Genomic DNA, 72,089 nt, shown 5'->3' with positions numbered 1-72,089 from the left:
GTGAATGAATAGTGTGGAACAACTGAATCATAAAGTGTGAATGAATAGTGTGGAACAACTGAATTATAAAGTGTGAACGAATAGTGTGGAACAACTGAATCATAAAGTATGAACGAATAGTGTGGAACAACTGAATCATAAAGTGTGAACGAATAGTGTGGAACAACTGAATCGTAAAGTGTAAACAACTAGTGTGGGATAATCGAGTCGTGAAGTATAAGCGTTAACCAGTATAAATGAAGTAGAAGCGATAATAAGTATAAGTGAAGTACAAGTGTATTAAGTATAAGTGAAGTAAAAGTAATAAGAGTATAAGCGTATCACCAAGTAAAAGCGTTATCAAGTAGGAATTTACAATAAGTGAAAGCGAAGCAACGGTAACTAACCAGTATAAGTATACGACGTGAAAGAGAAATTTGACGAAAACCTTGGAAAACCTTTATACTTAGGAAAATCACATTTTGGTATTCTTTGGTAAAATAAGTTTGAAAACCTGTAGAAATATTTGGAACCTTTATAAACCAATTTGAAATGATTTTAGATACAACAGTACAAGTAAGAGTTTTGAAACAATTGAAAACCTTTTTGAAAACCATTATAGTATCCTACTCGGTAAAATAGTGTACAGTGTGGTAAAATCCCGTGCATGCGGGTTATCAATCACATGTGATTGATATGATAACTGGCATGTTTAACTTGTATCCCCCCTATAAAACATGTAAAAACATTTAAAAGGTTCATTCAGGGGTATGAACTCACCTGGTGTAAGTAGGTCCGACGGAGGTGCTGGTTGGGTGTTCGGTGTCACGTAAAGACTCGAACACACTCAATGACCTATTTAACATATGATAACATATGTTCACATACAATTAGTATATTTAATACTAATTAAACATGTATACGCACTCTAAGGAGCGGAAAACACTTTGGTTAAGTGTTTGGGGTGTCCAGGGTAGCGTCTAAAGGTGTGTATGGCTTAGGAATGGAGTTTACTCTCCGAGAGTAAACTCCCAAAGCTTAGTTTACGGCCCAGGGACATCTCACCATGAGTTTAGGCCGTATACTTATGGTGAGGGGTTCTAGTGTGTTTAAAGGCTTCTAACTTGTTCATGGAATTATTCTAGGTCCAAAACTATAAGATATGAATGAGTTTAAGGTCTTTAAGGGCTCCATTATGGAGTTTACGGCCCATGAACCATCCCTAAGGGTGTTTACGGCCTTGACATGTGTCCCAGCTTGATTTCGGTAAAGGATTTGTGTATCAGTGGTTCATCCTGAGGGATGTTTTGAGGGTCGTCAGAGTGATGGGTTTCCTAACCCGAGGGTGCTAGAGCTAGTTCAGTATGTTCATGCGATTACAAGAAGAGAACTCATGGGGGTTGCTCTGAAGGGTGTGTCTTTCTGTTAGCACGGAATGGATAGAGTTGGACTCGGATCAGGAATCGGGTGGTGCATAGTTATTTATGGCTCTTATGGGTCGAGTGATGGTTGTGATTTGGAGCAGTGTTGCATCATGAGTGGTACCCAGTTGTTGTTTGTGATTATCAGAGGGTAAAGCCAGTGCCCGGTTTGAGATGGTGGTCAGGACACCGCAAGGAAGGAGAAAGTGAGTTTGAGTTTCGATGGGTATGCCTTGAGGGACCTGGTCCGGTTAAGGCCAGGTGGCGTGTTGTGGGAGTATTTTTTTGGAAATGAGTTGTCGTAGGCTTCGAGGACGAAGCCTAATTTAAGTGGGGGAGAATTGTAACATCCCGGAATGGCAAGAGTAGAATTGAAGCACTAATAGTGTAAATTTTGAAGGGCAACTCGGCGAGTCCATGGATGGACTCGGCGAGTAGGGTCGCGACTTTGGTCGCGAGTCAAGTGGCCTACTCGGCGAGTCCAAAGATGGACTCGGCGAGTAGGTGCTGAGTGGAGAAAACCCTAAATCCGGGGAATAAGCCCTATTTAAAGAACATTATATCCTCTCCCCAGCCTCTTTGATCCCCCTTGAATTCCAGAAACCCTAGAGAGCATGATTGAAGAAGATTGGAGTGCATTTGGAGCTTGGGGAGGTGTTTGTTGAAGAAATCTTGAAGGAGAAGAGGCTTGGATCAAAGTGCTTTGCTTGGATTTGAGTTTCATTGCAGTTGGGGCATTCTTTTGAGGTAATATCTCGTTCTTGGACTATCACTCATATGGATTCATCATTTTGGGGTTTATGGGGAGCTTATCTTGGTATGTTTTGGGGTTTGGAGGTTAGATCTGAGGTTGCTACCTCAGATCTGGAATATTGAAGGCCTAGAGTGCATTAAAGTTCCTGTGTTTGAGTGCTTAGTGAAGCCATCATGTCCCAAACCCTAGCTCTAAAGTGAATAAGGCCTAGATCTCTTTGGATTCACGTAAAGTTTACCACTTTACGTGATGGATGGATTGTAGGAGGCTAGATCTATGTTTTGGATCAATTGCATGGCCTGGAATGCTTCTGTATGGATTTAGACCGGTGGTACTCGGCGAGTCACATGGGTGGACTCGACGAGTTGCTTAAAGATGAGCTGGAACTCGACGAGTTGGATGAACAACTCGGCGAGTGGGTTGAAGATAGCCTTAGACTCGGCGAGTCTTGTCGAAGAGTCCCAATATTTTCTGGTTGAGTCGAGAATCGGTGAGTCAAGGGATGACTCGGTGAGTTGGGTGTGAGTGGACTCAGAGTTTTTGGACTCGGCGAGTCTCGGGGTGACTCGGCGAGTTAGGTCGCGGATTGAGGAAAGTTCTGAGCATAGGGACTCGGCGAGTCATCGGGTTGACTCGACGAGTAGATTCAGTCATGGGTTGACTTTGAATTTGTCCAAGGTTGACCAGTTGTCTTCCAGGGGTATTTTGGTAATTAATGATATACATTGAGTTGAGTGTTTTGGTGTTCAATGGAGGAGTTCGTGTCGGAGTTCGGAGCAGCGGGATCTTATCCTTTCAGCCGGCAGTTCGAGGTGAGTTATCTTCACTATATCAACGGGGTCTAAGGCACCAAGGCCGGCCCTTTTATCGGATTGAGATCCGGGTATCTATTGTTATGTTATTGCTTTGATATGTTTGCATCCTGGTAGTTAGGGTGGTATTCGTTAGTGACCTGGTTAGGTCGGTATCCTGTTAGAGTATGTTGTGATCTGTGATCTGCTAGATCGGTTGCCTGAATATGAATTGCTATGTTATTGTTTGTTTATGTGCACATGGTTGTTTGGACTGGAACTGGGTTGAGGCGGGTCCTCCTTCGTGCTGTAGGCCAAGATACCCAGGGCGGACCGGTTATTCCGAAGGCCCAGCGAGCGGTCCGGATAGGCTGTAGGCCCCACGAGGGCGAACCAGACGTGCCGAGGCTCGGAGAGTGGACCAGGCCAACTGAAGGCCCAATGTGGGCGGACCAGTCATACTGTAGACTCAGAGAGTGGACCAGGTGAGTTGAAGGCCCAGTGCGGGCGGACCAACCACACTGCAGACTCGAGGGACATGATTGGACACGGAGGGTGGACCAGGTGGACTGAAGGCCCGAAAAGGCGGACCAGTCCCACAGTAGACCCGATATGCATGGTTGTTTTGTGATTCGTTATGAGATAGCATGTTATGTGTATGGTATATATGGTTGGTATTTTAGGGGTATCTCACTAAGCTTTCGGGCTTACATTTGTGGTTTAATGTTTTTCAGGTTCTTCAGGAGACTGTGGCAAGGCGAAGGCGTGATCGTACCGCTCCTCATGATTTTGTAGCAATGTGATTCTGGGAATACTCTAAATGATTTGTATTGAAAACCTTTTTGTAATAATTTAATGAAATCGGGTTGTTTTTGAAAAATTTAAATTAGTTGGATTTTTCGGTCGTTACAAGTTGGTATCAGAGCCTTGGTTTGAGTGAATTGGAGGAACACTTGTGTGACTCCAGTCTCAAATCGAGGAGGGTTTTCAAAAGAGAATTTAAAATGGTTTTCAAAATAAGTAAAGGAGGACGCGGAGGTACGATCAGCCGGAGCCAGTAAGTAACCCCAAAATACCATACATGATATTTGTTTTATTGAGCTTTGATAGAATAGCATGCTAGAGTTAGGCTAGGGATCTTCAGGATTTCTTGATGTGTTGCCTGATTTATGATGCCTGCTAGCCTAGGGTTTTCTTGTGAGAGATTTCTAGTGTTCCTCTAGTTGTGAGGATAGAGTGTTGTTATGTATGTTTTCGCTAGGGTGTTGTGGAAGTACTTCATACAAATATGGGTAGGTGTGGAAGGTAGTATGGGCCCGTACTACTGAAAGCACAGGACCCATACGCGTATCAGGGAAACCATGACCTCTAGGGTTGGGTTGAGAGTTGGTTTTCGGGATAGTGGGAAGTGTCTGAGATTTTGGTGGTTTATTTTTAGTATGGAGATTTTAGGGCATGCTGGGAGTGGATCCGGGTCAGGATCAGGAGTAGGAGAGGGAGTTCTGGGTGGGTCCATACCGCCCGAGGTTGTCGGTCAAATGAGTACGCGCGAGTTGGATGCGAGGATTCGTGAGATCCTGCATGATGAGGTTGTTGCATTGTTCCCGGCTGAGCTGCCGGAATTGTTTGGGTCGATCAAGACCGCCATGGTGGAGTATTTTGATGAACGCTATGCGGCTCTCACGGAGACGGCTGCCGCGGTAGCTACAGCGGCTGTAGCAGCGGCATGGGGAGGAGCTAGTAGAGGTTTTCAGTATCAGGACTTCGATAATACGAAGCCTCCCACCTTTGATGGAGTTCAGGATCCGATCGTTGCTATGAGATGGTTGTCAGACGTGGAGGGATGTTTCTTCACGTGTTCATGCCCTGCTGATCAGAGGGTGAGGTGCGCTCTGAACCTGTTAAGGCTCGGGGCAAAGGATTAGTGGAGGTTGACCACAGGGTCATATTCGGATGCGCAGAGGGCTGCAATTTCTTGGGATCAGTTCAGAGAGATGTTCTACACTCGTTATGTTCCGCAGGTCGAGAGGGAGAGGTTGGCTCAGGAGTTCCTTGAGCTGAAGCAGGATTCGGAGTCGGTGACGGAAATCACCAGGATGTTTACTGAGAGGGCGATGTTTTGCCCTGAGTTCGCTTCGGAGCAGGCTCAGATGTCCCGATATCTGAGTATGCTAAAGAGAGACATCAGAAAGTTTGTGTCCGCATAGAGGTGCGAGACCTTGTTGGAGTTGTAGGAGGCCGCCAGGCGGCGTGAGTTAGAGATTGAGTTACAGTTGCGTGAGCTGAGGCAAGCTCCGGTTCAGTCACAGCCGGCGACGAAACGGTCTAAGACCGTTGATTCCAGGATGGGAGATCAAGGCAGCCATGTTTGTGGAAAGTGTGGGAGGGGTCACGCCGGAGTTTGTCGGTCCGGTGGTACATGCCGCAAGTGCGGAAAGGAGGGACACTATGCGAGGGATTGTCGGCAGTCAGTGCCAGTTCGAGATTTGAGGATATGTTATCATTGTCATCAGGTTGGACACTTGAGGGTCAACTGTCCACAGCTTGCTGTAGGACCGATGCAGGCTCCAGCACCGGCCACGTTGAGGATCACAGGTGGAGGTCAGGGTGGAGCGGAGCCCCCAAGGGCTTAGGGTCGTGCTTTTTAGCTTGCAGCGGAGGAGGTTCGAGCAGTGCCGGATGCAGCTGCGGGTATGTTTCTTTCTTGTTTTCTTGTTTATTTTGATTATTGTGGAATATCGTGTATCTGCTAGTCTCGTTGGGTGGTTTTCGTTTTGGTATCCGTTGTTCCTTGAGGGTTTGCCATGGGTATGGGTTAGTATTTCGGGTTTTCGTTGGTTTTCTTTGTGACGATTATTGGTGGATGCGGCGTTGGTTTGAATGTCGGGTAGCATCTGCAGTCTGAGGAATGAATATTGAAGATTGGGTTCCTTTTGAGCGGGATGATCGGTGTGGAAATGTGTTTTTGTGAAGGTTGCTAGTGCTAGTGGGAATCAGTTTGAGTGTAAATGTGGGTTTTGTGCAAGGTTATCTTGGGAGGTCGGTTATAGCGACCGGGGAGTTGGTAGTTAGTGCCTTAAGTGGGGGAGAATTGGAGAGTTCTCCGGAGGATTGACGAGTATGAAAGGTTGTTTAACTGCATGGAATTCAGTAGTGTCTCGGTCAGTCAAGGGGCATTGGTTGGTATGAGTAAATGGCAGGCGTGCGGGGCGGAATGCAGACCAAGAGCTTGATTGTGCAGGGCCTGGGATCAGGTCGGGATCGAGTATGTATGTTGGAGATAGAGTTCGGAACCCCTGGGGGGCTAGAACAGTATGCATGTGAGGTTTTCCCGGAGAGGAACTCGGAATGTTGATTGCTAGTTGAGCAGTCCGGATAGACTGAAGGCCAATGGGCGTACCAGTCAGGCCGAAGGCTCGGTGGACGGTCCAGCTAGACTGAAGGCCCTGGAGGGCGGTCCAAGTCTGCTGAAGGTTATGAGAGTAGTCCAGTTTGACTAAAGGCCTGGTAAGGCGGTCCAATCATGCTGAAGACTCTGCATGTGTCGTTAGATCGGTGCGAGATAATGGATTGAGTATGTCGCGATATGATAGCGTTGCAAGGTCTGGCCCCGGGTATGGATCGCAATCAGTGAAGGTAGTGCATGGTCTTGAGAGTCTTCTCGGGTGGATTCAGAGTATGTATGGTGCATGGGATAGCGGTTACGCTATAAAGAGGTGGTGTAGCGTTGGGTGAGCACCGTAGTACTTGTCGTGGTGACAAGGCGGTTGAGTGGTTTTCCTTGGTAAGGAAAAAGGGAGGAATGTAATTCCGAAGGGGAGTGCAATTCACGAAAGTGAAAGTGGCAGTGTAGAGTTATGATCGGAGCGGTCCGACGGTGGTCATTGAGCAGCGTGTGCGGTAGCGGTTTGGGATGACATCATGAGGGGATGTCTGTTGAGGTCGTAGAAGGGAATTCTGAGGCTGTAAAGACAAGAGGCTCGTAAGGGATGCAGATATGGAGTTTTGGATTCCCAGCTTGATTTCGGTAAAGGATTTGTGTATCAGTGGTTCATCCTAAGGGATGTTTTGAGGGTCGTCAGAGTGATGGGTTTCCTAACCCGAGGGTGCTAGAGCTAGTTCAGCATGTTCATGCGATTACAAGAAGAGAACTCATGGGAGTTGCTCTGAAGGGTGTGTCTTTCTGTTAGCACGAAATGGGTAGAGTTGGACTCGGATCGGGAATCGGGTGGTGCATAGTTATTTATGGCTCTTATGGGTCGAGTGATGGTTGTGATTTGGAGCAGTGTTGCATCATGAGTAGTACCCAGTTGTTGTGTGTGATTATAAGAGGGTAAAGCCGGTGCCCGGTTTGAGATGGTGGTCAGGACACCGCAAGGAAGGAGAAAGTGAGTTCGAGTTTCGATGGGTATGCCTTGAGGGGCCTGGTCCGGTTAAGGCCAGGTGGCGTGTTGCGGGAGTATTTTTTTTTTGGAAATGAGTTGTCGTAGGCTTCGAGGACGAAGCCTAATTTAAGTGGGGGAGAATTGTAACATCCCGGAATAGCAAGAGTAGAATTGAATCACTAATAGTGTAAATTTTGAAGGGCAACTCGGCGAGTCCATGGATGGACTCGGCGAGTAGGGTCGCGAGTCAAGTGGCCTACTCGAAGAGTCCAAAGATGGACTCGGCGAGTAGGTGCTGAGTGGAGAAAACCCTAAATCCGGGGAATAAGCCCTATTTAAAGAACATTATATCCTCTCCCCAGCCTCTTTGATCCCCCTTGAAGTCCAGAAACCCTAGAGAGCGTGATTGAAGAAGATTGGAGTGCATTTGGAGCTTGGGGAGGTGTTTGTTGAAGAAATCTTGGAGGAGAAGAGGCTTGGATCAAAGTGCTTTGCTTGGATTCGAGTTTCATTGCAGTTGGGGCATTCTTTTGAGGTAATATCTCGTTCTTGGACTATCACTCATATGGATTCATCATTTTGGGGTTTATGGGGAGCTTATCTTGGTATGTTTTGGGGTTTGGAGGTTAGATCTGAGGTTGCTACCTCAGATCTGGAATATTGAAGGCCTAGAGTGCATTAAAGTTCCTGTGTTTGAGTGCTTAGTGAAGCCATCATGTCCCAAACCCTAGCTCTAAAGTGAATAAGGCCTAGATCTCTTTGGATTCACGTAAAGTTTACCACTTTACGTGATGGATGGATTGTAGGAGGCTAGATCTATGTTTTGGATCAATTGCATGGCTTGGAATGCTTCTGTATGGATTCAGACCGATGGTACTCGGCGAGTCACATGGGTGGAATCGACGAGTTGCTTAAAGATGAGCTGGAACTCGACGAGTTGGATGAACAACTCGGTGAGTGGGTTGAAGATAGCCTTAGACTCGGCGAGTCTGTTCTTGGACTTGGCGAGTCTTGTCGAAGAGTCCCAATATTTTTTGGTTGAGTTGAGAATCGGTGAGTCAAGGGATGACTCGGTGAGTTGGGTGTGAGTGGACTCAGAGTTGTTGGACTCGGCGAGTCTCGGGGTGACTCGGCGAGTTAGGTCGCGGATTGAGGAAAGTTCTGAGCATAGGGACTCGGCGAGTAGATTCAGTCATGGGTTGACTTTGAATTTGTCCAAGGTTGACCAGTTGTCTTCCAGGGGTATTTTGGTAATTAAGGATATATATTGAGTTAGGTGTTTTGGTGTTCAGTGGAGGAGTTCGTGTCGGAGTTCGGAGCAGCGGGATCTTATCCTTTCAGCTGGCAGTTCGAGGTGAGTTATCCTCACTATATCAACAGGGTCTAAGGCACCAAGGTCGGCCCTTTTATCGGATTGAGATTTGGGTATCTGTTGTTATGTTATTGCTTTGATATGTTTGCATCCTGGTAGTTAGGGTGGTATTCATTAGTGACCTGGTTAGGTCGGTATCCTGTTAGAGTATGTTGTGATCTGTGATCTGCTAGATCGGTTGCCTGAATATGAATTGCTATGTGATTGTTTGTTTACGTGCACATGGTTGTTTGGACTGGAGCTGGGTTGAGGCAGGTCCTGCTTCGTGCTGTAGGCCAAGATACCCAGGGCCGACCGGTTATTCTGAAGGCCCAGCGAGTGGTCCGGATAGGCTGTAGGCCCCACGAGGGCGAACCAGACGTGCCAAGGCTCGGAGAGTGGACCAGGCCGACTGAAGGCCCAATGCGGGCGGACCAGTCATACTGTAGACTCAGAGAGTGGACCAGGTGAGTTGAAGGTCCAGCACGGGCGGACCAACCACACTGCAGACTCGAGGGACATGATTGGACACGGAGGGTGGACCAGGTGGACTGAAGGCCCGACAAGGCGGACCAGTCCCACAGTAGACCCGATATGCATGGTTGTTCTGTGTTTCGTTATGAGATAGCATGTTATGTGTATGGTATATGTGGTTGGTATTTTATGGGTATCTCACTAAGCTTTCGGGCTTACAGTTGTGGTTTAATGTTTTTCAGGTTCTTCAGGAGACTGTGGCAAGGCGAAGGCGTGATCGTACCGCTCCTCATGATTTTGTAGCAATGTGATTCTGAGAATACTCTAAATGATTTGTATTGAAAACCTTTTTGTAATAATTTAATGAAATCGGGTTGTTTTTGAAAAATTTAAATTGGTTGGATTTTTCGATCGTTACAATGAGTGAGGCACGAAGAGTGACGTTGGGTAAACACATACCAAGTCTCAGAAGTGGATCGATCTGGTGTGAAACTTGTGGAGTATCCGAAGGTAGTAGCAGCCTGAAAAAGGTTGGACCAAGTCTCCATGAGGATTCTCAGATGGTCCTAAGCTCTTGAAGTGGTAGAGCTTTGTCAGTACTCAGAACATAGTGTACTCCTTTGCCGAAATCATCACTGGCGTGATTGTCATTCTGAAGTTCTAAGCGTTCTCTTTTATACTGAAATGTAGTCCTTCAGGTTGGTTCTTAGGAAGCTCGGGTTGTCCTTGGTTTTGCGTTTCCTGTCAACTGGCTTTGAGAGGCTTTCTAGATCATCGAATGGGTTGCGTGACTATGGTTATCTGTTTGCTTTAGAGTGTCTATCTCAAGCTCGTGCAAAATGAACTTGCACTAACGAATCTTGAGATGCAGAAACCCTGAGGGTCGGGGAGATAGGGTTTCACCAGACGAGCGTTGGACTATCTCGGGAGATGGTTATACTATTTCTGCGTGAGATAGTATTCGTGGAACACCTAATAGTCCAATGAATCTCTAAGACTTTGGTTTATTCTAGTGCGGAAAGCGCATGTTCCTGCATAACCTCTCGACTAACACCAAGGCTGGTGTCATGTCTATAATCTCTTCGGGATCTGGGTCATGAGGCTTAACGCAACTACTTTCGCACCTTGATTAAGTATTCTTGGCTGCGGAGGTTATCTTGTGGTTCTCAGTATTCTAGTGTTCACTTCGGAGAATGTATTTCATCGTCTACAATGCGATGACGATTTTCTCCATGTGAGAGGGTGGAGGATGATAGGCACTACTTGTCTATAACAGGATGGACGAAGTGCCTGAGTAGTGTGTAGGGGTGAGCATTTGGACCGGCCCGGACCGGACAGGACCGGACTGGCTCTTGGACCGGACCGGTTATGGAGAATTTTGTGGACCATGGACCGGACCGGATGAGTCGTGTCCGTGTCCGGGTCCAGGTCCAGGTTTTCCGGTTTTTGGACCCGTTTGGACCGGTACAACTTTAATTGCATAGAGTATATGTAATCGAAATTGATGTATAATATTATAACTTGCAAAATTAATATGTTTCCGTTTCATGCCTAACTAATGTAGATTGATGTATAATATTATAACTTGCAATTTGCAAAAATTAATTTTCCAAATAAAAACAACTAACATATAAATCAAGTTCACCAACAAAAGTTAAACAATTTTAAAACAAACATATAAAAGTATTACCGTAACAACAAAAGTCATAGTTTAAACTTTAAATCAATCAAACTAACAAACTTCATAAACTAATAATCTAATCTTCCACTGGCCTCTTGCCCATATCATTATCATCCATATTTTTTTCTCTATATAAACATAAATGAAAATATTGTTAGTATTTAATAAAAAGTAATAATTATATAAAACAATAATAAAGATTGTAATTTTTTTACCCACAACTATATCATCATCGTTCAAGATGTCATTAACGTTGTCAACTATCGGATTTGTACACTTTATCACCCAATCTTGGGTGCATAACAAAGCTTCAACTATCAATGTCGATAAACTAGTCTGATACCCACTTACAACTCTACCACATGTGCTAAACGCGGACTCGAAATTATAGTATAAAATAATACTAAAAAGCTGAAATATTTCAGCTTTGATAGCTCTACTTCGAAGGATTGTAACTTGGTGAATAAAATACCAAAATAAACAAAATTATAGTCTAAATTCATCTATAAACTGTAAACTAAATGCTGGAAAAAACCGTAGGTCAATCCGACTTAAAACGAATGAGTTATGGGTGTTTAAAAAACGTCACAGATTACAAAATCTTGCTGAAAAGCTGAATTTTTTCAGCTTTGATAGCTCTACTTTGAAGGATTGTAACTCAGTGAATATGATACCAAAATAAACAAAATTATAGTCTAAAATCATCTACAAACTGTAAACTAAATGTTGGAAAAGATCTCTGGCCAATCCGACTTAAAACGAATCAGTTATCAGTGTTTAAAAAACGTCACAGATTACAAAATCTTGCTGAAAAGCTGATTTTTTTTAGCTTTGATAGATCTACTTTGAAGGATTGTAACGCGGTGATTATAATACCAAAATAAACAAAATTATAGTCTAAATTCATCTACAAACTATAAACTAAATGTTGGAAAAAACCGCATATCAATCCGACATAAAACGAATGAGTTATGAGTGTTTAAAAAACGTCACAAAAATCTTAATCATGTCCAACCGGTTCTAAACCCGGTAAAAACCGAACCGAACCGGGAAAAAAACCGGACCGGACCGGAGAGAAATCTGAGAACCGAGAACCGGCCCGGGGGTCCAAAAAAACGGTCCGGTCCGGTTCGGTCCGGTCCGGTCCGGTCCACCGGTCCAAATGCTCACCCCTAGTAGTGTGAGCATCTAGTGCCGCTACTCTTCCGAAGGTTCTGAGTTTTCTCGGTCTAGGTCAAATCTAGTGAGTATAGGGTCTCATCACTCGGAATGTGAATAGATCAATCCGCAGTGATTCTCTTGACTCCAGCTCCTATTATATGGATTAGGATGAAGGGCTTTGCTAGGAGGTTCGTGGTAGAGCTCATAATTGGCTTAACCACTGATAATTGGTGTATGCAAGCAGTATATAGTTGAGGTCGGCAGGATGTTCAGCTGTGCGACTCCACCCCAAACCCATAACCCAACGAGGAACATGGATTAGGGAGGAAACACACACCTTAAATCTTTTTTGTCTCAATTGTATACCACCTTTATGCATATACCTGGTTATAGTGGTCAGTCTCATGAGTTCTATTCTCTGGGTTCACGAACCTGATGTGAGTGGTGCGAAGGGTCTTTCCGGAGGAATCTACGAAGTATGCTTCGGATGGTTGTCGTCTTCTGGAGTATCTTGCAGTGTCTTTCATTTCAGTGTCCATCTGACTACGAGGGGTCGGTCAACGGCGTGGGGTACCCTCTCTTGGGTACTTCGGAATGTTTGAGATAAGAGGCATGATTGACGGCTCACATTAGGTTTGATTATTTGTATTATGTTTAGGTTCGGAAGAACCTTTATTTGCCGATATGGCTATGGAGAAAGTTCTTTTTACACAGCACTAGGGATGAACACATGGTTGAACGAAGTCAAACCATGATCGATAGAGTCGTCGAAGTTGGCACACTCCGACATGATATAAAGTGAGGGTCGATAGAGTCATGCGCCGAACAGGCACACAAGTTCTAGGAGTCTCGGGTTTCGTCCTATGATCACTGCCACGGATACTTGGACCGATAGAGTCGACAAGAAACTATAGAGATTCCTAAGTGTTCTGAATAGAGTACCTTTTTCATGAACGAGTTTTCACAAGGCATTTCTATAATCGCCTAACATATACTAGTCATGTATAATTAAGGTGGGGAGGACTGTTGACTGAGCGACTCCGCCCTAAATCCACAACTAAATGAGGACCAGGAAATGAGGTGGCATTCACTCACTCTAGGTCTATCCATCTTAACTATACATGGCCGTAACGTATATGTTTTGCCATTATAGTTTTACCTGATGAATTTTTATATTTTATAATAGTGTTGCGACTTTCGCCTTAATGGGGAAGAAAATCACATTTGAATTAGCCTTTTATTGTTTTCAGTTTAGTTATCCGAGATCGAGAGACGTACCAAAATCTACTAGGTTCCTTGATGCTTCTCCCTAAGCATTAGAGTTAGACTCCTCCTGTGTCTTTGTCTTTCCCTTCGGTTGGGCAGTCCTTATTGAAGTGTCCCACTTCACCACATAGGTGGCAAACTGTACGGGTCGCCACATTGGTGGTTGATGTAATGAACTCAACCGGGGTTCTGCAGACGCGAACACTATGCCCCAACATGTGGCACCTAGCACAATAGAGCTCCCGGCAGACACCATGATGATGGTAGTTGCACTTGCTGCAATGGGGAAGGTTTCCTAAGTATGGTCTCCTAGGTGTAGGGATGGAAGGGTTGGTAGGGAATTTGACCATCTCAGCTCGTTGCCCTTCGGAAGGTCCTTGAGCCGAGGTACTTCCCTCCTGTATCTTGATCTTTCTCTTCAACGGATTTGAGTGAGGTTCTTGGGTGGCTAGGTATGCAGGGGTTGGTTGTTGCTGTCCATTGCTAGGATCGGAAATCCCGATAAGTCCCTTGTTAACAGTGGCGTTGTTAGCATTCAGGTGAGCCATGACAGTTGCTACGGCTGCCGAGACTACAGCTTGGAACATAGCTTCATCGAATAATAGAGTAGGTTTCTTGCTTGCGGACTGGTTCCGCTTCTTCGGTGGCATGGTTTTTCCTACACGGAAAGGAATACAAGATGATGAGAGACGATGGCTAGCCCTGGACATATCTGTCCTGACAGCTTTAGGCATAAATTTTTCCCGTGCCTCGGGTACTGGTTGTCTGAGTGTCGACCTACATCCCTATGATGTAGTCCTAGTAATCAAGATAGGAGTATGAGTATCGGAAAAAGGCTATAAGATGCGAGTCGTTCCTACTAAGTCACCTTTATACTGGGAAAGGTTTCACTCTCCGACCTGGAGAGATTTGAGAATGGTTCGGAATGAAAACCGCGGAAAGAGAGGCTCACCAAGGCTTATGGCTAAATTCTCTTAATCGAGATGCGGGGATGCGCCCTAATCGTGTAACTGGCAATGGGAAACGACGATTTACCTAACACATAGCGTGAGTAGTGTAATCACTAACTCACTAAATTGCATTATTTTAAGGGTGCATTAGCGTGACGAACACGAGGAAAAGACAATTCTCGGGTTCCATGTACTGGCTCCCTCTGTCTGCCTCGTATCTTTGTCTGGTATCGGTGTTGGTTTCCTTTGGATAGTTACCTAGGGTTCTCTTCTCGTATGGACATACTGAATCTCTACTCCGCCTTGCTTCCGAATCCAACTCTGAGTGTCATCACTTCATGATGGATGACTGGAAATCTCGGAAGCTTAGGAGAATTCCTCACCGATGTCCCTAAAAGATATAGGCACTTGGTGAAGTCAATAGTCTCAACCCAGTTCACTTATTTCCGAACAGGAAATCTTCTCAATGAATCTCCTCTGGGTCTGAATCAACTCTTCTGTCAAGCACTGAAGTGGATAGGGTTTTCTATAGGGTTCTTGCGAGAATGGAAATGTCTAAAGAATCCTAAGAGATTATTAACATTTCACTGGATGATCCATATCGAGTCCTGCTACGATTACACAGGGTATACAGACCATATATAGCTTAGATCCGATAGGCCTTCGAATATGTGATACTACTCTATATCCACATCCCAACGAAGAAAAGGAAGTAGAGCGAAACCACACATTCTTAGCCTATGGGATCCTTATTATATATAACCTTGGGAGTATACTCTCTGTTGTAGGTATATCAATAAGGATCTTTTTAGTTCTTCACACAAGGTTATCTATGTATCCTAAAATACCCCTATGGTATTTTAATTCTTGTTTGATTCTTATCTTCTGAATGATTCTGGGATTAGTGTAAGTCTTTTAGTGTTCCAAAATACTCCTATAGTATTTTAACTTTATGTTTGGCTCTAACATTCCTAGTTGGTAAGTTTCAAACCTGTTGCAACACCACTATCACTCCTAAGCACACGTTCATCGCATCTCGAATAAATGTAGTTGATCAGGTTACATTTATTCTAGCTTACGATTACATAACTGCCCGGGTTTGACGGCAATGCTCAACATCCGAAGACTTTTATTCTTGTTCTTCTTGTGATACTTGTGTTCAAGTGTTTAGATTCTGGGTGTTATTATACTTTGGTAAAATATGGTTATATTTTAAAGTATAATTCTTGGTCAGAGTGTTTTATCCCTTTGTATTTATAGGCTGTATATCTTTTATGAATTGATATACTTAGCTCACTATAAACAATGCTCTGATATCAATCTGTCACACCCCAAAACCGGAGCAGCGGAAACGTTCTGGGGTGGATGACGTCATGTCAAGTATCACAACACATGCATTATAGTAATCAAAGTACAACAAAACATTGCATTAATAATAATAGTTTTACGTGGTTCACATTACAATATATCGAAGTAATACAAGTAAATGTAATAAGAACAACATGGTACTAAGCTATCTTCATCAACAGCTCCGGGGAATGTACCTGTCTAATGCTAACCTGAGAATACAAGTTATTTGAAAAGCGAGTATCAACATTTTTACAAATGTTGGTGAGTTCATAAGTAATTAGTGACATTTTATTCAAATAACTTTATAATATAGTAGGTTAAGAGTTCACAGTGTATTAGAGTTCTTTCCAGAAAATCCTATATTTTCTTTAATAAAAGCAGCCTTCTACCAAGACTGGACGGAGTTATGTGGTAAAAAGTAGTTTTCCCTTAATCGCTATCATTATCAAAATACTGAATTTGATTATTAAAGGAAGCACGAGAAGTCACGGAAATAACATATGCCTCAGCAGTGAGTACTGCTGACTAAGGCAAAGGAATCATAGACTCCAGGTGAGTATCGAACAAACGACACGCCTGGTTCCGTCTAACAAATGGACACACAGACCCCGGAAGATACCAAATGAAAGGTACAGCTGGTAAGGTCTAAAACAGTGAATACAGACCGCAGACAGTATCAAATGAAAGATACATCTTGCAAGGTCAAAATAGTGTGACTCTGAAAATGAGTTACCAGCATACAGTGTAAATTGCCGGTGAAATACCGTTACCTTAAGGCCATGAATTATAAGGTAACCCGGGATACTCGTAACCATACTGACTAGAGTTCCAGACGCCCTACAAGCGTCTATAAATATGACATTTGTCACCCCTTGGCTTGGTGGGCCGTGGACTGTAGCTAGCAGTCAGGGTGCAGGGGTGTCAATCCCGTATAGATCTATACACACAATGTTCGCTCTCCCTACAGAAGACTCTGGTTACCAACTAGACGATGGAGAAGGCTGTGTCCCGAAAATGCATCCCAAATAGTGGGTAGTGGGTTTCATATGTAAGTGCTAAACTAGGGGTAGAGACTCATAACTGAACTGACTAGAGTAAACCTATATGTCTATGCTCGCATACTTAACATACAATTAATGAATCAACGACCTTCGGACGGCCATCCGATCCCACCAGACCACATCTCAACGAAGAAAAGGAAATAGGGCAGACAAGCCTTCCTAAGTCCTTCAATGATTATTTATATACACCTATACAAGTACAGACATACATCTATCTATGACTGAGTGTGTAACAAGTGGAAACGCATCGTGATGTATAACGTACAATGTGGAATAACTGAATCATAAAGTGTGAATGAATAGTGTGGAACAACTGAATCATAAAGTGTGAATGAATAGTGTGGAACAACTGAATTATAAAGTGTGAACGAATAGTGTGGAACAATTGAATCATAAAGTATGAACAAATAGTGTGGAACAACTGAATCATAAAGTGTGAACGAATAGTCTGGAACAACTGAATCGTAAAGTGTAAACAACTAGTGTGGGATAATCGAGTCGTGAAGTATAAGCGTTAACCAGTATAAGTGAAGTAGAAGCGATAATAAGTATAAGTGAAGTACAAGCGTATTAAGTATAAGTGAAGTAAAAGTAATAAGAGTATAAGCGTATCACCAAGTAAAAGCGTTATCAAGTAGGAATTTACAATAAGTGAAATCGAAGCAACGGTAACTAACCAGTATAAGTATACGACGTGAAAGAGAAATTTGACGAAAACCTTGGAAAACCTTTATACTTAGGAAAATCACATTTTGGTATTCTTTGGTAAAATAAGTTTGAAAACATGTAGAAATCTTTGGAACCTTTATAAACCAATTTGAAATGATTTTAGATACAACAGTACAAGTAAGAGTTTTGAAACAATTGAAAACCTTTTTGAAAACCATTATAGTATCCTACTCGGTAAAACAGTGTATAGTGTGGTAAAATCTCGTGCATGCGGGTTATCAATCACATGTGATTGATATGATAACTGGCATGTTTAACTTGTATTTCCCCCTATAAAACATGTAAAAACATTTAAAAGGTTCATTCAGGGGTATGAACTCACCTGGTGTAAGTAGGTCCGAAGGAGGTGCCGGTTGGGTGTTCGGCGTCACGTAAAGACTCGAACACACTCAATGACCTATTTAACATATGATAACATATGTTCACATACAATTAGTATATTTAATACTAATTAAACACGTATACACACTCAAAGGAGCGGAAAACACTTTGGTTAAGTGTTTGGGGTGTCCCGGGTAGCGTCTAAGGTGCTGTTTGATTTTCTGAAGCAAAAATTCATGAAGTTTGCGGACCACCTCTGCAACCCTCTGCAGTAGAAGAGGTGGACCAAACGGCTGCAGACTATAATAAGAAGCGTGTTTGTTTTTTTTACATCTGCATACTGATGCAGATATTAAAAAATTAAAATAAATTAATTTTATAAACCGAAAATAACTTTTTAATATGTAAAATTTAATAATGTATAACATTTCGGTAAAAATTAATGATATTTCAGTAAAAAAGAATGATATTTCAACAAAAAATAAATATATTTTAGTAAAAAATAATGATATTTCATCAAGAAATTATCATTATTGAATATAAAAAATGAAAAATAAATTCAATAAGAATAAACGAAAAAAAAATGTGAAATAAAATTTTAATAACATATAATCAAAATTTCAGCAATAAAAAAAGAAGAAGATGTTGGAAGAGGTTAGAAGAGGCAGTACAAGTGTTGCGCCAAACAGAGCCTGCGCAGAGGTTTTTGACTCAGAAGACTTCTAAAAAACAAACAGTTGCAATATGAAAAGTGTTGTGCGTGTGCTGCGCTGCGCAGCAGTAAGAGGTTTGAAGAGGTTTTTTTTCAAAAAACAAACAGCACCTAAAGGTGTGTATGGCTTAGGAATGGAGTTTACTCTTCGAGAGTAAACTCCCAAAGCTTAGTTTACGACCCAGGGACATCTCACCATGAGTTTACGGCCGTAAACTCATGGTGAGGGGTTCTAGTGTGTTTTAAGGCTTCTAACTTGTTCATGGAATTATTCTAGGTCCAAAACTATAAGGTATGAATGAGTTTAAGGTCTTTAAGGGCTCCATTATGGAGTTTACGGCCCATGAACCATCCCTAAGGGAGTTCACGGCCGTGAACTCCTATACCATGAGTTAAGTGAAGTTTTAAGCTCTTAATCCCTTCCTAGCATTTTATAGTAATAGTCTAAGGCCATTTGGGAGACAAAAACCAACATTTTGGCATCATTAAGGGTGTTTACGGCCTTGACATGTGTCTGGGCCGTAAACTCCTTTTAACCCCTTAAATCTTTGTGTTTGGATGAACTAAACCCGAAATAGCAAGCCCCTAATTCATGTATTAAGCCTAAGGGTGGTTTGGGAGTGTGTTAGGGCATTTTGACAAGGTTTAGAGGTGTTTACGGCCTAAGCATGTGCTTGGGCCGCAAACTCTCTTTTATGCCCTAAAATCCTATGTTTTGATGATTAAACACTCCTAGACAAATTCTTTATTGGTTCTTAGGCTCAATGGGACAAGTTCGGGTCATTTTGGCCACATTTAAGGGGTTTACAGCCCTAGAGTCTTCCTGGGCCATAAACTCCTCTTTGATAGCTTATATGGTCGAATTTTGGGGTATAATCACAAGTCATAATGTTTAGAACAAGCTAGGGTAAGTGTACTTACGATTTGGAAGCGTTTGGTTGCAGATTCGGGTAAAAAACGAGTCTATAGAGAGAGTATAGAGAGAGAGTGGGTGGAAAAGGCTCAAATGGAGTTTACTCCCCCTTATATATGGGTGGGAGTTGGAGCTCAGTGATATTCTACCCGATACTGTCGTTTAACGTGGCTTTTGGTCGCACCCGATTTAGCGGTCAAATTTTGACTTGGTTGTGACTAGACATTTTTAAGGGGATTATGTGGGTGTTTCTAATTTGTTTCGACCCTTACTAAGCCATTATAAAAGTCCCCATATAATTAACCTCTTCCAAAAGGTTAACAAATAGTTAAATAAAACGAAGCTTTTAACGGAAAAAGGTTAAAACTGACGGAATAGATTTCGGGTTGTCACATTAGGGCTCAAAGTGCACCAAAAGGGGTAGATCTAGGACTTTCATGCAATATGACTCCATAAAGGCAGTACATCCAAGCTCCAAGGACTAAATCAAGCCTAAATCTAAAGGCTAACAAGTTATTACAACCCACAAAGCACAAACAAGCTTGGGGAATGGCTCAAGAAGGACTTTCATGAAGCTATTAGGGACTACAAGCTTGAAAACAGAGGGGAAACGAGCTATACCTCAAGGAAAATGTTGAGATGTCACAAAGATGCTTGGCCTCCTTCTCCTCTTCTTGATCTACTCTTCTTTCTCCTCAAGAACTTCAAGAACACACCAAAACACTTCAATCTCACAAGGAAAAGGGAAAAAACGATGTTGGGGGCTCTGAGGGTAAATGGGGGCGAGGTTGGGGTGGAAATGAGGATTTAAATGGGGTGCAAACCCTTAAAATTTAGGGTTTCATCAAACAGCGGTGACTCACCGAGTCCAGAATATGGACTCGCCGAGTCGCCAACTTAAACGTGCCCCCGGACCGCGTCCCTACTCGGCGATTCGGACCTACAACTTGCCGATTCCAAGGCTAAAAATGACCAATACTTAGGTAAATTGTACGTACCAGGAACCAGGTGCTACATATATGTTATGTGTTATATGTGCTATGTTCTTTTCCGTTACATATATGTTATGTGTTATATGTGTTATGTTCTTTTCCGTTGTTATTATTTTCCGCTGTTTATGATAGCGAAGCTGTACCTTTGGTGATGTGATCAGTGAAAGGACTTAGATTCACGGTGGTACTTGTATGTAGCCTCTGGCCATGTAGAGCATGTCTTGTAAGAGAATGAGTTCTGTTCTATGGCATTGGCAGAAGATTAGATAGGGCAGAAAGCCTGATATCTTCCAAAATGTTTAATCAAAAAGTGTATGTCTTATGTGCCATTTGAGCTGCAGCTTTATTAATGTATATCGAGTATGGAAATTGTTATGTCTCATTGATTGTATATCTTTGAATCAAATCAATTATTGATATGGAAATCTTGTCACATGATTCACATATGCCTTTGTTTGTTGTTCCTTGTTACTATTTGCTTCTGCTATATGGAAGTGCATATATATGTCATAACGTTATATTGTATCTATTGTTGAACTCACTAAGCGTCACGCTTATCCCTCTCAGTGTTTAACAATTGCAGGTAATAAGGATCCAATATAGTCATATACTGATAGAAGATTTTGAATAGTTCAAAACCATTACTTTTGTATTTAGTACTCATGTGTGTGTAAAATTATAGTATCCTAGGTAGTTATGTAATATAAAACACTTTGAAATAGTCGGTTTGTATCCAGTCTTTGTAATCAAATTATCAATGTAAAATGTTATTTATGAATATGCATGTAGCATGTTTTGAATTAATTTGGAGTAACTTGGAGTAATAATGTTTATATTTATGAATGTGTGGGTCTTTCAATTGGTCTTGAGCATGCTTAAGTATCACGTCATCTGAGACTTCTTCGAAGCATCAAACTTCAAACAAAATAGAGCCCTCTTAGTAAACATCTTGGTGATGTCTATCACCATCTCAGTCATCTGTCTCAAATCCAGGTACTCCTGAGCCAATCTCTCCCTCTCCACCAGGGGAACATACCTCATACGAAACATTTTTGAGAACTGCTCCCAGGTAACAACAGTCCTCTGCTCAAGAGTATAGGAAACAATCACCAGGTTTCACTAATCCTTCGTGCCCATGTGAAGAAAGTTCAGGGTGCAGATGACCTTCTATTCCTTTGGATAGGAGCAGGTGAAGAAACAACCCTCCACATCCAAAATCCATCTTATAGCCAAAATCGGGTCATTGACCCCGTCAAAATTCGGGGGCTTCATGTTACTGAACTCCCGATATTGAAATGAACGTCCTCCTCAGCCTCTCGTAGCAGCGACGACTGTTGTGGCTACAACACTAGCAGTCTTAGTGAGGGCAGCATAACGAGCATCGAACAACTTAATCATAAAGGTCTTGATAGACCCAAATAGCTCCGAAATAGAACTCCAAATAGTAGTAGCCACATCAGTGGAAATCAACTCTCGTATCTGATCATTTGTCAACTCCGGCCTATCTTGGCTACTCACTCCAGATCCAAAACTAGATCCTCTTGCAAACACCATACTGACAATGAACACACACACACACACACACACACACACACATATATATATATATATATATATATATATATATATATATATATCAGAAATGCCACAATCCAAACCGTTATGCCCATCACAAGGAGACAAAAAACCTCGAGGTTAGTGACTTCCTTGCTACGCGTACATGTCCTGTGCTTCTAGTAACACGGGTCCATACTACCTTCCAGACCTAACCATATTTGTCTCAAAGGATCATCATAAACTACCCGAAACCAACCCCCAACTAGGATACACATACATCATATACACACTCTCCTGAGAGTGGCTAACCTTCCTTCAACGAGAGTGCTACACCTAAACTTACTCATGAAACTTCCACCAACCCTGCAACCGCTCGTGCATGCTAATTATACATAACACTGGATTCCATAGACAATTGGGTACTTGATTCTACCCTAAGCTCACAACCAGACAAGGAGCATGAAATATGGCTAAACCAAACATTCTCAGGCTATAGAATCTTAGTTATGTACAACTATGATGCACACACTAAGCAACTACAATAATGATGTCAATTCATCTAACATACAAGAAGTCCTCCTAGGCTATCAGATAACATACATCATAAAATTCTATCATGCAACTCCTAAAGATCCTTAGCCTGTCACGAACATGCAGTTCTATCATAAAACATCGCGAACAAATAACAATATGGATAATTGGGGTATACTTTCTTGCTCTGGCTGATCACGTCTCATCCTTCCTGTTACTTTTGAAAACAATTTTTAAGAACAATTTTGAAAAATATTTTGAAAACCCTAATAAATCCTTAGTTTGACTCTGGATTCACACGAATGACCATCCAGTTCTCTTAAACCAGGGCTCTGATATCAGCTTGTAACATCCTAAAAATCAAGGTGAAAAATTCATTTTTCAAAACAACCCAAAACCATAAATGTTTACAAAACATAGTTTTCCAGAGTGCAAAATCACAAATTAGAGTATCCCAAAATCAAATCTCATAAAAACTTAAGGATGTGTGCGATCAAGCATTCGCCTTGCCTCGATTATTTGAAGAACCTGAAACATAAAACTTAAATTATAAGCCAAACCTTAGTGAGTTTCCCCAAATACTACACAAAACCATACAATATACAAAATACATGTTGGGTCCACAATATCCTAACTAGATTACCCTATCCTACAACCTCCCGGTTAGATTGCCACTTGACCTACAATCTCCCGATTGGATTGCCAATGGCCCACAATTTCCCAATTGGATTGCCACTATGGATCACAACCTCCTGGTTGGATTGCCATTGGGTTTGTTTGCCGACAACACAAAACAGTATAGCCTCAACCCAAACCACATTATGTCGACATATGCAATAGATAAATATATAACAATAAATAGATAAACATGAAAATCTCATCAAATCACTACAACATAGCAAAATCCTAAATCAGGATACATAATCTACTGAGCCGACATTGGTGCCTTCGACCCGCAAGTGCAGTGAAGAAAACTCACCTCACAGCCTGAAAAGATAGTAGAAAAGAACACCGCTCCAATGCCAACTATATATATTGCCTATACAACAAACAATGATCTAGACTCAAATTACAACTCAAAATACACAAAATGCCCATAAGTCAAACGCGTTGAAACCCATGGTTAAAGGTCGAAGTCTTCAAGTCAAAAGGGTCAAGGAAATTCAATGGACTGAGTACGCCCTTTATACTCAATTACTACGTTGGGCGTAATCAAAGAATAAGCGAAACATCGAGGCTTCAGCCCAGTACGTGCATCGTACCACATGGTACGCCCGACGTAATATGTCTGAACCCTTTTCTCTTCAAAATGTGCTTATTCCTTTAAGACCTTTCCTCTAAACTCAGATCTAGACCCAAACATTGCTCTATGTCATAAAGTTTCCACCTTTATGAATTTTCATGGCTAGGCAAGGTCCAAAAGCTAAAACCCTAACTTATTAATCCATTAAGACATCATAACTCTTGCATGGAATGGATAGAACGACCAAGATCACAATATTATGATTCCTAACACCTAAAAACGTCTAAAAGGACAACTCTTCTGGTTAGAGTAACCCATACTCATGAACATCAAGCTTATGTAACCAAAATGAACACAAACTCAAAGCTAACAAGATCTAAGCAAATACTCATCAAGTTTCAGACTTTTTACCTCCAAAGGATGCTTGAGGGTGACATGTTTTTGGATCCAAAGTGCCTTAAGCTTCCAATATGATTTCCTTTCCTTCAAGAACACCACAAATACACTCTTAAGCTCATAAAGACTCATACAAAGGATCAGGGTTTGCTAGGGACAAGTTGGGAGATGAAGGCGGATGAATGAAGGGGTCTAAATGAGATAATGATGCTTAAATTGGGCTCACCCCTAAAAATTAGGGTTTGAGCGTTAGCCACGTACACCCTGCATACATAAGCGTATGCCCAACGTACGCACAAGGTGGCACACTTTTCACTTAAGTGATAAAAAGACCTATTTTGCAACAATTTTGATATTTAAAGGCGGAAATGGAAAAAAACCTAGATCAAGGTGTTACATCCATATTGACTATTATGACTTTTACTATGATGTTTAAATGATATATCCACTTTGATTGGCCTTGAAACAACTCGTTTGTATAGGTTTATCGTTTTAAAAATAAAAAATTTACTAGGAATTTTTGGAATGTTACACATTTTGTGTTTTACAAGTGCCCCATGTCAATCGGAAGAGCTGCAACATCTGATTCTCCAAACATTTGATTCGTCTTTATTATCTTTCCAAACTGGCGTATTCTGATAATGTTTGATAGAGAGATATAAATAAATGCTCAACTTATTGCAAGTGACAATAACAAACAAATATTTTCCCAACAAACGTTCAAAACAATATACTAATAATTTTTACTTTATTTAATAGAATTGAAAAATAAAAAAATAATTAACAAAATAAAAATATATCATTAAAGGCAAAATCATCATTTTGTGTATGATGGATACCAAATCCAAAAGAAAACCAAATCATAAGGATGGTTCGGGTTAAAAAAAGAGTTAGAAACCGAACATACATGCTACCAAATCACATTGATCATTCATATAATTTACTCTAAAAAATAATAATATAGTTGCTTCTCCGATAATTTTAATATAATGACTTTTTTGATTTTTTTTCTTCTAAAATACATTCATTTTTATCTTGAGTATACTTATTAACAAGAAAAAATAACAAACATCTAACACAAAAATTTAAATTTGATTAATGAAAATAAAATACATTACTAAAACAAATTAAATATATAGTAATTTATAGGTTTATAAAAGTGGTTAAAATTTTTGAAATTAGCTAAAAATATTTTACTTCTAAATTTCAATAAAAAGTTATACGATAGAATCAAGTTGAGTTATATTTCTATTCTAATAAAAGAATAACTTTAACCTCATTTTGATATGTGTCATCATATTAGGCCTCCTAATTAATACACATTTTATTCTTTTTTTTTTCCATGTATCACCCTATTAAACCTCTTAATTAATGCATGCAACTTCTCAACCTATTAATTACTTATTTCAAATTTTAATATTTCCACTTTAATTACAACAAATTAATAACAATGGAATAAAAATTAAAATAAAACTAATACAAATTTAAGGTGATATAATTCCACATGTTTATTTAAATTAACGATTATAATTGATTAATAATTTTATGTTCTAACTATTAAAGTTTAATTAATCTTGTAACCGTGGTTTCAAGTTATAACCGAGTGATAGAATCAAGTTGAAGCTTTGTGAGTTTGGATCTCATTCGACTTGTTTAGCCTTTACCCACTTCCTCTTTAATTTAATCGAAGAAACAAAAAGGCAATAACAAAACAAGGGTTTCGTTTCCTTTCGTTTTCTCAACCATCATTTGCATTTGCATTTCCATATCGGTTTCACCACCACCTCTCGCTTCCCCCCACTCTCTTCTTCACTCTCACGCCCAACCCAAAAGATTCTTGCAGATTTTCTTTTTGGATCTATCATTCACCAATTCAAAATCCAATATTCAGATCTTCTTATCAATCTATTGGCTAACAAAATACCCAAAACGAAGAAACAAACATGAGCTCGGCTCCAGTTGTCTCGAGCGCTAATGGCAACGTCGATGAATATATTACTCAGCTCATGCAATGCAAACCCTTATCCGAACAAGAGGTTATTATTATTATTGTTATTATTCAATAATCCCTAAATTCGTCTTTCGTTAATTTCAATTTCACGATTTGTTGATTTAGGTTATATATGGGTCTGATCTGACCATTTGAGCTGGGGTATTGTTCTTTTCGATTTCATTTCCACAGATCTGTTTACTGGATCAGATCTGGTTCAATTTAAGTTCGAAACTTTCAGTTTTCAGTTTGAATTTTCAAGTTTTTTTTTCGGTAACTTAGTTGGTAGATTGTATCTCCGTATTAGATTTATGTTTATATCTCGAATACATACTCGTTTTGGAAAATTCATGCCGAAAGAAGAATTCGAGTTAGATTGCTAACTTTTTCTCTAATTAATTGTTCCTAAGTTCCCACTATTTGAGATGAAATTATTTATCCTCCATGGATCTTTGTTTCGCCTCAACCTAAAGGTTCAGGTTCATCATTTTTTAAAAATCAAGTATCTTTACACTGGTAGATGCATATTAGACCTTATTTATTAGAATTTTTTCCTTTCTTTTGTTTCTTATAGAATCAACTCTGTTTCAATACCAAATGCAAAAATTCCATCACTTTATTGCTGTTTATTGTCATTTTAGAATTTGCTTTTTTACAAATTCAACCATGGTAGACTATAGTGTATAATCTTATGCTTTAATATCATCATATCATCATGTCATGCAGGTTAGGTTGTTATGTGAGAAAGCGAAGGAGATTTTAATGGTGGAAAGCAATGTACAGGTATGTTTCTTTTCTATTTTAGTATATGTATATATATATATATATATATATATATATATATATATATATATAATTATTAATATAACTTTATCTACAATTACACTTGAAGTAGAATTTCATCTTTTTGTAATTGAACAATTCACAAATTCACAATGAAATTATAAACTTTTTGCATTCGTGTTTCAGCCTGTTAAAAGCCCTGTGACAATCTGTGGTGATATTCATGGTCAATTTCATGATCTTGCAGAGCTATTTAGAATTGGAGGGAAGGTTTGTATTTTGAATTTGGGTTATAATTATTTTAAATCAAATTATTCTACTTTGAGTTTTTAACTGATACTATTTGTTTTTTTTTTAATTGAAGTGTCCTGATACAAATTATTTATTCATGGGGGATTACGTTGATCGTGGTTATTACTCGGTTGAAACAGTGACAGTAAGTCTTTGACTTTTTGACCTTTTGACTTTTTTGACTATTTTACTATTTGACTACTATCTTTCTTGATTGTTATTCTTTTATCTTTTGTAAATTGTAATAATCCTTTGTACATGGATAAAAGGTAAGATTTTTTTTTTTGTTTTTGTTTTGCCACATCAGATTTTCACTAACTTTACGTAACAAAAACCTAATTTTATAAAATTTTTGCAATCATTTGACATTTTGACCATTTTTGAATTTTTTTGGTGAGATGATTTTGTCAAGCCTCATCATCTAATTTGTTACTATTTAAGCACATGTCATAGTTTTTAAAATAGATATTACTTGACAATAACATTATTTTATAAAATAAATATATTACATTTAATATTGGAGATTAAAACGAAACAAATTAATTAGTCAAAAGATCAATAAAGATTTGAGGGTTAAATATAAGTGTTAATCTCATAAAAAAACCTTATATTTTGTGTTTTTTTCCGGGATTAAACCTCATCTTTATTTTTTTTCATGAAAAAGACCTTATACTTTTTCCTTTTCTTCGAAAAAAACCCTCAACTTTATCCTTTTTTTACAAAAAAAACCCTCAACCTTCTAAATGTTTCCAAATAAATCCTCAACATTTTTAGTTTTTTCCTGAAAAATCCCTCACATTTTACAACTTTTTTAGAGAAAAACAACTAAAAGGGCCAAATTGGAAAAAAATGCAAGGTCTTTCTTTTTCATGAAAAAAATAAAGTTAAGGGTTAATGCGGAAAAAACACAAAATATAAGGTCTTTTAGTACTTGAAACTAAAAGAGGCTAATTTACAAAACCCAAAACTCGAAAAAAAACATCAATCAAAATCTAAATACTTTTTGTCCAGAAAAACTAATCTATCCAATAATATTAAAAAAATAAAAAACACTTCATTAAATAAATCCTATATTAGTATTCTTTTGATGTTAGTTTTTTTACACTTTCAGTTATTGGTTGCCCTAAAAGTCCGATATCCACAACGTATTACTATTTTAAGAGGAAACCATGAAAGTCGCCAGGTATTATTTACTATTTTTTTTCTTTTTGTTTTTTTAAAAATCATAATATAAATAGTTGAAAATTGAAATGATTTTACTTTTTTGTAGATTACTCAAGTTTATGGATTTTATGATGAATGCCTACGAAAGTAAGTAACTAAGTATCCTTTCTTCGTCTATTTGTTGACTTGATAACCTCTGAATGGAACCATTTATATGTCACCTCTGAATCATCCAGCATTCAATGTGTTTTGACACAGCCTCTGAATGAATCAAAAGCCTTTTAAATTACATTCTCTTAACCATTAAGACATGTGAATCGTTCAAAACCCTTAACGATTCAGTTTTATCAAAATCAAACAAGGGAAATTATCAGAAAAGTCTTAATATTTTCGGAAAAGTTTCACTTTTGTCCCAATTTTTTTTTTGAACAGAAAAATCCCGATTATTTGATTTCACACGATAATATGTCATTTCCTGTTATAAGAAAAAAAACGACTTTTTTGTTTTTTTGGGAGTAAAGTGAAAATTTTCCATAAGTATTAGGACTTTTCTGACAATTTCCTATCAAACAACCTCTTAATTAAACACTTTTTGATAAGCAAATTTGAGTGGTTGGATAAGTAGTTTCCCGTTTTAACTTATCAGGCTTAATGAGTTAATAAAGAGTAAATTACTGAATGGTCCCTATGGTTTGGAGTAATTTGCACGCTTGGTCCCTAACCTATTTTTTAACTTTGAAGGTCCCTACTGTTTGTTTTTTTACGCACTAGGTCCCTACTATTTGTGGGGTAGGTAAGGTAAGGTGAAGGGGGGGGGGGGGTGTGGGGTAGGGTTGAAGGTGTATTTATTTAAAATAGATTAAAATATCAATGGCAAATTAGTCTTTTTAGCTAAGATAGGGACCAAACGCGTAACAAAAACAAACAATAGAGACCTTCTGAGTTAAAAAAAAAAAAGTTAGGGACCAAATATGCAAATTACCGTAAACCATAGGGACCATTCGTGTAATTTAACAATTTTACAAAAGACTACTAAGAAAAGTGTTGAATTGTTATTTAATAGATATGGTAATGCAAGCGTGTGGAAGACATTTACAGATTTGTTCGACTATTTTCCACTGACAGCATTGGTTAGTATTGTTGTGTGGAATTTTGTTGAATCCAGAAGTTTCTATACAACATTTCAATCTCAATTTCCAAACTTTTTTATTATTTTTTTTGATAGGTTGAATCAGAAATATTTTGTCTTCATGGTGGATTATCGCCTTCGATTGAAACCCTGGATAACATAAGGAATTTTGATCGTGTGCAAGAAGTTCCACATGAAGGCCCAATGTGTGATCTTTTATGGTCGGATCCAGATGACAGATGTGGGTGGGGTATTTCCCCACGTGGCGCTGGATACACATTTGGCCAAGTATCTATTTTCTCCTTTTCTTTTATTTAGGGTTAAGAGACTTTATATTTTGTGTTTTTCTGGATTAAATATAGCTCTAAACTTTGTATTTTTCTTCTGAAAAAACCCTCAACCTTCTAAATGTTTGCAAATAAACCCTCAGCTTTTTTAGTTTTTCTAGAAAAAACCCTCGCATTTTACAGTTTTTTTGGAAAAAACAAAAAATGGAGTGAAAGGGTTGGAAAAAATGCAAGGTTTTTTTTTTTCAGGCAAAAATTAAATTTGTGGTTTAATCCGGAAAAAACACAAAATGTAAGGACTTTTTTGAGATTAACCTTTTTTTTTTTTTTTTTTTCGGATTAAACCTCGACTTTATCTTTTGCCTGACAAAGACCTTGTATTTTTTCATTTTTTTTTTCTTCTGATCTGGCCTTTTTAGGCGTTTTTTTGAGAAAACTTAAAAAGTTGAGGGGTTTTTTTGGAAAAAAATAGAAAGTTAGAGGGCTTTTTTGGAAAAATGTAAAATACAAGGTCTTTTTTAAGCAAAAAATAAAGTTGAGGTTTAATACAAAAAGAAACACAAAATATAAGGTGTTTTTATGAGATTAACCCTTGTATTTATTTATTTGTGGTGTAATTTTATTTTATTTTTTTATATCAGGATATATCTGAGCAATTTAATCATAGCAATGGGTTAAAGTTAATTGCTAGAGCACATCAGCTGGTTATGGAAGGATTCAACTGGGGTCATGTAATAATGTCTTATTTTTTTTTATATATATTTTTTTGTTTAAAAAATGAAAGTTTTATTTATTCTGATTTTTTTATTAATTATAATAGGAGCAAAAAGTTGTAACGATTTTCAGTGCACCTAATTATTGTTACCGATGTGGGAACATGGCTTCCATTCTTGAAGTAGACGATTGCAAGGGTCACACCTTCATTCAGGTATTTTTATTTTTTTAATTTTTTAATTTTTTAATTTTTTAATTTTTGTTTATGATAAAATGTTGTGTGGATAAATGGTGTTTGAAAAATATTTGAGAAAATTACAAGAAAAAACAAATGTGAAAATTACAACTTTGGTTTAGAAAAGAAAGAAACTATTATCGAGACAAACATGTTTTAGTTTTTACATATTCAGTTAATTTTTCCATATATATGACTTTATTGGGAAAAAAAAAATTAAAAAAGAAACACCAACTAAAGAGAAATCTTGAATTGCAGTTTGATCCAGCTCCAAGGAGGGGAGAGCCAGATGTGACACGTAGGACACCAGATTACTTCCTGTGAGGTGACGTGGCAGTGGGACTCTGTCAGATTTCTGGATAACGTGATGGATCGTTTGCAATTAATTGAGAAGAAAAAAACATGACAAGTCATTTTGGTTTACAAGTATAGCATCGTGTAGTGGTTAATTTTCAATGATTTTTTTTTTTTTTTTTAATCTCCTATTTGTAGAAGCATAAAGTTGTTAAGGGTGGGGGAGGGGGTTATATAGAAGAAACACGATTTAAACATTTGATGTTTTGATTGTTTTTTTTTTCTTTTTTCTTTTTTGACTCTAGTGTTAAAGAACACTTTATGGACTTGATATCTTGCATTTGTTGGTAATTGTTGAAAAATCATAATAGATGTTTTTACTTAAGTAAGCATAAGACAATATAACAAACTAAAATAGCTTGGTGTGTTTGACAGAATTGTTCGACAAAAGGAGATTCAAGTAACTTTTTCGATCACTAAGCTTGTATATGTCAATATGTCATCTCAAAGTTGAACAATTTACATGAACCCATTTAGCATATATCAACAAAGATCCCTCATATTTAAATATTCGCTTTTCAGAAAGGGTTTTACGTAGAAAAGATTTATTATTTTGGAATTTTTTTGATAAAATCTTAAAAATAGTTGTCAAGAAAAGTCTTAATTATTTAATATTTTGTCATAACAGGAAATGAAATATTATGTGATTTTCCTAAAGTAATGAAAATTTTAATAAAACATTTATGATTTTATCATTTTTTTTTTTAAATAATGAAATTTTCCCTATCAAAAACTCTTCTAGACCATTTCAAAGTTTGGGCTTTATCGGATCTTCCATCACTTCACTGCATAGGGGCCCAAACCCAATTTCTATAATTAATAGATACGCGTAGATGGGGCTTTTGTAGCCGATTATAGGGTCAATATCTTTTAAGAGACTTTTAAGAACTATTTAATGAAACTTGTCAATTAAAGAAAATACCCCCAACACCGATTGTTTTGATGATAATTTTTATATGAAAAGCAAAAGAAATGAGTGAAACTTAAAAGATCGTTTTTCAGATTTGTGATTTAACCAAATAACTGTACCCTTTTGATGCACATTCAATAAGGATAAAATGGTAAAAAAAAATATGCAAACCCTAGTTAACTAAAAGCAACTCTATAGACCTTATAGTATCATAACGTGTATGACTAGAAAATTGAAATGGTTGTTATCAAAAGTGCAAAAATGTTTAATAAATTATTAAGTTGTGTTCATTCGAAAAGAAACATTTCATGTCATTATGCCTTCACTCTTTAGTCTATGACATGATAGGTAATTATTAATGTTGTTGGTTTAAAGTTTGCAATTTAATTGTAAAATGCAGATTAAATTGCGTGCAATTGAAGATTTACATGACACCCTCTTTAAACGATTTGACACATCAATCATTCTATTTCTTGTCACCCTTTATTTGTTTTGTTGCTTTATTATAAATCATGATTTCGTTGACAGCATTGTTTTGTATAAATCATAAAATCAAACTACCATTTTAAACTTTTTCAATGGGCAATTTTTTAATTGCACCAGTAAAAACCATTTAAGTAAGTCAAAACCACTTTTACCACGGTCACTGTTTCATATATAAACAATTATTAAAAAATTGATTTGATATTCTAACAATCCGTTTACGCGTTGCTTAAAATTTCAATACTTCCGACATCTTTTTTATTTTTTTAAAACTCCTTTAACTTATATATAAGTTTTAAAACACACCTCTTAGTTTTTATTTTCATTTCTAAATCCAACAACTTGATTATTTGTTTGAAATATATAAATAAAAATATATGTCGCTAATCTTAAAATTTATATAGGATAAGTTTAAACCTATGATCTTAAATATATTTCAAAACCCATTGATACGAGTGTATATTCATGTCGAGCTCTTGCCTCGATTATTAGAACAACCTGAAAAACATTTGTAAACAACAAATAAACATAAAACTTAATAAGTTCCTGTGACAACCGTAAATTTTGAGTCAGCAAAAGTAATTAAGTCAACAAAATTCAATAGTTAAAACAAAACACTTTACACCTTTGCATTTGGAGTTTCGATTTTGAAATCCAAAAACTTAGGTTGTGTTTAGTTACGGAAAAACAATTTTCATATTCCGTTTTTTGTTTTATCTTTTCGATTTTCGTTTTCCGTTTTCATTTTTCATTGAAAAATTTAGAAAACACGTTTAGTTAAATTTATTCAGTTTTCATTTTCACTTATAGAAAATTAGAAAACATGTTTAGATGTGTATTTTTCTATCGGTTTTTATTTTTAAAAAACGGTAACGGTGATAGAGTGTGGGTGGGGGCGGTGACAGTTGCAGGTCGGCGGCGGTGGTGGTGATGACAGACGATGGTGGTGGCGGTGGCAATTGTGTCAGTGGTGGTGATGGTGGCGGCAGCGGTGGTGGTGGTGCTAATGACGGGTTAGTGGTGGTGGTGGTGGTAGGTCGGTGATTGTCGTGGTGGTGTTGAGTTGGTGGGGGTGCGAGTGTGTGTTTGTGGGGGTATGTGTAGGTTTGTGTGTGTGGGGGTGTGTGTGTCTGTAAGGGTGGGGGTGGGGATAGGTGTGGGTTTGTGTGTGGGTGTGTGTGTGTGAGTGGGTGGGTATGTATGTGTGTGTGGGTTGGTGTGTGTGTGTATGGGTGGGTATGTGTGTGTGTGTGGGGGGGGGGGGGGTGTTGGTGTATGTGTGTGTGGGTGGGTATGTATTTGTGTGTGTATGGATGGGTATGTATGTGTGTGTGCGCGGGTTGGTGTGTGTGTGCGAGTGTGTGTGTGGGTTGGTGTGTGTGTGTGTGCGCGGGTGGGTGAGTGTGTGTGTGGGTGGGTATGTATGTGTGTGTGAGAGTGGGAATGTATGTGTGTGTGTGTGCGGGTGGGTGTGTGTGGGTGGGTATGTATGTGTGTGTGTGTGCGGGTGGGTGTGTATGGGTGAGTATGTATGTGTGTGTATGGGGGGGGGGGGATGTTAAGGTGGAGGTAGGTAGAGGTGGATGGGGTGGAGTGGGTGTGTGTTTATAGAAAAATTTTGGAATTAGAAAAATGTGGAAAACGATGATTATCAGTTTTCCAAAATTTTTCAACTTCTTTGTAATTTTAAAAAACGGAAAATTTAATTTTCCGTGAAAAATTTAGAAAAATAGATGAATTAAACGCGTTTTCAAAATCCTCATTTTTCTTGGAAATTTTTTCCGGAAAACGGCCCATTTTTCCGGAAAATTTTTCCAAGAAAAACGAGAATTTTGAAAACGCGTTTAGCTCGTCTATTTTTCTAAATTTTTCACGGAAAATGAAAATTTTCCGTTTTCTAAAATTACACAGAAGTTGGAAATTTTTAGAAAACTGATAATCATTGTTTTCCATATTTTTTTAATTCCATTTTTTTTCTAAAACATAAACACACACAAACTCCACTCCATCCACCTCTACCTACCCTCACATTAACACCCCCACCCACACACACATACACACACCTGCACACCCACACATACACATACATACCCACCCACACACACACCACCCTACACACACATACATACCCACCCACCCACACACATATATACCCACACATACATACACACACACACACATACACATACATACCCATCTACAGATACACACACCCACAAACACACACACATACATACCCACCAATGCACCCATACACACACAAATACACTCACTCACACACATACCCACCTACACCCCCACGCACACACAAACCCACACCTAACCCACCCCCACCCTCACAGACACACACACCCCCCACACACAAACCTACACCTACCCCCCCCCCCCCCCCCCCACACACACACACACAAACCTACACCTACCCCCACAAACACACATATACACACACAAACATACACTCGCACCCCCACCCACCCAACACCACCACGACAATCATCGACCTACCATCACCATCACCACCACCACCACCATTAACCCGTCACTAGCACCACCACCACCACTGCCGTTGCCGCCGCCATCACTACCACTGACACAATTGTCGCCGCCACCACCATCGCCTGTCATCACCACCACCGCCACCGACCCGGTACCGTCACCGTCACCGCCCCCACCCACACCCTACCACCGTTACCGTTTTCTAAAAATGAAAACCGATAGAAAAATACACATCTAAACACGTTTTCTAATTTTTTAAAACTGAAAATGAAAAATGAATAAGTTTACCTAAACGCGTTTTCTAAATTTTTTAATGAAAAATGAAAACGGAAAACGAAAATCAAAAAGGAAAACAAAAAACGGAAAATAAAAATTATTTTTCCGTAACTAAAAGCAACCTTAGAGATTTCGGTTTTGAAGAACCGAAATCACTTCTCGGCCAAAATCAAGCTAGCATTTGGTGTTTGTCTTGCTCATTGTTATATATAATTTTAGAATATATTACATATTATATTTTTACGATCAACAGGATATTAGAATATTTCATTAGAAAATTTTAGTCTCACAATTTCATAAAATTATGTCCGTCTCAAATGAATTTTTACCTCTCTAAGAAGGGTTGAAAGTAATTTTTCAAAATAAAAAAGGATATAAATTGAAAATAAGTTATAACTAGAAGGGATAATGATGTAAAAGTTATTTAATAGGGAGTATTTGATAAAATGATTGTTTCCGTTAAATACCATTCCCAAATAAAAAAAAAATATAAGAATATTGTTAATACCGAATCATTACCTCAAGTCCTATCATTGGGGTTATTTAACCTAAGTCAATATGATATTGATTTTTAGAGTGGTATTTATCTTTAAATCTGGTGTGTTTAACAACAATACATACAACCTTTTGACATTTATATTAGTTTTATAAATTACCTCATAAAAACTGAAATAGATTAACTAAAAGTCATTACTCTAATAAATAAAGATATCATATTCTTATTGATTTGATTACTTGTCATTTTGTGATTATTTTCAATTAAAAACTTTTCGACATGACATTTTATGGTTTTTTCCAATTTATTAAATACCACATAATACTTAAATATAATAATTGCAATAAATATAATAATAAATGCATATCAATTTCATTATCTAACTTTCATTTTAATTTTAAAATTTCTAAATTAAAACATCCATAGTCTCATTTATTTATTTATCTCAATTATTTGTTTAAGTTTAAAAAAAAAACACTTTAACTTTAATTCAATATGTTTCTATTTTTTTTTTTTTTTTTACAAATTCAAATTTCTTAAATGTTTAGAATTTCATATTAAAGTTTTTTTTTTTAAATGAACCCATATAATATATGTGTCTTACACCTAGTATCATATAAAATAATGAACACTTAAATTGGGCTCGATTTAAGACTTTTAATGTGATAATAACAAAATACATTCAAAAGATCATATAGAACAAATATCAAATACGCTTTACTTGAATTTAATATTTTGATTATATCTTTCTATTAAGAGAATTTTTAGCCTAATCTTTTATTTTTATAAGAAATAATCAAACATCATGAAATGACCTATATAGCTATCAAAAGGCATGTGAACCTTTTATGGTCTGCAATTTTATCATTTTGATTGTGATTTTGAGTTTAAACATGTACTTTATCAAAAGTATATTCTTTTTCTTCAAATTTTAACATTTTGACTTGATGAAATCACATATGATATCTAACTATCTTCGATTTCCTCATAATTTTTGCTACTTCTTTTTGGTAAATATTGAACGGTTGAAATAGTTGTCTTATTTTTCTCATATCTACCTCACCATCTTGTTTTATCCTCTTAATTTGGTACATGAAAACCACCTTAACACACCTACTTTGCTTAGAATATACTACATGCATTCAAGTCATTTTTTTTTATTTTTTAAATTGTCTCACTAGCATCACAACACATATGATGCTTAGGGTTTCACATGAACAATATTCACATAAATTACTCTCCATTTGTTGCACTAGTTTGTATTATTTATTTTTAACTTATGTTAAAGGAATAGATTTTGAAAAATTGTTAGACATTGTAGCATTATTTACTCCAAAATATTTACTAACCGGATATTAAATACATGATGATGATAAGTGATATATTTATTCAATTGAAAGTTTAAAAATAATATAATTTTTTTTCTCAAACCTTAAATATTTTTGGTTATTATTTTTTTAATAAATAGTTACAAATTATTATTTATTTATTTATTTAATATATTTATTGTTTTTATATATTAAATTTGATTTAAGTAAGCAATGAAAATATATACTCTTTCCCTTTCCGTTTGCATCAATATTAGCATCAAATCGTCACTTTCTTCACTTCACCAGAGCAACAATGGCGATCCCTAAAACCTCAAAGATAAAACCCAAATCCAGATCCCCAATTTTTCTACTCACAGTCGCCATCACCTCAATCGCCATTCTCTACCTTTGTTCTTCACTAATCTCCACAACTGGATCAAATACCCTTCAAATCCCCATTTCGCGTTTCATCGACAAAACCAAATCTCTTCATCGCACTGACACAGAAAAGTTCTTGTATTGGGGAAACCGAATTGATTGCCCTGGCAAACACTGTGAATCATGCGAGGGACTTGGTCATCAGGAGTCCAGCCTCCGTTGTGCTCTCGAGGAAGCAATCTTTCTACACAGGTAAACTCGAGTAAAATTCTACCAATTTAATCCTCGTTTTTGCTAATCAACGTTATCGATTTGATGAATATGGAGAATCCAGTAGAGTCGGCATCATTTGTTTGTAACCCTGTTGTATATATCGATCCTATTTGTAGTGTGTATGAATCTCGTCAATTTGATGATCATGTTAAACTGTATGATAACAACTGCAATCCTCCTACTCTTTCTGCTCTTTATTTTTTCGCAGAACTTTTGTGATGCCTTCGAGGATGTGTATAAATCCAATCCACAATAACAAAGGGATTCTACATCATTCCGACAATGTTAGTTCACAAGAAAGGTAAGTCGAATTCCCTTTTACTATTTCATAAAACAAACCTAAATCCTTCTTCACAATCTTCAACCCCAAATGTGAAATCAATCAATTCACGATTCCCATAATCCAGATTACATTCTGAACTTTTAATTCTATGTTCATCTTCTTCAATTCAGGTGGGCTGCTAGCTCTTGTGCAATGGATACCTTGTATGATTTGGACCTCATATCCAACACTGTTCCTGTAATTCTCGATAATTCAAAAACTTATTTCCAGGTTATGTCAACAAGTATGAAATTGGGATCTAGAGGAGTTGCTCATGTTGAAGGAGTTACTCGATTTGATCTTAAAGAAAGAAATCACTACTCCAAGATTCTGCTTATCAATCGAACTGCAAATCCCCTTTCATGGTAACAAAATCCAGATAACATATCCACAGTTTCACACACAATTTCTCTTAGTTTAGGTGTCATTTGAATTTATTATTTTTTGTTGTGTGTAGGTATTATTAATCACAATAATCAATTCAGGTTTATGGAATGTAAGGATCGAAAAAACCACACCTCTTTGTTGTTACCACATTCATTTCTTCCTTCAATGGCTTCAAAAAGACTTAGAGATGCAGCACATGAGGTCAGTCTTTCTTTATCTTCCCCTTTCTTTTTTTTCTTTTTCTGAAAAATGACGATTTTGCCCTCCAGATTATGACACTTCTTGGTGATTATGATGCTATTCATGTTCGAAGAGGGGATATTTTGAAAACAAGAAAAGACAGATTTGGTGTTGAAAGAACACTGCATCCTAACCTTGATAGAGATACACGTCCTCAGTTTATTCTTTGTAGAATCACAAAGTGGGTCCCACCGGGGCGGATGTTATTTATCGCATCAAATGAAAAGACACCGAATTTCTTTTCCCCTCTTTCCGTGAGGTAATTTTTTATTTTTTCACTTTAAAAAAAATAAAATTGGTTAGATGGTGTTATTTAGGCTGTGTTTGGTTTGTAATAGCTAGCTGATAATCGAGCTTATTTTAAGTTGTTATGTTTGACAAACAAAAAGTAACTTATAAGCTAGCTTTTTAAAAAACTACTTAGGTTATGTTTGGCATATTAGCTTAAAAGCTAGCTGTTATGGAAAAGTCTTTCTACCTTTGGATGGAGTTACAAGAGTCTACATCATTCCTATGGGAATTAGGATTAAAATAATCACCAAAATATAAACTTTGTGTTTTATTTTTTAAAGAAATCTCAATAGTTTGTTTGTGATAAAATATCTCAGGTATAAAATAGCGTATTCATCAAACTATAGCAAGATCTTGGATCCAATAGTGGAAAATAATTACCAATTGTTCATGATAGAAAGGCTTATATTGGCTGGAGCCAAAACTTATATCAAAACATATAAAGAAACCGATTCGGATCTAAGCCTCACTGATGACCCAAAGAAGAACACAAAGACATGGCAAATACCCGTTTACACAAAGGAAGGATGTTGACTTGATTTAGTTCCACATCTTATTTTAAAAAAAAAAAATATTTTTTTAGATATTTTTTCAAGGATTGTAATATGTACGTTGCTGTTGCATTTTCGTGTAATATGGTGATGGATCTTAAGTTTGTATATTCTGTTTAGGTTTTTTACACATAACTTGAATGTTTTACATAGAAACCGGATTAAATTCGTATAAGCATGTTTTGAGATATTTTTTTTAATATGAAGTGAAGAGAAATGTCCACTAAATGTGACGTGTTTGTCAAAACTAACTAGTAACCGAAAGCTATAGGTTTAGTTTTGTAAAAATGTTTAGTAAAGTATCTTTTTGAAAGATGTGAAATGAAATAAAAACTAAAGTTAAAAGCTAGTTATAAGATTTTTGTTTATAATAAAAGCTGCAAGTTTGTATTGCTGAATGAAGATCTTATTTAAAACCTAAAAGCTGTTAGAAAGTTTTAAAAACTCGTTATTATATATACTTGTAAGCGAACGCCATCAGACGTAGAAATACAGGGAAAAAAAAATACCGTGATCAACTTTATACATAACATGAGTGATGAAACCTTCAAAGAGTAAGAGTAATTGTTCTATTTATAGAAAAGAATACCGTGATCAACTTTATTCATAATATGAGTGATTAAACCTTCAAAGAGTAAGAGTAATTGTTCTATTTATAGAAAAGAATACCGTGATTAATTTTATTCATAACATGAGTGATGAAACCTTCAAAGAGTAAGAGTAATTGTTCTATTTATAGAAAAAAAATACCGTGATCAACTTTATTCATAACATGAGTGATGAAACCTTCGAAGAGTAAAAGTAATTGTTCTATTTATAGAAAAGTCACTTTTATATATATATATATATATATATATATATATATATATATATATATATATATATATATATATATATATATATATATATATATATATACACACACACTAGGTTTAACACCCGTGGAACCCATGAGTTTTAATTTTAAATAGAATTAAAAAATTAGTTAATAAAATAATATATAATTAATTTAGAAAACTTATGAATTGTACTATTGTATTTTTTTTAACTTTTTATTTTATTATTGTCGATCGCAAGTTGCAATCCTGGATAAAAGATGAGGGTTTATAAAGTTAAGTATAATAAAAACCAAAAGAACCCATATTTTTTGTGCTTAAAGCCCCCTAGTTGATCCAGTTCTTGGAGTGAAACAAACCCAAATCTTTTATATGGCAACGTGACTAATACTTTATTTGTATACAAATCTACACAAAATAAATATAAAGATAAACTAAAAATATTAAAAATTTTATTAATGATATTTGATAATAACTTTACTTGTATAATATATAGCGTAGATGAAACAAATAAAAGTTATGTATATATCACTTAAAATTGAGGTCATTACATCATAAACTCATAATACAAACCATTAAACAATAAATCTAGAAAAACTTTTTTACCATAAAAGTTAATTAAGAAACCATTTTTAAAATATATCGTTTTTTCTTAGTTTAATGGAATTGTGTATCTGGTCGAATATTATATCTTTCGCTTTTAAATAATTATAAGTGTTTTTTTATTAAAATTTATTTATTAGATGTAATAGTTCATTCTCTACCATATGCATATATTAGAGAGACTTGTGCTTTCAAATCGTAATTCACTGTTAGCAGTTGATATAACAATTCGTTCTCTACCAATGGGTGGTGGTTCGAGTTCTATGTTGGGGATAATTGGGATTCTCAGGTTGAGAGTCAGTTATTGTGGGTTTTGTCAGTTCGCTGTTCGGTTTGCTGCATTCAAATTTGTTGGTCAGATGTTGATCGGTGAACCCTTTCCAAAGTGGATATGTTCGACTCCAGGTGGGTTGTGATTTCATTGGTTTAGGTGTCAAGGTGTCCTCGACCATTGGTTGTTGAGTTTTTTCAGTTGGAATTCTCTGAAGGATTTAAGTGGTGACGGTTAAAGGTCAAGGAATGCGTCAGCTACCCTCCTATTCATTATATTCTATGTTCATTCGGTCTTCAGGTGTGCTTGCCCTCAATGGTAGAGTGGGAGCTTGGTTCATAGCAGAATCAGGTTTTTGGTAACCTTCAGGATCCTATTGGAGGTCTTCTCGAGCTAGTGGTGTAGTGATGGAATTTGTTTAGTCTCACAAGTATGGGGTCTTGTTTAACCGATCATGAGGATATTTCCTGTTTTGAGTAAGGTGGCCTTTTCGATTATCTCTGGTGTTTCTTTTCTTTTTGGATGAGATTGTGGGTTTCTGAAGTAATGTGTATGGGGTGCTCCTTGTGAGTTGAGCAAGAGGGCATTGGGGCTCTTGGTTCGAACTATGTGCATGGTTCCCCTGGGTTTCAACTTTTGATTTGGATCAAGAGTGCAATCGTTATTCTATCCGCAGATCATGTGTGACTTTGATTTCATAAGGTTTTGATTGTTAGCTATCTTGTGGTGCTTAGATGGTATTGTAAGGGAGTTGTTTAGGTTCCTTCAAGGTAATGGAATGAAATGGTTATCTTCAGGCCTGGGAGTTAGACCAATTATGCAATGAAGACAGTGTCGGTAGGTTATTAGGGGCATTCCAATGATAGGTTGTAGGCCTAGTGATCATGATGGTTCATTTCTTCTACTTGTGGTGCTTCCGGTGTGGATGCGTTGGCGGGCGGTCGGGTAAATCGCAAATCTGTTGGTTGGAAAAGGGAAACAGTAACGATCTAGGGAAGTATCGATCATGTATTAGAAAGTGTCGGCAGGTTGTATGCAATAATTCTAGTTGTTCGCAAGTGGTTGTTAGGTTTGTGATTCTCAAGCTGGAAATTTCTTATGCAATCATAAGTCATAAAGTTCTTGGTGATTGTATCGAGTGGGTGCCCAGGTAAGGGTGCACCAGAGCCGGTAAGGGTTGGATGTATTGCAAAAGTTCATGGTTTGATCCTCATTGCTCGTCAAAGCAGTGGTTGGTGATGGCTTAGCAAAGAGTCAAGAGTTGTTAAGATTTTTTGGTTCATCATATGGTTTGGTTTTGTATTAAGTGCGGGTCGGTGTGTTTCGAGGATCATTCTTCATGGTTCTGGTAATTCCCCCTTTAGGGACTGGGGGTAGATTCAAATGGATGTTCGTCAGCTTTAGGGAAGGTTCCGTGAGGAGGTATCATGGGTAGCTATTATCGAGTAGGCTTTTGGTGGGAACTCATGTTCGAAATTGCGAGTGGGTCCATGCAAGATCAATATCCAAAATGGAGGAGGCTAGGAAATCTGTATATCAAAGGAATCAGTTGGAGGATTCAGGATTTAGCTTATGTGTCTGCACTCCAAGATGGCTCCATCTTTTGAATGAAGGGCAAGTGATGAGGTTTTAGGCTCTTAGCAGTAGTGTATCGGCCAGAAAGTTGAGGAAGCCTGTATTTTGTACCTCTTGTGTGTTTATGAATATGTTATCATCAAAGGTAGAATAGATTGTTCAATGGATACGTGTCATGGTTTAGCAATCAGTTCAGTTTGGGAGGTCTATCAGGAAGTCAGACCAATTTGATACCCAAGTTCAGATATATAAGGTTGGGTCTTTGCACGGGAATATGGGTTGTTCTTCTTCAGGTTGGTAGTTTCTTTTGGGATTGATTAATTTTGGAAGGTCATTTATGTGCAGAATTCCGAGTGCGTTCCTCAAGTGTTATTTTGGTTATGAGTGTTAGTAAGGAATGATTTCGAGGATAAAATCTAATTTAAGTGCAGGAGAGTTGTAACATCCGAAATCTTGAAGAGAAATTATTGAGAATAACCCCATTTCTTGTTAAAATCGACGAGTTATAGGGACCAACTCATCGTGTTGAAGATGGACGGATTGCGAGGGTTTAATGAACCAACTCTACCAGTTGGGGAGCCTCAACTCGACGAGTTGGCAACTAGGAAGGGAACCTTAATTTTTAGGGTCTTGCACCCTATTTAAAGTCCTTAAGTCTTTCTTCAGGCGTCCTTATTAACCTCCATTGTTTTCCAAACCCTAAATCGAGTTGTAGCCTCCATTGTCAAGTTTTTAAGGCCTTGGAAGGAAGTTTGGTGCTAATTTTGTGCATTGTGAATGAATTAGAAGATCTTGAAGTTTCTATCTTAGAGAAGGAAGTCTTGGATCCAGAATCACTCCATTTCTTGCAGTCACTTTAAGGTATCAAGTTCATACCTTGAATTTTGGATGATTAGATCTCCTTATTTTGGGTTTTGTTGTGTTTTGGCCTCTTTTTGAGGATGATGATGGAGTAAAGTCATTTTAGGGATTTGTTCCTTCAGATCTGAGTTGGTTTTGGTACTCTTGAGCTTAAAGGTCCAATGTTTATAAGGATTTTGGTGTTATGCATGCATTAAGTCATCTATTAAGTCCATTCCAAGCATAAGAGCTTCATTTAGACATGCATGAAAGTAAAGTTGGCAACTTTACATGGCTTTCCAGCTCAAGGAAGTCAGATCTATGTATTAAGAGGTGGGTTTTTGGCGAACTTGGCGGGTTCGTTGGATAAAATCGGTGAGTTGGCTCGGTTTTCCCCGAAATTTTCAGACTGATAGAGTACCCAACAAGTTGACTTGGTTTTTCCCGATCTGTGCAGTTGATGGAGGAACTCAACAAGTTGAAGGAAAACTCGATGAGTTGGGTCAACTTGGACCGTTGACTTTGACTTTCGATTTATGTCTTTGAACAAGTTTGTTCCAAGGGGTGCTTGAAGTAATCTGAATTGTAATAAGGGAAATTATGGGCTTAGAATAAGGCCCATATGGGGGTAGGGCCCAATTTAGAAAATTGGGTCATTAGTGGGCCTGTGTGGATCTTTTAGTTTTGGGCCTCAGTTTTGGTGTATGTTGGGTCAGGGGTAAAATGGTCATTTTACACCAAGTATGGATTATGGATTATAGCATGGAACCCCAATTGCTAATTAGATGTTGTTGGTATTGATAGGTTGGGAAGCTGGTAGGACAACAACTGAGGATTTCTTTTGGGGAGCTTCTGCATTCGAGGTGAGTTGTCCTCACTATACTTGCGGGTCCAAGGTATCAATGCTAGACCATTGGATTAATATCTTATTATGCATGCAATTGTATTGTTATGATTTGTTAGATCTGTATCATGGTAGATAGGATGGTGTTTTTGTGTTGTTATGATCTGTTAGATTGGTATCCTGGTAGATATGATGTTGCTATGTTGTTATGATCTGTCAGATCGGTATCCTGGTAGATAGGATGTTGATATGCTTAGTAATCTGTTAAATTTGCCTTTTTTCGAATTTGGCTATATGTTTTCGAGTAGCATGTATTGATGTAGTGATCAGGTTGGATTGAGACTATACTGCTTAGTGTTACCAGTCAACAAACCTGGTAATGTTTATATTGGTACATTATATCTATGCTTATCTGTTATGTATATGTCGACATGGTATGTGTGTGTGGTTGGGTTGAGGTGGACTTGCTTTGTGCTAAAGGCCAACAGAATTAGGGTGACCCGGATAGACTTTAGGCCTGTGAGGCGGATCAGTCAGGCCGAAGGCCCGGAGAATGGGACAGACAGACTGAAGACCCGATGAGGTGGTCCAGACATGTTGAATGTTCTGTGAGTAGTACAGACAGGCTGTGGGCCCGGTGAGGCGGTCCAGACATGGTGAAGGCTCAATATGCATGTTTTTATTTGTAAATGTTATCTGGTTGGGTGTTGGTACTTTGGGGGAACTCACTAAGCTTCGTGCTTTGGTTTATGGTATCATGTACTTCAGCAGATCTTGTTTGGGTGAAGGTGTGACTATACACATCCTCGCATTTTGGACTTATGATTTCTACGAAACTCTGATAATGTGAATGTTTTGAAAACTATGTTGAAAGAGATTCTAATTTTTAAATAATGTTTTAAAGATAACGGTTTTTGTAAACACTTCTATAGAAAAAGGGTTGTTTTGAAAAGTTTAAATTTTATGGATGTTTCAATGTAGTACGTTGGGTGTACGTGGTCAAGAGTCAAACCCTAATGTTTAGTTTTTGGATCCAATTTATGCAACCTTATGTCCAAAGGCTCTCTCATTATCAACCTCCATTACCCATTTTGAGCACTATTTCGAAACCCTAACCCATTTCTAAAGAGAGTTGATATTTGTGTATGTTTTGGTATGTGCTTGATGTATCTTGAAGAAGAACAAGCTTAGTTGATGAGCATTGATCAAGTAAGAGCTTGTAGATCTAGAGGCCATCCATCATTTTCAACTTCTTAGAGGTATAAAGTCTTGACCTCGACTATTCCATGCTTAGAACAGGGACTAGTTAAGTTTTGAGCACATTTTAATCCCATGAGTGATTTCTTGTGAGTAAATGTTACTCTAAAAGATTTGAGTTATCCTTTTGATGTTCCCGAGGTTCCTAGCTCATTAAGTTTGCATCTTGATGGTTGTAGATCAACCATGCATGAGTTAATGATCATTTAATGGAAGTAGAATGTTAAATCTTGGACTTGAGTCTCTTTGAGCCATGCAAAGGCATCAAGTTGAAGACTTTTATAATTTAAGATATTTCTCTTAAGTATGATCTGTGTTTTGGATGTTTGGAATTAAGCATTAAGTGCTTAATAATGAGTTTTGGCTTTCTGTAAGCCTCGATTTCCTTAGCTGTAACTGCTTCTATACGAGGAGTAATTGGTGGTATGCAGGGCATACTCACCATAAGCCTTATTGGGCATTTCTTGGACTTTAGGACTTTTGGGCTTGGGCTATAGGTTGTTGGGCTTGAGGTAGAACTGGAAAAAAAGGGTCTTTACCCTTTATATGATGATTTGAACTCTCAATTTCAGTTATTGGACTAATTGGTAATTAGAGTTTTATTATTTGTGATTTAGTGTGGGGAATTTAATGTTCAGCAGCCTGAGTGTTATTTTTTTATCAACTGATTAGGTGAGTTTTCTAATGGTGTTCGGGCGGGTCGAAGGCACTAATGCCGACCCTTTGTTTATTAGAATGCTAGCTGTCCATATGGCTCTTGCATGTATTGTATATGTTTGTATGTGTACCGGGCGGGGACTGATATCCGACGGGGACTGATAAGTGTGTTGGGCGGGGCCCATTGCATGTTACATACAGATTTGTTTCGGACGGGGCCCGATGGAGGTCGGGTGGGGCCCATTGTATGTATTACATGTGTGAATTTGGGGAAAACTCACTAAGCTTTATGTTTACGGTTTACATTTATGATTCGGGTACTTCTGGTTCGAAAGAGAAGATATTTGGATGATCGCATCACACACACACCATGATTTTATGCATTAGTTGACTTTGATGTATTTATGGATGATTCTTAACATATTTTGAATTTCTTTATGATTTTTATAATCATGATTGGTTGATGGTTTTATTAATAAAAAATGAAATTTTTGGGTTATAAATTTTGGGACGTTACCGTCCAAAATTTTCACTATTTATTCATCCAAAATCATAAATTATATTGGTTGTTGAACCGATTATCTTTATTTCATTTTCATAAAATCTTTATGTTAAATTTTTCGTTGTGGGTTTTTAGCAAGTTTTAAAGCGTGTGTGTCCACTTAGTCTAAGCGGATTTGAAGCTCCGAACAAAATGAAAAATAGATCATTCAAAATAATTATTTTAAGAAAAGGGGGTGTAAGATCTCGAACCTAACCAAATTTGAGCTCCATACCATATAATGTTGGAATAAATACCACACACATCATATGTACTTGACATATATTTACATAAAAAGCAATATTACAACCAAAGTATAGAGGAATTAAGTATTTACAATATACACCACAAACTTTTGTTTTTGTTTATTGACAAAACTGCAAAATTGGTCCCCGTGGTATTCAAAAAACTTTGGATAAGATCCAAAAAGTTTTCAACTTGCATGGATGGTCCAAAATCAGAAATTTCCAGTGAATTTGGTCCAAAAATCATGAATTTCCTTTGAATTTGGTCCATTAAGCACTTGAAATGACCGTTTTGCCCTTCTAATTTCTTTTTTTTGTATTTTTCCATATTTATTTTCATACTTTAATTGAAAATAAAAAATGCTCTTTCTCTCTCTCTCTCTCTCTCTCACACACACACACACACACACACTCTCTCTCTCTCTCTCTCTCTCTCTCTCTCTCTCTCTTCCCAATCGAATTTGGTCCCAACCCCATTCCTCAACATCTCCATTCATATACACCTCTATTTTTCCGACAACATCACAACTACCACCGATTATCACCTCATGTCCATTTCCTCCCTCTCTAGCTTCTCCCCTGTTCTCCATCTCATCCCAAAATCGTTTTAGATATCGATGCCGCCTTCAACCATCACCACACTAAACCTGCCCCCTCTGCCATTTTCTTTTCCCCGTGACAACTAATCAATGAATTATTGTCGAAGAACATAACCCAACTCCTGAGCATCTGCGTCTTCCTATGTACACACGTTCCCATCTGATGAAGGTAAGACCAACAATTTAATTTCATATATTCCAATTTTAGGGTTTTCAAGTTCCGATTTTAAGGGTGTCAAGGTCCGATTTCATGGGTTTCACGGTCCAATTTCAGATGATGAACATGAATATCTTTAAATGTGTATTTTATGGGTTTTAAAGGTTGGATTTCAGGATTTTCATTCCCGATTCTGTGGAGGAAAATTGTGCTTATTGGATGGAGGTTCGTGTTTTCTCCTTCTGATAGGATTTGTATTCGAAAAAATACATCTAGGTAATAATTTTGTTTATGAGTGTGATGATTTAGTTTCAAACATAAACGAAAATGGAAGGACATATCTTTGTTGAATCTGGTTATTTTGGGATTCGATTATGAAACCAAATTTTGTTTTGCATAAAGATAATCAAAATGGGTTTCGAAGAAGATGATGATGAATATCTGGGATTTGAGCTGATGAACCTATGAAGAATGGTAGATTTTTTTTGTGAAGATCATCGATGAACATATGAAGATATACAGTGTTTTAACAAGAAGATGTGTTGTAAATGAAGATATATGGTTGATCATGAAAGATGTTATCAACCGTTGATAAGGAGCTCATTGTGTCAAACTATTATTTTATTGCAATCCGGGATTTTTTTTTCATCTTATTTGTGTGTGTGTGTGAGAGAGAGAGAGAGAGAGAGAGAGAGAGAGAGAGAGAGAGGTGGGTGGGTGGACCCATCCTTTTATTTTTCTTTTCTTTTGCTTTTTTTTAGTTATAAAACAATTAAAACAAATAAAAAAACCCGAAAAATAAATAATAAGGGCAAAATAATCCTTTTATATTTTCAAGGACCAAAACCAAAGAAAATTCTTGATTTTAGACCTTCCATGCAAGTTGAAAACTTTTTGGATCCCATCAAAAGTTTTTTTAAAACCACAAGGACCAATTTGGCAGTTTTGTCTTGTTTATTCTTAATAGTTCGTTTGAATTATTAAAGCTCAAAGTCGAGTTCATCATCTCCCAAGATCAATTTGAATACTTAACTATTTTCTAAACTACATTGGAAGAAATAAAAAATAAAATAAAGCCTTCCCTTGGCACAACCCATCCATTATGCTCAATAACTTTAAATACCCAAGGAAATGAGTATAATTCTCAATTTCCATTTTCGTCTAATTACACATATCCGTCATGCTCACGATGATTAAACACCCCACCGTTCCATTAAATCTGTCATCCCAATAAATCACATTGTAGATAAACCACAGAACACAAAAAACTCACATTGTCAAACTTATTGCTAGGTCTTAACTAAATATTGTCATGTTATTTGCACCCTATATTTGACCGACAAGTTTATAAGGTAATGATCCTAAAAAAAATCGTATGTGTTCGTTTTTGTTCCACTATCTATATGTCTCGTTCGGCCAATCATTTATCTAATTTCTTTATTTACACTATTCATAACCTCGTTTGATATATAACTTTTGTTTTCAGGTATGCCGGAACAATAGAATTCCATTTAATAAAAGTTAATATTTAAACTTCATAGCTAATAATAAATAATAAATAAATATTGTTCTAACAATGAAATCGTTCTTAAGTATATGGTAATTCAATTACGAAAACATAAATCAGTATATTAAAATGCGTCCATTATAAATTAGAAAGGAGAAGCGAACCAATTTCTTTAGGGATAACGACTTGAAAGGGTAACGAACTTTCGATTTTTGTCACATTTAGTCACTAAACTTTTTTTCGTTATCTATTTGCCATTGAACTATTGAAATTGTTCACATTTTACCCTTATGACCGGCTGTTACCGGTCATAAGGGTAAAATGTGAACAATTTCAATAGTTTAGGGGCAAATAGATAATGAAAAAAAGTTTAGTGACTAAATGTGAACAAAATCGAAAGTTCATTTCCCTCTAAAAAGTTCAATGACTAAATGTGAACAAACTTCATATTGCATTATGTTTTAGCAAAATTATTTATTTTTGTTTAATTGTAGCAACATTTGTTGATGAAGAAATCTATGAAATAAAAAAACAAAATGTAACATCCGGATTTCCAAGTATCATCATTTAAGTATTTTTCTTTTGAGTTAAGAAGAGAGACTCGACGAGTTGACGCCTCAACTCGTCGAGTAAGGTAGCGACTGATGACTCGGATTAATGAATGGACTCGACGAGTCGGTGAGGCGACTCGACGAGTCCGTGCTGTTGGCAGAAACCCTAAATCTTTGGGCTCGAGCCATATTTAAAGGCACTTATGGCCTTCAATTGCGACTACCTTTCCCATAAGTGAGAACCCTAGCGAGCTTGAGTGTGTAAAGTGAGAGGAAGAGCTATCTTGAGCTTTTTGGTGTAATAGATCTGGACCCTTCTAGGTTCAGAGAGCCGAGAATATGAAGCTTTAGTAGAATAAACCTTGGGGTTCAAAGTTAGGAAGCATTTATGGTATATGTAGTTACTTTCATCTTACACATAGATATGAAGTATTTTATATAAATTACGTGCTATGTGTGCATATTATTTGAATACTTGCTGTGCATGTTGGATGAACGATTTTATACGTGTTTTAAAAGATTTAAACGGTATATTTATTTTATATCTACAAATATGTTGCAGATGAAACATGGGTAGATGAAATAGTTGGTGTGTGATGAAATAAAATGATGAGAGATAGGTGATGATATAAAGGTGGAGATAATTAGGTAAATAGATTATGATGAATATGTGATGTAGGATGAAAGGAGATACCATAACCTTTACTAGCAATGTGGCGATGTAGTCATCTACCAGAGTATCGATGGCGACCACGGACTATTCTAGACAACCCAGTGGAAACACCAGCAGACCCATAACCTGTAGGTGATGAATTACAAGTTCAGCCGATGTTGTAACTACGTATTCATGTGATGATACTCTAACCCCTTACTATGAATTATGATTTCAGACGATGTTGTAACTACATATTCATGGGATGTCACAAATTTCGCATGCCAAACCAATGGTCATAATTCACATTAGTGAGAATGGTTCATTTTTTTGTAAAACCAAAATCAGATTCGAAATTTTAATTTTTTAATTTGGAAAATGTCAAACCATTGGTTTTTAGAGGGAAACGAACTTTCGATTTTGTTCATAAGGGTAAAATGTGAACAGTTTCAATAGTTCAATGGCAAATAGATAACGAAAAAAAGTTTAGTGACTAAATGTGACAAAAGTCGAAAGTTTGTTACCCTTTCAAGTCATTATCCCATTTCTTTATCAACAAAGAGGCAGGAGTTTAATTCACCAAAGGGACTGAAAGTGAAACATTATTAAATTACGTAAAAACAAAAAATCAGCAAGTTACCAAGACTTTAGGGCTAAATCTGAAATTTCATATTTTTCATTGTTAAGGAAAAAAAAAGAGAATAAGCATTGTAGGCAACGAGAGTTAAACGCTGAAGCCATAGGTCATGACCCACATGCTTACGCACTGCGCTACATCTATTGATACCCAAACTGATCAGTCATAATTAAGAGAAGAGAGGCATTTATAAGTGATATCTTATAGAGGCATTGATATAATCATGTAGATACTTTAAAAACTCCGATACCATGTTAGGGTTTCCATATATAATATAATCATGTAGATACTTTAAAAACTCTGATACCATGTTAGGATTTCCATATATATGAAAATATTGAAATACAAATATAGAATCTAGAAACAAATCTAGTGGTCATTTAGCCGAATGCTTGAATCAATATGTATCGAAAAAAAAAAACTAGTGATTGATCTTAATTAATTACATTAATAGAAAGAAGGAAAAGCAATAAAAACTTAAATACACCATGCAAAGACAATATCAAGATTCAAGATCAACCATGAATTGAAAACCGGCTACTTTGATACATTCGTATATCTCCTTCCCATCCATTCTCCCAACCAACAAGTTTTACTTCATGTGTCTCACCACTTTCCTGACCATAAACAAACAACCTTTTCGGTAAGTTTTTTTCCCATGGATTGTTCGTCATTAACAAGTCCCCCTTCTTGTTCCATTGACCTAAAACCATTATCTCTTGATGAGGAAAAGGTGGCTTCTGATCAACCCTACAATAAATCACCCATTCCTTCTTCTTCAACACCCACACCTCAATGTTGTTAGACATGTATTCGTATCCAAGTTCACCATGCAAATCAACCAATCGATGGCTGATGAATGATTCATCTTGTGTTTGTGTTTCTTTAGGAAGATCAATCCACCCGAATTCCTCCTTCTTCACGTTGAACCATATCACTTTTCTTGGATCATTATTTGGTGATTCATCAACACAAGCTGCTAACCAATACACATATCCATGGCTAAATACTCCTTCACCTGTTATCGGATAATCTGGAACTTGAGGTATCTCTATCCATGAATTTGTCCCTAAGACATGCACCATGGTGCGAAGATTCTTCCTCACGTCAGCAAGTTTCATCTGCCATGTTGCATGGTTTCTTACCACAACACAAACCATCTTGAACGTGTTTGTAGAATCATCAAAACAAAGCCCACATGACTCTTGGAAATACTCCCCTAACATAATATCGATAGGTGGCAACTCATAACGTTCTTTCCTTAGAGGATCTATCACAACCAAAGTAGTCATGTCATTGATCATGTCATTACCATGGTTTTGAGATAGATAAAGCAGCCCATTGCAAGAACCCAAAACCATCAACAAATTTTGACACCCAAACTCCATTACTGAGTTAGTTTCAGGAGTATGTTCTTTCAACTCGTTGATATGGAAGAAACTGAGAATAGATGGTTGATTGGGTCGACAAGAGATGTACCCGATGAGAGGCATTCTTGATAAGATTTCATCGATGACTTCTAAAGGCAACTCAGCTAACTCAGCCATGTCTCGAAGATATATATGTTTTAGGATATATATACCGATTGAGTTATAACTCAAAATCTACATGAACTGGCCATACTTATATAGTTAAGGAATCCAGTGACCTAAAGAATTAGGATTCATCCAAATAGGAAAGTAGATGTAGATCACGGAAGATTAAGGTAGGCGAGATTCGGTATAATATTCAATAAAATATCGAATTGTAGTTATATAAGGAAAGTCTACCTTCGTTTAGATAAATGCTACGTCGTTTTGTGCAAAAAGATCAACTCCCATTCCTAATTTCCCGGTCTTCCATAAATATTAAATTTTTATCCCCTATCCTAAAACGAATTAAGCAAGTTAAGTTATGCATCCCTTGTTTCAGGTCGAATTTCTTTTAAAAATTCTTATATTAGAATTTGCAAGTTTTTGTTTATAGTAGAATTGTAATGTCCAAAATCATAGTTGTGTAACCAATATCTTTATTTCATTATTTTAGATTCTTTCTTTTAAGACAAAACTATAAAATTGGTCCTTGTGGTTTAAAAAAAAACTTTGGATAGAATTTAAAAAATCAAAAATTTTCTTTAGTTTTGATCCTTGAAAATTTAAAAGGATTATTTTGTCCTTATTATTTATTTTTCACATTTTTCTTATTTTTTTAATTGTTTTATTATTAAAAAGAAAGCAAAAGAAAAAAAAAAGAAGGTAAGTCCACCCCACCCTCTCTTTATCTCATTAGGTCGTCTTCCTCAACCCTTGTTCACTTCCTTCCAATTTGTCCGATGAATCTCATGGTTCCATTTTGGAGGTTAGTTTCATCTTTAATTCGGAACAAGAGCTGAAATTTACTATCATTATATCAAATATTTTCTTCCGAAGTTTCATTTCTTCATTCGGGTCGATTGAAAAGCAGTTGCAACTCAAAAAAACAAAACCCACCCTAGGGGTGTGTATGAGATGGTTTGATTCGATTATTGGTCAAAACCGAACCATAACCATTATGATTAGTTAATGCATTTTGGTAACCATTGAGTATGGTTAATATTGGTTATGGTTAATGGTTTTTGTCGGTTAACAGTTTTGGTTAATGGTTAATTTGGTTAACCATAATGTTCAAAATAATATAAATGACAAAAGTATTGTGACATAAAAAATAAAAAGAGAATACAAAAAGTCATCGACACCAATGTTTGTAACCTAGATTATAGTAATATAATAAAATGTGTACCTTTAATACTCAGAGTGAGATAACACATAGTTACATTCAAAATCAAAAACATTTAACAAAAAGTATAAAACATTAAAAAAATTAACATTACTAACTTCATATATTGATAATTGATATTAACGTTAAAATAAAGCCAAACATTCATACATGTTCAATGCGATTAAATAAAAAATTATAAAATAAAGTAGCTAAACATTTATATTGTGTGTTATATGGATAAAAAAAATCAATCACTCATATACATTCAATGTGATTAAGTCAAAAACAGTAAATAAAAAAAAAATACATTCTTAATATATCACAAAGTGAAGAAGAACCAAAAACTTAACTTACCTACAAGTTTTGATTATAAATTAAAAAAATCATTCGAATAGAACTATAAAGTCAAACAATCTTTGATTAGGATTAAGGGTGTGAGAAGTCTCTGATTAAGATTATGAGTGTGAAGATTAAACTAATTGTGAATAATGTTTACAAATTATAGAATTAGTTGATTAGGAATGACAACATTAATCAATAATCTAACTCAATGCATGATTGGAAAATTGTGTGTGTCTGCATGATCTGCGTGATCATCCTTTGATGGTTTGATTGCACGTTCGTCTCCTGATAAGTGAGGATTAATGAATTATATTTTGAAATTTTAGTGGGTCTTAAATAAGTTTGATATTATTGTTTTATATACAATCCATAATCCATAATTTTTATGTATTAAAATATAAAGTTAGCGGTTCGGTTAATAATGGTTCGGTTAACCTATAAAACCATAACCGAACCGGTTGTTATCGGTTAACAAAAATTAGAAACCGAACCAACGGTTTTTAAAATGGTTCGGTTATATCTGTTAATTTGGTTATGGTTCGGTTTTTCGGTTATTATGCTCACCCCTAACCCATCCCCCGTTTGAATCTTATATTTACAAGCCCTAAATTTACAATATCCATGGCAGTCAATCCCAAACTGTGTTGGAATTCATCTCTGAATTCGACCAGACGTGGTGGTGGAGACGATATGATTGCGAGTGCGTGAACTGCCAGGGTCGACGGAGATAAGAACATGACTCTCTCAAATTTTTTTTTTTTACAAATTTACAATTTTAACACTAACCTTCAATGAGAACCAGGACCTATCCTAGACGACCCTGATACCTACGATCGGAAGCTGCTTCGAACACCGACAGGGACGGACTACGTCAGTGTTGCCGGTCCGTAATAGGTGTTGCTGATCCATAGTAGGTGTTGCTGGTGGCATATTTTATAGTAGAAAAAAGAAAAAAAATCGAAAATTTTGCACTACGTCGGGAAAAACTAGGTGTTGCCGGTGCCACTGTTGGCACCATACTAGATCCGTCCCTGAACACCGATAACTATCTATTAACGACCGATTTCTTTTGTATTGACCCTATCGGACTTGGGCAAGGGCTAGGGTTATAACTTCGACTCTGAATCAGAGCTTGAATCACCGATTTGATCTTAGTCGATCTCAAAGAAGAAACTCGAGGTGAAGAAACACGAGGGGAAGAAGCGTAAGGTGAACATATTGAAAATTCTTCACAGAGTGAAGTATTTGTGATGTTGTGTCTCTGATTTATGGAAGATGCAGCAAGATGGGTTGAAGATGAAGGGTGGGGAAGATGATATGAATAGAAAAGGTCATGTGTATATGTATATATGTGCGTGTGATATATATATATATATATATATATATATATATATATATATAGAGAGAGAGAGAGAGAGAAAGAGAGATAGATCAGGTGGGGGTGGACACATCCTATTTTTATTTTCTTTTGCTTTTTTTAATAATAAAACAATTAAACAAATAAAGAAAATGTTAAAAATAAATAATAAGGGCAAAATAGTCCTTTTAAATTTTCAAGGACCAAAACCAAAGAAATTTTTTGATTTTGGACCTTCCATACAAGCTAAAAACTTTTTGGACCTTATCCAAAGATTTTTACAAACCATAAGGACCAATTTTATAGTTTTGTCTTCTTTTAACCTTTTCATTTTTATGCATTATGGATTTTTAGCAATGACTAATGTGTCTGTTCAAGCTGTAAACAAAATAAAAAATAAGCATCTAATAGTAATTAGTTGTGAGACCAATGTATTATATAAATTAATTTAAAAAAACTAAATATAAAGATTTAAATATTTAAGAACTTTGAATTTATAAAAAAATAAAAAAATAATGAATTATTATAATGGAAATATTTTTATTTTTTAAATGTAAACAAATAATTTAAACCAACAAATAAAAAGCTAATAAACTTTAATTTTTGAAAATTTTGAAATTAAAAAGTAATATCATTAATGAAATTGATATCTATTTATTGCTATATGTATTGCAATTAAGAGTGTGATATGTGGTAAAAAAAACTTTTATTTATTAGAGTATATTTTCTTTTCTAGAAAAGCTTGTGGGATGTAAACGACTTTTATTGATCCTAAATTTAAACAAATTTGAGCTCGATACCAAATAATGGTTAGAATAAAAACCACGAACACATTTGATGTGATTGACATATATTTACATAAAATAGAATATTACAATCAGACACAAAAGAATTAATAATTTACAATATACACCACAAACATTTTAGACATATATAGGTCAACTCAAGGGCTGTAAGAATATCTTTTACTGGATCTTGTGAGAGAGATCGAAGGTCTGTTGGATCTTATACACACATATATGTGGGGGCTCTTCAGATCCACCACAAGGGATGCAAATTGATTCTATATGACTTTTACTGTTGATTATAGTAGATATGGCTATATCCACTTAATCGAAACCTTTGAAAAGTTCAAAGAGTTTAAGAAAGAAGTGGAGAATCAATTGGACAGGAAGATTAAGATGCTGAGATCTGATAGAGACGGTAAGTATCTTAGTATCGAGTTCCATGAATACCTCAAGGAATATAGAATAGTATCACAATTGACTCCTTTGGGACACCATAACTTAATGGTGTCGCTGAGAAGCGCAATCAAACATTGTTGGACATAGTTCGTTCCATGATCAGTCGAACTTTTCTTCCAATCTCATTATGGGGGTATGCCTTATTGACCGCCACCCACATTCTTAATCTTGTCCCAACAAAGAAGGTTTCAAAAACACCTCATGAGATGTGGACAGAGAAGATTCCCTCGTTAGTGTGACATTCCCAAATTCACAGACATTTAAAAAAAAATTAATTATGCTTATTTAAAAATCAGAGCATCCATTTTAAAGAATAATATTGCTGAATTTGTTCCCAAAAAACATGATAAAGATATTATGAAAGCATTTTCGAAGAAATGTATTTTGTTTATATTATAACATTGGGATGTCATCTTCAATACAGAAACATAAGCATAAACAGACCTTACATTCATTTACACTAATGATTTACATCTCCGTTAATATCTCAGTGTAAAGTATCTTCACATTGATATTTGTGATACCAATAAACTGAGTAAGTTAGGTTGGGAAACCTGGTGAGTATGTATGTATATATATATATATATATATATATATATATATATATATATATATATATATATATATATATATATATATATATATATATATATTATCTTAGAACTTGCAATATATAATTTCACCTCATATAAGCAATTTTACCCTACCTCGTCAATCCTCACAACGACTCGATCCTTACTCTTGGATATAGAATTAACAACTTTACCTAATCCATACTCCCAGATTAGGTATGTGTAATCCATGTGCTCGAATCAACGACAAATGACTATACCCATTCCATACTCTCGGAATGACTATGTCTAATCCATGCTCTTGGATTAATAACAAATAACTACGCCCTCTCAATACTCTCGGACTTAGGAATAATGACTATGTCTAATCCATGCTCTCAGATCAATTACAAATTCTAAAGTTCTACCTTCCGTGTATATCTCACTTGTACTCATAAGAAGATACTACCCAATATTCCTCTTAATTAATTTAGGCTTACATTGTAGCCTAAATCATCATATATCGTTAGATATGCTCTTAACACGTAATTAAGGCAATATCAAATATTTCACACATAAATATATATTTAATACATTAATTAATACTTGTATTAAAATCTATGCACTCACTTGTTCAAGTGATGACTCGAAATTTGGGCAGCGCTTCGCTTCTTAATAATTTCTTTCCTTCGACGAACCCTAGTGTCATTATAACTAGATTTTAGTGTAATATTCATTGCGACTAATTATTAGTCTAGATTCATCATGAACTCAAAGTCTACTTCATGATCTGTCAAGTAAGGATCAGCCAGACAAGACAGTTGGGTGGCAGGACCATTTCGACATATAACGTTTTTGAAATCCAACAACCAAGACTAACCTGACCATTCTAGGCACCTATCCAGTAAGTATTTCAATCAGTATAACAACTTTGAATCACTAATAAATCTTGTTTATAAGTTCATAACAACAATAATGAACTTAAACATAGGTTATACTTGAAGTAGGGTAAGCATAACTCACTTACAAGGGGTTTAGCGAGGAACCGGGCTCTACTCGGGCATAACTTATGAGCCAAAAGCTCTTTTTCTTGGATCCTTCTAGCTCTTCCGGACTTGCTACTAATTCTTACGAAAGGAATAGAGAAAATATTTGAGGCTTTGGGGAGGTTTAAGAGAGAAGTTGAGAGAAGGTGTGAGGAAATGAGGTGATTTGCAACTATATTTATATGATGGAAATCAAGCAACATGGCATGTTTCTGAGCCCAACATGTTGTGTTGGGTTGCCAAGTGTCACGATCTGGTTGCAAGGCGTGGGGAAGAAGCAGTGGCTCAGATTGCGTCACGTGTCACTCACGGATTACATCAAAAACTAATTATCTTCTAAAATCTGTAACTTTCGCATACGAGCTCTGTTTTTAACGTTCTTTATATCCACGCATAGGTATCGATGGGATCTATAACTTTCATTCTGACTTTGTTCGCTAATTTTGAATTTATTTTTAAAGTTATATTTTAACAGGCTTAAATAGTGAAAGCCCGTGAAAAATTCATAACTTTTTCATCCGACGCCCATTTTTCGATTTTCTTTATATCGTTGAGCTCTTATTAATGAGATATTCAATTCACATTTAGGTTGTGTCGGCTTAAAATCAATTGGTCTAAAATTCAATTTCCGGGCTGTGCAATGTTATGCTAATTCTTAGAAAAATCCTAACTTCCTCAAACCAAGTCATATTTGGATGTTCTTTTTATGTACGTTCTCGGTTTAATGTATACTATGAATTTAGTTTAGATTACTATGGATAAAAAGTATTTCGTCAAAAGTTCACTTTTTACGATACGTGGACCCGTTTCGGTTTTGTTGCAAAACTTCAACAGGTCATAAGTTCTTCGTTATAAGTCGGATTTCAGTGTTCTTTATATGCACGGAATCCTTGTGAAATATACTATACTTTGGTTAAGATTATTTATTCTAAATAATATTCTATCAAAAAGTCATTTTTAACGCATATTGCTTTTAAATTGACTAGCTCAAATCTGCTGGTGTTACAGTTAGCACACATCAAGGTTTAGGGTTGTGAAGCTTTCGTTAGACGAGAGACTCACGAAAAGCTTGAACCTCAAAGTGAGAGATGTATTTTCATTGGATACCCATAAAATTCCTTTGGATATTTGTTATATAGACCTAGTGAGAACGTTGTTTTATAGCACGATAGGGAGTCTTTCGTGCGCGCACGCGAGAGAGAGAGAGAGAGAGAGAGAGAGAGAGAGAGCTCATATGCAAAGAGGACAGTGGGAGCACCATTGATCTTGAAGAAATTCAAGAGTCAAACGATGAAGGAACTTCTAAAGTTGCTAGGGCTCAAACTGAGGAAGAAATTCCAGTTGAAGCGGTTGACGAATCATTACCTCTTAGGCGTTCCACTAAAATTAGAATGAAACCTCAATTATATGGTTTCCATATCACTACCGATGATGATACATTTATCAGTGATAGTACACTGGGAAATTTGGATGAACCAGGTAATTACAAGGAAGCAATGACAGGCCCTGAGTCAGCCAATTGGAAAGAGGCAATGGACAACGAGATCAAGTTCATGTATAACAATCAAGTTTAGAATTTTGTTGACAATGTACTTGGTCGTAGGACAGTTGGGTGCAAATGGATCTTCAAGTAGAAGACCGACATGGATGGTAATGTACATACCTTCAAATATCATATGGTTGTGAAAGGATTTACTCAAACCCTAGGGATTGAAATTGATGAGACCTTATCACCAGTGGCCAAGATAAAACCTATTAGGGTAATGCTGGCCATAGCTGCCTTTCATGACTACAAAATCTCGCAGATGGATGTCAAGATCACTTTTTTTTTTTAATGGGAAATTGGCTGAAGATGTTTACATGAGTCATACAGAAGGTTTTATAGATGTAAAGCATTCGAATAGTGTGTGTAACCTTTAGAAATAAATCTGTGGATTTAAACAAGCTTCTTGTAGATGGAATCTTTGGTTTGACGATAAGGTCAACGAGTTTCGTTTCTCTAGAAGTGAAGATGAGTCCTTTGTATATGCCAAATCTAGTGGGAGTATAGTTACCTTCCTACGGTTATATGTTGATGACATAATTCTTATCGGAAATGAAATTCCAACTTTGCAAGAAGTTAAGTCTTGGCTTAGAAAGTGTTTCGCTATGAAGGATTTGGGAGAGGTCGCTTATATTCTGGGATAAGGATTATAAGAGACATGAGTAAAAGGCTAATTGGATTTAGTCAAACTACATACTTGGAAAAGGTACTAAAACGTTTTAGTATGGAAAATTCCAAGAAAAGAGAACTAGCTATACAGAGTAATACCAAATTGAGTAAGACTCAGAGCCCAAGTACCGATGTTGAGATAGCAGAAATTAGTAGTATTCCATATGTTCCGCTATTGGAACTATAATGTATACTATAACATGTACTTGTCCCTTTGCTTTGAGTATGGTCAATCGTTATCAGGGAAATCCAGGTAGAGCTCATTGAATAACAGTTAAGACTATTCTTAAATATATGTGAAGAACTAAGGACTGGGTCCTTGTACTTGGTAGCAGTGATATGTTGAGAGTAACTGGGTATAGTGACGCCAACTTTCAAACAGGCAGAGACAACTTTCGTTCCTGATTTGGCTGGATGTTTACCTTAAATAGAGGAGTGGTAACCTAGAAAAGTTTAGAGCAGGAGATGGTAGCTGATTCTATCTGTGACTCGGAATACATAGCGGCGAGCGAAGCATCAAAGGAGGCGATTTTGTTGAAGAACTTCATCGAAGACCTTGGAGTTATTCCAGCCATTAAGGAGTCAATGGAGATTTTCTATGATAATGAAAGGGTAGTTTCCTTTACAAAGGAACCAAGAGATCATGAAATATCAAGACTTATCGACAGAAAATACCATTTCATTAGACATAGAGTAGAAGGTCGCCTCATTGTAAAGAGGGTGTCATCTGAAGAAAATCTTGTAGATCCCCTCACAAAGGGTCTGAGTAGGGTGAAACACGTTCAGAATGCACGGAGAATTGGCCTAAGAGATGATATTAGTTTTAGTAGTTAGATAGTTATTTTGAAACTTGTAACAAGTAAATGTAATTGACTTTTAGTAATTAAATAATAGAGATTTATTTATGAGTTTGTTTACTACCTTTTGTCAATTATTTATTATTGTGTTTCATTTGCATGTTTTACTTCCCGAAGTATTTGAATATTTGAACTGCTACAGTCGATCATACTTTTGGAAGTAAGTAGTGAATTAAGACTATCATGAATTAGATTGTAGATTGTCTAAAGGGTTTTAGACATGGAAATAGTATTGCTGCAATATTCTTGAGTCCTTTGAAATGGAAATTTAAGTATTTGATTAACCCAGACTTAGAGAATTACTTCATGGAATTTATCACGAGTAATTCGGAGACGATAATATCTTATAATCTTAAAACGGAGATATATGAGTTGTGGTTTACAATTTAGTTGTGCATTGATGATACGTAAATACATCAGTAACTTGGTGTTATAAAACATATTGTTGTGCGTAATTTGCCGAGTAGATAGTACAAGCATATAAGTCAAAGTTTATCTGTTCCTTTTGCCCTAATGGGAAAAATTGACATATTTGGGCCCCTCAATGATTTGGTGTTGACATATAGTATCGGGCCTGGCCAGGAATAAATTAATGTCTTATGTTAGTAGTTCTTTGTCATTACAAATAAGAAATCAGGAAACAAAGTAATGGAAAATGAGATTGATTCTGTTCCATGTCTCATATCCGAATGATATCTTATAGAGTGGAGGATTATATAATCATTTATCTTAGGACACATGACTGACTGGGTCAGAGTTCGACAAGGAATTTTGGAAGCTCTAATTTGCTGATCAGTTTAGAAGTTGTACTAGCAGTTATAGTTATTAGAGTTATCCAAGTGGGAGACTTTTGGATTAAGTGTCTAAGCCCATAACTATAATTTTTTATAAACATGAATTGATAGCAACACGATCTTTTTTTGTTTGCCCTCAAACCTAACAATTAGACATGATAATTTTTGGAGAGAGAGGTTAATTTATTATTTGATTAATAAATTGAAATAATTGATTTATTATTGCATTATGAAAATAATATATTAATTAGAAATCATATCATTTAATTAATATTTAATCATAAGTTAATTAGAATTATTTTTGGGATTAATTGAATTAATTAAAAGTGTAGGGTCTGTTTGGCAATTTATTAATAGTTGAAGGAAGAGGCTCTAGAATCTCCCTATAAGAGGTTGGACGGAAACTTCTAGGAAGGGCCTAGAATTTTTTATCCAAGGGATCTTGGATGGAGGCTCATGTGTTGCTTGGTCACCAAGCTAAGGGGTTGGGGTTTCCTCCTTAAACCCTAGATTTAGCTCTAAGCTACCTCACATATATAAATTGTCTCACCCTCTCAATTTCGGCCACTGATCCCTAATCCAAGAGAAGGCTAAAAATTACCCTCCCTTATCTCTCCACAACATCCTTCTTGCTAGCTTGTGTGTGAACCACTAGAGGCACGACAATTATGGTACTTGCTTCCGGAGGATCAAAAGCTATGTTTGATGGGTTTTGAGCATTCTAACACTCCGATGGTGTACATGCAACCCTAGAAACCCTGGATCTATGTTTAACTATGATACATGCAAATTTGATTTTCTAAGGTTTATAACCTATCTACCAATTATGGGAACTTTTAAACATGAAAGCTAGTAAGAGATACATACCTTTTGTTGCTGGAATTCCTTTGAGATCCTTGTGAGCCTAGCACCCCAAATGTGATGCCTCAAATGCTTCACATAACACCAAATACACTTGGAATAACTTAGAGAGAAATGTAACACACTAAAAAATCGGCTATGCCCTCTTGTTCTTCATTAGTTGTCGATTTTGGTAGCTAACACATCCATTTTATAGTGTGTCACAAGTAGTGTTACACCATGTAAACCCTAAATGACATGACTTTTCATTTCTTGGATCCATGGGTTCAAAACCACCATATATTTTAGCCCAACTCAATACATCATGGACTACATGCCCACTATTAAAGAAATAGATGTTTACACAATTAGCCCATATATTTAATTAGTCTCCTTTTGATCAAAAAATTAATTCTAAATTAATTCTTGATTAATACTAGTTAAATAATATTATTAATATATCATAACCTATAATATATTAATAAACCATAAGTGTCATTTTCTCTCATTTTAGTCTACCCAAGTGCATGATGCCATGCAACCTAAATGGACTAGGCCAAACCGGGTCAAGTACATACTAGAAATAGTTATGGACTTAGACACCTTTTCCAACAATGTTCTCTTTCTTTGTTTCTAATATTTGAAAATACATAGGTATCCTTAGGGTTCTTATTTGATGTTTAAAGATGTATGTTCAATTAGAGAAAACATAGATCAAAATTAGGGTTGCATGCATACACATGATTTTATTTGTTTTACATAAAACCCATCAGTTACCACATTCATTTCTTGCCAAAACAGTTAGAGATGCAACACATAAGGTCAGTCTTGTAGACTTACATTCTAGATTTAGATAAGTTATTTGAAAGGATGACCTATTTAGGTTATTCTTTGATTCAAATTACTCAATGCTCAAATGTTGCTTGGTTTGTGCTTTTATGGTTTTCAATTACCAAAAAAGTGCTTAACACTAAAAAGCTTATCACCTTAACCCATTAAGACCTTGTAGAACATGAATAGAAGGGAAGAAATGATGAATATCACATTTTTATGCTTCTAGACACTTTAAAATGCTTGAAAGCACAACTTAAATGGATTGGAGTAGCTCATACTCAAAATACCCAACTAATGGGACCAAAAGGACACAAACTTCATGACTAAATTAGATCTATGCATAGCTTCATCAAGATCAAAGTTTTTTTCCCTCAAAGTGATGACAAATGGTGATGAGATGCTAGATCCAAAGAGACCTACTCCTTCAAGATGATATTCTCTTATTTCTTTCTCCTTTAAAGTGACCAGAACACACACACATGGCTCAATAGTGCTCAAAAATGGATTAGGGTTTGCAAAAATCGTATAAAGATGTTTGAGGATGATTAGAGATGAGGTTGGAGGTCATAAAGATGCTTAAATAGGCTCCAAACCCTATTTTAGGGTTTAACACCCTCGTTCGTACGCCATGCATACACGATGTACGCCCAACGTACTAGCCTTGCATATGTACGCCCAACTTACACGACGTACGCCCACCATACTAACCTTTGGCCCACATTATGAAAATGATACTATGGGCCATTTTGCAATCATTCTGATGCACAAGGGCTAAAATGCAATATTTTTTCATGCATAGGGTTAAAATTTAAAATACCTCATCATTGGGATGTTACAATTCTCCTCCACTTGAACTAGACTTCGTTCTCGAAGTCCGTTGTTGCAAATAACTCAAGATAATGCTCCCGCATATCTGCCTACGGTTCCCAGGTCCACTCGGAGCCCTTCTAATGTTGCCACTAGACCTTTACCGAATGTATCTCCTTGTTGTGTTGGACCTTCATATTTCTCTCCACCACTGCTACTGGCCTCTCAATATAAATCAGACGCTCATCAACTTGAATATCATCCAAAGGGACCACTTCCTGATCGCCCAACATGCACTTCTTCAACCTCGAAACATGGAAAGTGTTGCGGATCTGACTGAGCTCATTCGGAAAATCCAACCGGTAGGCCACCTTGCCTACCCTGGTGATCACACATAATGGTCTAATTTATCGGGGACCCAATTTCCCCATCTTATTAAAGTGTATCATACCCTTACGGGGTGATACCTTTAATAAGACCATAACATCAACCTAGAACTCCAACTCTGAGCGACGTCGGTCGACATAGATCTTTTGCAAACTCTAAGCTGTCTGCAATCTCTATCTGATCTGCTGGATGAGCTCTATGGTTTGGAGGACTACCTATGTCCTTTGCATGACTTTGTGAACAACCTCCCCAACAAACTAGGGTACGAAATCTCTGACCATACAGTAGCTTGAAAGGTTGTGCACCAATATTGGAGTGATAACTATTGTTGAAGGAGAACTCTTCAAAAGGTAGGTAAGAATCCTAAGTCCCACCAAAATCTATGAAGCAAGCCCATAACATATCCTTAAGTGTATGGATGGTCTGCTCTCTTTGGCCATCGGTTTGCGGATGATAAGCAGTGTTGAAATGCAGCCTCGTACCCAGTTCCTTTTGGAACTTCTGCCAAAATCATGAAGTGAATCGAATATCTTGGTCTGATATAATGGAAATCGGGACTCCATGATGAGCTATAATCTTGCAAACATACATATCGACCAATTTCTCGGCCGAGGATCTCTCCTGAATGGCCAAAAAGCGGATAGTCTTGGTCACCTGATACACGATGACGTAGATAACATTAAAATCATTAGCAGTCCTCGGTAGCTTGGTGATAAAATCCATGGTGATCTGTTCCCACTTCAACATGGGAACTACCAAAGGCTGCAGCTTGCGATGTGGCCTTTGGTACTTGGCCTTGACCATCCTACATTTCAAGCACCTCTCAACGTACGAAGCTATCTCCCTCTTCATACATTGCCACTAGTAACTTAGTCTCAGATCCTGATACATATTGGTGGCTCTAGGGTGTATCGACCACATCGGGTCAAGAATCCCTGATATTATCGGTGACAAATCTATTGTGACAAATCTATTGATCTCGCCCCTGATCCTCTCTTGTTTCTAGTTCTCCTTCTTAAATCCTTCTGCCTGTGCCCCTCTGATTAATTCCAAAATTGGAGAACCAATGGATATCCTCATACACATACCCCCAACCAAAAACCCAACCGAATTGCAGTTCGAAGCATCCGCGACTACATATGCTTTACACGGATGGTAAAGGATCTCGTAGTCATAATACTTGATCACATCAAGCCACCTGCGCTGTCTCAAGTTCAGGTTTGCCTGGTCCATAAGATATCACAAACTCTTGTGATCCGTGTAAATAGTACATCAGACCCCATGCATGTAGTGCCGCAAAATCTTGAGAAAAACCTACTGCTCCCAACTCTAGATCATGAGTAGGATGTCGTGCCTCATGCAGCTTCAGCTGCTGAGAAGCATGCACAATCACTAGATCTAACATCAGCGACCTTGAACCACATTTTTAAAGCCCAAAGAAGATCGAAGTGAACCCTCATGAACCTTGTTGCACTTGCCATAAGTGCAGCCCCTCTGAACCCTAGATCTCACATCAGCGGCCATAAACTTGCTTCGGCACAGGCTGTGTTTGCACTTGAGCCTGCCTTCGCTCCATCGCCTGGAGCTCCAACACATCTCCTGCCTCCTAGAGGCCTCCTGTAGCTCCACAAGTGTACCATAGCTCTTAGTAGACACAAACTGGCGGATGTCCGTATTGAGCATGCTCAAGTACCAGGCCATCTGATCTTGCTTATAAGTAGCAAACGCATGACAAAATAATGCTCTCTCAGTTACAGCTTGGTGATCTCACTCACCGAATTAGTCCCCTGCCTCCAGTCCAGATACTCCTGGGCTAATTAATTTCTTACTCTCAACCAAAGGAACATATCTCATCAAAACATCTCAGAGAACTGCTCCCATGAAACAACAGCCCTCTGCTCTGGATTATAAGAGCTACTAGCCAACCTCCACCAATCCTTCAGCCCCAATCTGAGAAGGTTCAAGGCGTACTTGACCTTCTAGTCAGCTGGACTGGAGCAAGTAACAGAACATCACTCAATATCAGAAAATCACCTCATATTAATGATCAGATCTTGAACCCCATTGAACATCGGGGGCTTCATATTGTCAAAGTCCTGTTACTGGAAAGGCTCTCTCGCCACGAACCCCTGCAGCTGCAACGACCGTGGTATCTGCAGCAACAACAGCCTCAGAAAGTCCAACGCAACAGTCATCAAAGTACTCAATCATGACGGTCTTGAGAGACCCGAACAACTTCGGTATCAGTCCCTAGATGAAAGTCACAACCTCAGTAGAAATCAATGCCCTAATCTCCTCCTCAGTCAACCACAACATATCTTGGCTGCTTGCTCTAGCTCCTGATTCAGATCCCCTCATGAACACCATACTGAAAATAAACTAGAAATTATAGATAAGGCGCATTTCATACCATATAAGATATTCTAAATAACAAAACCCTAGGTTTGTGACTTCCTTGTTACGTGTACGGGTCCTGTGCTTCCAGTTGTACGGGCCCATATTACCTTCCACACCTACCCGTATTTGTCTCAGAAGATCATCACAACATCCCTAACTACGCACACTAGAATTCACATATATCCTATTCGCACTCCATATAAAAAGGCTATTCATTCCTCAACTGGCCAAATGGTCGCACACAACCCATCCGTGGAACTTCTAACACTTGCTAAAAAGCGCACCATAAGTACTACATACTCCCTAGGCTATCCTAGGATCCACACCTCACCCTACCATCAACTGCTAAACGACCCCTGGTGGTGCAAGTTAACTACTGCATGAATACAATCACATGCAACATACTTTAAATAATGTTAGATTAAAAGATTCAACCCTACAACGGTTAGACTCAGAAAAGAATTGCACAGTAGGACCAAATCCTTTACTCTAAAATTATTTATCCCATGAAGAATGCGACTTAAAGTATTCAATTAATAGTTAGTTCACAAACGAAAGAGTCATACAAAAATTAGCAAGAAAACTTTATAGGAAATAAGGCATCATGTATCAGGCAATTCTATCATGCAATTCCTGAAGATCCGTACCCTACAACTAACATGTTGTTCTAACATAAACATAATATCAAATAACGGTGTGCATAACTTCGACTATACTTTTTGCCTTGACTGATCGTACATATCACATCCTTTCTTGGTTATTTTGAAAACAAATTTGAAAACCAGTTTAAAACTTTTTTGAATATCATACTTTGAGTCTGGATTCACACGAATGTTCATCCAATTCTCTCAAACCAATGCTCTAATACCAACTTGTAACACTCCAAAAATCAAAGAAATTTAAAAATTTAAAAATCAACCATCAACCAATATTGTATACAAAAAGAGTCATTGTTCCAAAAGCATTATCTCAAAAATAGAGTTTTCCCAAAACACAGTGATATAAAACAGGAAGATGTGCACGATCACGCCTTTTCTTTCCCACGATCCTCTAAAGTACCTAAAACCATAAAGTAAAATGTAAACCAAAACATATTGAATGGACCGCCTCGCAGGGCCTACAGCCTATGCGGACCGCTCTACGGGCTGCCGACATGACTGGACCACCTCATAGGGACTACACCCTATTCGATTGTCCCCGGGTGTCTTGGCCTACATCATAAAGTAGGACTACTTCAACCTAACACAATATGTTGACATATGTAACAAATAAACATAAACATAGAACCAACAAATAGAGATAATTTTACAGTTCTATCAATTAGTCATATACTAGCATATCACTATCCTATAACCCATTTACATTATCTAGTGGGCTGACGTTGGTGCCTTCGACCCACGGTACAATGAGGAAAATAACCTCACAGTCTGAATGCAGTCTGAATAAATCCCTTCTCTGATAACTGGCTCTACCCGACTCCTAAATATCAAAACATTTCCTATTTTAAATTAATAATAATTTCCCCAAAATATCCTTGGCCAAAACTGGTCAAAATCAACAAATCCACTGAGTCAACCCAACCGAGTCAACTCAGGCCTCGTACACAGGGTGAAGTTTGGATGTACGTGGGGTGTACTCGAGGTCCGAGGAATCGGGGTTCAACCTACGTACACACAACATACCATTTGGTAAACCTAGTGTACACATCAGGTTTCCTTTTTAATGCATTAAGTTCTTCATACTTGATCTTTTACGTCCAAAATGTAGATCCAAGTCTAAAATGTCATCTTTGACCATAAAGTTTCCAACTTTATGGTTTTGCATGGCCAAAAAGTGGTCAACACAACTTTTTTTATCTAATTAACCCATTAAGATCTTGTAGCACATGCATCGAAGGGAATTAATGATCAATATCACATTTTTATTCTTCTAAACACTTCAAAATGCTTGAAAGGATAACTTAAATGGGTTGGAGTAGCTCATACTGACAATACCCAACTAATGGGACCAACAGGACACAAACTTCATGACTTACTTAAATCTATGTATAGCTTCATCAAGATAAAAGCTTTTTACCTGAAAGTGATGACAAATGGTGATGAGCAGCTAGATCCAAAGAGTCTTATTCCTTCAAGATGATTTTCTCTTCTTCATTTCTTCTTCAAAGTGACCAAAACACACACAAACTCAATAGTTCTCAAAATTTGATTAGTGTTTGCAAAAATTGTATGAAGATTTTACAAGCTGATTAGAGATGAGGTTGGAGGCCATAAAGATGCTTTAATAGGGTCAAAACCCTAAATTTTTGGGTTTGAAACCAACATACCTACGCCCTACGTACCCTATGTACGCCCAACGGACTAACCTTCTGTCCAACATTACGAAAATGCCACTATAGGCCATTCTGCATTCATTCTCATGCACAAGGGCAAAAATACAATAGTTCTTCATTCATAGGGTTAAAATTGAAAATACATGATCATCGGGATGTTACACTAACAACATGATACAATTGATAATTTATTAGAAATTGATTTTAATAAATATTCAATAAACTCTTATAATTATATTGAAAATTATTTATTTCTAGGAAATAATAATTTTCATTATCAAGTAACATTACATGGTATGAATTAATAAGTCATGTACAACATTTTGGACTAGATAAATTCTTTTGTCTTTTAGCAAAAAGTTAAAGTTTATATTTTATAAACTTGGTTTATAAAATATAAAGTTTTTGTCTTCTTCCTTTTATTAATTTTGAAATTAAGAGTAAAAGAGGAATAGTATGGCTTTCATTTTAATTTATTCAAAAGTAACGTCTAACAATACAAGCATGGGGGACATGATGGTCTAGTGATAAGAGGGGCTTAAATGGTTATGAAATTGTGTGTAAAAGAGCTCCTTTATGAAGGCTTTCACCTCTTGCTCTTGCATACATAAAAAACCATAACATGCATGCATCTTTGGTTCTCTCTCACTTTTTGTTCATACATGAAGATTACTTGCTTATTACTATACTCTCTTGAAGTTCATAGTGGTTATGAACTTCAAGCTTAAGAGATTAAGAGTTTTATATAAAGGAACTACCATTCTAAATCAAGTTGAGTCATTATTGGTGTCTCTAAATTTCATCATTCCTCATCAACTTCTTAGCTTCCCGAGAGAACCCAAAGAACTACAAAGGTGGTTATTTCTACATCTATTCTTTAGTTGGTGTTTAAATATTTCTACAACTTCCAAGATGATCCTAGTTGGGTATAAACTTGTTTTATGTTATTTAAAATATCAAATTCTGTTGCAAAATCTTTTGTTTTTGAAACTAATGTTTGAATATATCCCAATAGTTATTTCAACTCATCGATATGCAAGAAGCTGAGAATAGATGTTTGATTGGGTCGACGAGAGATGTACGCGATGAGGTGCATTCTTGACAAGATTTCATTAATGATGTCTAAAGGCTACTCAGCCAACTCAGCCATGTCTTGAAGAGATAGAATTTTTTAGGATGTATTGAGTTATAACTCAAAACCCGCATTAACTGGCAATACTTTTATAGTTAATGAGTGACCTAAAGAATTAGGATTCATCCAGATAGGAAAGTAGATCACAGAAGATTAATGTAGGCGAGGTTTGGTATAATATTAAAATGTAATATCGAATTGTAGTTATAATAGGAAAGTCTGCCTTCATTTAGATAAATGCTATATGGTTTTGTGAAAAGGATCATCTCCCATTCATAATTTCCCTGTTAGCCATGCATGTCAAATTTTTATCCCCTATCCTAAAACGAACTACTCAAGTTTAGTTATGAATCTGTTGTTTTTGTTAGTGTATGTATTTATGTTGTATTTTAGATAGTCCAATTCTATTTAAGGCCTTTATGTACTCTATCCCAGTTATATATATATATATATATATATATATATATATATATATATATATATATATATATATATATATATAATATATGTATATATATATATGTATATATATATATATATATATATATATATATATATATATAAATATATGTATATATATATGTATATATATATATATACAGATCTTAATGGAATATTACTTGTAACGACCAAAAATTGCAACACAATTTAAACTTTTCAAAAACAATCCATTTTAATAATGTTATTACAAAAAGGTTTTCAATACATTTATTATCAGAGTATTCCCAGAATCATGCCATAAATATAAACACGAGGAGCGGTACGATCACGCCTTCGCCTTGCCACGGTCTCCTGAAGATCCTGAAAAACAGTTAAATCACAACTGTAAGCCCGAAAGCTTAGTGAGATACCCCAAAAATACCAACCACAAATACGCCCTTCCAGGCTACGACCTTTCGGTCCAAAACATATTGCCTTCAGGCCCATAACATATTGCCTTCCGGCCCATAACATAAATAGCATACATAACATAACAGAACATTAAACAACCATAAATATCGGGTCTAATGTGTGACTGGTCCGCCGTTTCGGCCTTCAGTCCACCCTCCGTGTCTAGTCATGTCCTTCGAG

The 72,089-nt window shown here is 36.8% G+C and overlaps 3 protein-coding genes across 4 annotated transcripts; 2 read left to right on the top strand and 1 right to left on the bottom strand.

Moving 5' to 3' along the window:
- The first annotated feature begins 25,713 nt into the window (after positions 1-25,713).
- LOC145031375 (serine/threonine-protein phosphatase PP2A-2 catalytic subunit) lies at positions 25,714-31,256 on the top strand. 2 transcript variants are annotated; one of them, XM_078979914.1, is made up of 12 exons: positions 25,714-26,054; positions 26,135-26,170; positions 26,735-26,791; positions 26,978-27,061; positions 27,156-27,227; positions 28,194-28,265; positions 28,353-28,393; positions 29,310-29,376; positions 29,472-29,663; positions 30,304-30,393; positions 30,483-30,590; positions 30,870-31,256. In XM_078979914.1, exons 3-12 carry the CDS (start codon positions 26,771-26,773, stop codon positions 30,933-30,935), a joined length of 813 nt encoding a protein of 270 aa, XP_078836040.1. In that variant the 5' UTR covers positions 25,714-26,054; positions 26,135-26,170; positions 26,735-26,770; the 3' UTR covers positions 30,936-31,256. The 2 variants fall into 2 exon arrangements, with proteins under 2 accessions (XP_078836040.1, XP_078836039.1); XM_078979913.1 differs by lacking the exon at positions 26,135-26,170.
- Positions 31,257-37,200: 5,944 nt separating this feature from the next.
- Positions 37,201-39,486, top strand: LOC145031373 (uncharacterized). The gene is made up of 6 exons (XM_078979912.1): positions 37,201-37,566; positions 37,796-37,888; positions 38,041-38,274; positions 38,395-38,497; positions 38,566-38,795; positions 39,145-39,486. Exons 1-6 carry the CDS (start codon positions 37,250-37,252, stop codon positions 39,359-39,361), a joined length of 1,194 nt encoding a protein of 397 aa, XP_078836038.1. The 5' UTR covers positions 37,201-37,249; the 3' UTR covers positions 39,362-39,486.
- Positions 39,487-51,665: 12,179 nt separating this feature from the next.
- Positions 51,666-52,697, bottom strand: LOC145029990 (uncharacterized). The gene has a single exon (XM_078978434.1). The coding sequence runs from the start codon at positions 52,695-52,697 to the stop codon at positions 51,666-51,668; it is 1,032 nt and encodes a 343-aa protein (XP_078834560.1).
- Positions 52,698-72,089: the final 19,392 nt, after the last annotated feature.

Source organism: Lactuca saligna, chromosome 2 (assembly GCF_052625555.1).
Source record: "Lactuca saligna cultivar CGN05327 chromosome 2, ASM5262555v1, whole genome shotgun sequence".
Taxonomy (NCBI): Eukaryota; Viridiplantae; Streptophyta; class Magnoliopsida; order Asterales; family Asteraceae; genus Lactuca; species Lactuca saligna.
This window is presented reverse-complemented; position numbering and strand designations above follow the sequence as displayed.

Bases quoted from the DNA above. Each gene is read 5' to 3' on its own strand.
- LOC145031375 (XM_078979913.1), top strand. From the start codon at position 25,962: ATGAGCTCGGCTCCAGTTGTCTCGAGCGCTAATGGCAACGTCGATGAA. The intron at 28,394-29,309 runs GTAAGTAACTAA...GTTATTTAATAG, and splicing joins TATGATGAATGCCTACGAAA to ATATGGTAATGCAAGCGTGT. The intron at 29,664-30,303 runs GTATCTATTTTC...TTTTTATATCAG, and splicing joins CTGGATACACATTTGGCCAA to GATATATCTGAGCAATTTAA.
- LOC145031373 (XM_078979912.1), top strand. From the start codon at position 37,250: ATGGCGATCCCTAAAACCTCAAAGATAAAACCCAAATCCAGATCCCCA. The intron at 37,889-38,040 runs GTAAGTCGAATT...TCTTCAATTCAG, and splicing joins AATGTTAGTTCACAAGAAAG to GTGGGCTGCTAGCTCTTGTG. The intron at 38,796-39,144 runs GTAATTTTTTAT...AAAATATCTCAG, and splicing joins TTTTCCCCTCTTTCCGTGAG to GTATAAAATAGCGTATTCAT.
- LOC145029990 (XM_078978434.1), bottom strand. From the start codon at position 52,697: ATGGCTGAGTTAGCTGAGTTGCCTTTAGAAGTCATCGATGAAATCTTA.